This window comes from Lactuca saligna, chromosome 5 (assembly GCF_052625555.1).
Source record: "Lactuca saligna cultivar CGN05327 chromosome 5, ASM5262555v1, whole genome shotgun sequence".
NCBI lineage: Eukaryota > Viridiplantae > Streptophyta > Magnoliopsida > Asterales > Asteraceae > Lactuca > Lactuca saligna.
The window spans coordinates 256,401,294-256,473,382 of NC_136421.1; the positions used below are offsets into that span (position 1 = coordinate 256,401,294).

Genomic DNA, 72,089 nt, shown 5'->3' on the forward strand with positions numbered 1-72,089 from the left:
TCGAGTCGGGCTATGACTCGACGAGTTCACCTTCTAACTGTCATTCAACTCCTTCATCCTACTCGCCGAGTTATATGAACTACTCGTCGAGTTCATCTTCATCCGAAGAACACTTTATGCTAAGACTCGCCGAGTTGTATGAACAACTCGTCAAGTCTGTTCTTGATCTATGAATATTGCCTTGGACTCGCCGAGTCAGGGCATTGACTCGCCGAGTCCTAACATGGGTGAGTTCAGCTCCCAACTCACCGAGTCACCCCCTGTGACTCACGGCTCAACTCGACACATCATGAAGGGACCAAATCGGTGACTGGCGACCAGACTCGCCGAGTCACCTATACGACTCGCCGAGTCGTCGCCATGCATCCACCAAATACACAGATTTACTCGATTTCAGTCCATGCCATTCATAGATCTAGACTTCTAGGACACAAATCACACGTAAAGTTTCCAACTTTACGTGTGGATATTCACTAATGTGGATTTTAGGGTGCAAAATGCCTCAAAAGGGTAGATCTAGGATGAACAAGCCACATGGGGCCATAAAGCTCACAGATCTGAGCTCCTGGAGCTCAATCTTGCCTAGATCTAAAGGTTAATCCACTTATTATGAAACATTGAGCACAAACAAGCTTGAAGAATTGCTCAAGAGTGTCCCAAATGAAATCCTAAGCATAGAAACAGGGGAAAAACAAGATATACCTCAAGGAAATGTTGAAATGACACAAAGATGGCTGATCTCCTTCTCCTCTTCTTGATCTACTCCTCTTTCTCCTCAAAACCTTCAAGAACACACCAAGAACACTTCAACCTCTCAAGGAAATAAGGGAAAACGATGTTGGGGGAGTTCTGGGGGTGAATGGGGACGAGTTGGGGCGGAATGAGGGTTTAAATAGGGTGCAAACCCTTGAAACTTAGGGTTTCATCCAGCAGCGGTGACTCGCCGAGTCCAGGATATGGACTTGCCAAGTCGCCCACTTAAAGGTGTCCTGAGTCTCGTCCCTACTCGGCGAGTCGGACCTTATGACTCGCCGAGTCCAAGGCTAGAATAGGGCAATGCTTAAATAAAATTCACATACCGGAAACCAGGTGCTACAATGATGAAGGACGGAGATTCCGTCACGAGCCACATGCAGAAAATGCAAAGGTATGTGGACCGTTTGCTGAAGCTTAATGTGAACTTCCCTGAGGAGCTTGCAATAGATATAATTTTGCGCTCCTTACCATCGTGCTATGATCAATTCCGCATGACATATCACATGAACAAGGAAGAGGTCACCCTCAGCAAACTTCAGGGACTTCTCAAGACCGCAGAGACAGGTCTTAAGAAGTCGGTTGCTATCACTCCTACTCCAAACTCAACTCCGGTTTTGGCAATCGGGAAAAGTCGAGGGAGGAAGAGAAAGAGATCTTCGAAGGGTACTAAGGCTCGGACCCTTGATGGCTCTTCTTCAAGTGGAACCAAGAAAGGTTTCATTACTCCTTCTTCTGACCCAAAAGAGGCTGAATGCTTCTATTGCCATGAAAAGGCTCATTGGAAGTGGAACTGCCCAAAATACCAGCAGGATGTGAAGGATGGGAAAGTCAAACCCAACCATGCAGGTATTTACACTATCATTTCTAATAACTCACCCCATTCTAAATCTTGGGTCCTTGATACCGGTTGTGGTATTCATATTTGTTGTGACTTGCAGGGACTAAAAAGAAGTGAGGATGTGGAGCAAGGAAGAATAAACTTGATCATGGGGAATAGGAAAGCTTCACCTGTCACCAAGATTGGAGTTTATACTTTATCGCTAAGTAATGGGTTTAGTTTAGATTTGAATAAATGTTGTTACTCGCCAGGAATGGCAAGAAATATTATTTCCTTTTATGCTTTGTACAAACAAGGGTTTACCTTTTCGTTTAATAATGAAGTTGGTTCTATTGATGCTTTCTTTAATAATGTTCTTTATTTTAAAGCATTACCTTGTGATGGTGTGTATGAAGCTGTGTCTGTTGTAGATAACTTAGGAAATAATGTTTTGTTATTGATTCTACTACTAATAATAACTTGGAAAAAGCATCATTATGGCATTGTCGCCTTGGACATATAAGCAAGAAACGCATAGGCCAACTCCAAAAGGATGGAGTCTTGGAGTCGTTTGACCTAAAATCAGATGATAGTTGCGAATCATGCTTACTTGGAAAAATAACAAAGTCACCCTTCACAGGCTCGTGTGAAAGGGGTGAAGGTTTGTTGGACCTTATACACACGAATGTGTGTGGGATAATTCAAACATGCCACAAGGGATGCTAATCGTTATTATTTGACTTTTACTGATGATTACAGTAGATATGGATATGTCTACTTAATCAAGCATAAGTCAGAGACTTTCGAGAAGTTTAAGGAATTTAAACAGGAAGTCGAGAATCAATTGGGCAGGAACATTAAGATGCTTCGATCCGATCGAGGTGGTGAGTATCTTAGTTCAGAGTTCCTCGACTATCTAAGGAAATGTGGGATTGTCTCACAATTGACACCTCCCAGGACACCGCAGTTGAATGGTGTGGTTGAGAGGCGTAATCGAACCTTGTTAGACATGGTTCGTTCCATGATGAGTCGAGCTTCGCTACCAATCTCATTCTGGGGGTATGCCTTAGAGACTGCCGCCCATATTCTTAATCTAGTCCCTACAAAGAAAGTTGCCAAAACTCCTCACGAGATGTGGACTGGTAAAGTACCTAAACTAGACCACATCAAGATTTGGGGTTGCGAGGCTTTCGTGAGACGCGAGACTCATGATAAGCTCGAACCTAGAAGCGAGAGGTGTATTTTCATCGGCTACCCACAGCAATCCTTTGGTTACCTCTTCTACAGACCTAGTGACAATGTGGTCTTTGTAGCAAGAAGAGGAGTCTTTCGAGAAAGAGAGTTTATAAGCCAAGGAGACAGTGGGAGGCAAATTGATCTTGAAGAAATTCAAGAGTCAAGTGGTGAAGGAACTTCAAACTCTAGCCCTCAACTTGAGGAGGAAACTCCTGTTGAGCCAATTGACGAATCTGTACCTCTGAGGCGTTCCACGAGAGTTAGGAGTGCACCTGAGCATTACTATGGATTCCATATTTCTGCGGAAGGTGAGACACTTATTAGTGATGGGACACTAGTAAGTCAAGATGACCCTAACAGCTACGAGGAAGCCATGGCAGGCCCCGAGTCTGCTAAATGGAAAGAGGCTATGGATAGCGAGATACAATCCATGTATGACAATCAAGTTTGGAACTTGGTTGAAAATGTACCAGGTCGTAAGACAATGGGGGTGCAAATGGGTCTTCAAGAAGAAGACCGACATGGATGGTAAAGTACACACTTATAAGGCTAGACTGGTTGCAAAGGGCTTCTCTCAAATTCCTGGAGTGGATTATGATGAGACCTTTTCTCCGGTAGCCAAGATTAAGTCTATTCGGGTTCTGTTAGCCATAGCTGCATTTCATGACTATGAAATATGGCAGATGGATATCAAAACCGCTTTCCTTAATGGAAAATTGGCTGAAGATGTTTACATGAGTCAGCCAGAAGGTTTTGTCAGCAGCAAGTACCCTAATAGAGTGTGTAAGATTGATAAATCCATCTATGGATTAAAGCAAGCACCTCGCAGATGGAATCTTTGCTTTGATGAAAAGGTCAAGGAATTTGGCTTTTCTAGGAGTGAAGATGAATCTTGTGTGTATGTCAAGGCTAGTGGGAGTATAGTTAGCTTTTTGGTATTGTATGTGGATGACATACTACTCATAGGAAACGACATTCCAACCCTGCAGGAAGTAAAGTCCTGGCTTGGGAAGTGTTTCGCTATGAAGGACCTCGGTGAAGCTGCCTATATTTTAGGGATAAGGATCTTGAGAGATCGGAGTAAAAGACTAATTGGACTTAGTCAGAGTACCTACTTGGATAAGGTGCTGGAGAGATTCAGCATGCAGGACTCCAAGAAAGAAGAGTTACCCATCCAGAGTAACGCCAAATTGAGTAAGACACAAAGCCCTAGCACTGAGGCTGAGATAGCAGAAATGAGTCTAGTACCTTATGCTTCGGCTGTAGGTTCGATCATGTATGCTATGACGTGTACTCGACCTGATGTAGCCTTTGCCTTGAGCATGGTTAGTAGGTTTCAGGGGAACCCTGGCAAGGCACACTAGACTGCGGTAAAGAATATTCTCAAGTACCTACGAAGGACTAAGGACTAGGTCCTTACCCTCGGTGGGAGTGATGACTTGAGAGTAGTAGGGTATAGTGATGCTAGCTTCCAGACTGATAGGGATAATTTCCGCTCTCAGTCAGGCTGGGTCTTTACCCTAAACGGAGGAGCAATTTCTTGGAAGAGTTCCAAGCAAGAGACAGTGGCAGATTCTACTTGTGAATTAGAGTATATTGCAGCTAGCGAGGCGGCAAAGGAGGCGATATGGCTGAAGAACTTCAGTGGAGACCTTGGAGTTGTACCAGCTATTAAAGAGCCAATGGAAATTTTCTGTGATAGTGAAAGTGCTATTGCCTTAGCCAAGGAACCAAGGGATCACGGGAGATCCAGACACATCGACAGAAAATACCATTTCATCAGACATCGGATCGAAGAAGGACTCCTCGTGGCAAAGAGGGTATCATCCGATGAGAATCCGGCAGATCCCCTCACAAAGGGACTGACTCGGGTTAAGCATCTTCAGCATGCTCGGAGCATAGGGCTGAAGGATGATATTAGCTTTAGTAGTTAGATAACCTCAAAATTTGTAAAGTGTAATTGACATTTGATGATGAATAAAAAATGTTTTATTTATGAGTAAAGTGTTACTATCTCTTGTCGATCGTTTACTATATTTCTTTTGCATGTTTTGACTTCCAGAATAATTTTTTGTTTGGTGTAACATATTATTCAAACCTCCACAGTCAGTCATATGTCGGAAGTAGGTATAAATCAACACTGTCATGTTTGGTTGTAGAGGTCTTGGACAAGGCTACAGCAATCATGAGTGCTCATAAGTTCTGAGCATTGGACTCAACCCACGCTCACTGGAATCACTTCATGGAATTCTATCTCGAGTGATCGTGAGACGGTAATATCATATAAGTCTTCAAACCTAGAGATATGATTTGTTACTTACAAGTTGGTTATGCATTGATTGTACGAAAACGCATTGGTAACTCGATGTTATAAATCGTGCTCTTGTGTGTAATTCAATGAGTGGTAGAACAAACATATGAGTCGAAGTTTATCTGTTCCTTCTTGGATTAGAAGCTGATATCTGGGCCCCTCGATGATTTTGTTTTGACCCATGTACCGGGCCCGGTCAGAACTAAGTTGATGTGTTCAATTAAGTTCTTTGTCAAACAAATCGGAAATCAGGAAACAAACTGTTGGACAATGAGTAAGACATTGTTCCATGTATTTGTCCGACTGATATCTAGAACAGAGGATTATATGATCACTTATCTTAAATGGTGTACCATCATCTTCTCAGTTCCGAGAAACCTTGAAAAGAGCTACGATTGTCGATCGGTTCTTGAAGTCATACTTGCAGTAATAGTTATTAGACTTATCCAAGTGGGAGACTATTGGATAAGGTGTCTAAGTCCATAACTATTTCTGGTATGTACTTGACCCGACCCAGCATGGTCCATTTTGGTTGCATGGCACCATGCAATTGGATAGACTAAATGAGAGAAATAACACTTGGAGATTATTAATATATTATAAGTTCTAATATATTAATAATATTATTTGATTAGTTTGATCAATAATTAATTTAGAATTAATTAAGTGGTCAAAAGAGAACGAATTAAATATATGGGTTGATTATGTAAATCATCCATATCTTGTATAGTGGGCTAAGAGGCTCCATGGATTATCAAGTTGGGTTCTACCCATAGGATGCTCCATGGATGCTCCATGGGAGTTACAAACCCATGGGTCATGGAAATGAAGAGTCATGACACATTAGGGTTTACATGGTGTAACCCTAGATGTGTCAACACTATATAAGAATCATATTCTCCACCAAAATCGGCTACACTAAGGAAACAAGAGGGCTTGGCCGATTTCAAGAAGTGTGTGTTCTCTCATAAGTTTTTCCAAGAGCATTTGGTGTTGTATGAAGCATTTGAGGCATCACACTTAGGGTGCTAGGCTCACAAGGTTTCAAGGAACACAAGCAACAACAAGGTAAGTTATTCTATCCTTCATTCAAGTTAAAATTGTTCCCCATGTATGCTAGATAGGAATATAGCCTTGGAATTCAACTTTGCATGATAATTAGACAAACATAGATCCAAGGTTATTAGGGTTGCATGTACACTTAGGAAGTGTTAGAATGCTCAAAACCCATCAAGAAGAAAGGAATTGACTTGGATCTTTGTGGACATAGTTGATTGCAGCTTGACTATGCACACATGGTATGCCCGGCAAGATCCACAAGTTGCAGGTGCAAGTGTGAGTAGTTAAATCAACCTTGTATTTATTGTAGCCATACCTAACCTCAAACACATAACCACCACTTGGCAGTACTGTCCACAACCTATACACAAAACAAACAAAGTACATATATAAATACTTAATATTTTTGGATGCATGACCATAAAAACTTATATTACCTCATATATTTCCCAAATTCATCAAGCTTCAGTTGTATGTTAGGCCCACAATTACCCCTCCATTTTGCTACCTCTTGAACTTGATGAAAAAACCTATTCATAAGGAGAATCCTTATTTCCTCAAGAATTGTGAGTAGAGGCTTCTTCCTTATTTCTTTGATCATGCCATTGAAGCATTTTGTCACCCCATTCTCTAATGCTTCACAAGCATACCCATGAGAAAAGACTGCTATGCACCAAGTTTCAGGTTTCCTTATCATAAGATAGTTGTATCATGTTTCTGTTATCTTCTTTATCTTATCCATTATAGCAAGAAAGTCCCCTTCCATTGTACTCAAATCAGCTTGCCATAACAAATTCTTTAGCTCTAATCCTGTGTATTTCTTCCTAAAGTTTGCAAAGATGTGTCTAGCACATTATCTGTGCTCAACATGGGGGAGTAGGTCTGCCACAACCTGTAGAAGTCCCTATAATTAACAAACAAACACAACACATCTAAATATTAATGAGTGTAACATAGAAATATATATATGGTATACTAGTGTATGTTGTGGTATCTTGTGTTGGTCTGAGATAACAACCAGTCCATTGCCAGCACCAAGATCCAAATCAGCAACCAAATTCTCAGTAAACCAAGTCCAGTTTTCCTTATCCTCAACATTCACAACTGCCCATGCTATTAGGTAGACATGTTTGTCTATATCCCTCCCAATAGCAGTTAAAATCCCCCCCTTAACCTGCCCTTTCAAGAAACTACCATCTAGTCATATTTCCCTTCTACATCCTCTGTTCCATCCATCTCCGAAAGCCTTGAAGCCAACATAAAACCTTTTGAAATAGTTACACCATAGATTACTTTCTACCCCCACCAAGCAAGTTGTATCCAGATTACTCAACCTAATTGCAGTTGTATAGTCCCAAACCCTGTTATAGTGGTCTTTTAACTTCCCTTCTATCATCCCTATTGTAGTAGCCCTTTCTCTTTGGCATTGCCCAACAGATACACTCACTGAAAACCTTTGTAACACATCTGCTTGCATCTCTAGCAATGTCATCTTGGGCTTCATGATTACATCTTTCAGGTAGTGTTTGGCTAACCAATTTCTAGTAACTAGGGAACCAAAATGATAATTCCTAGCACACAGATGAATTTCATTAAAAAACTTAATCTAGAATGTCCTTTCATTGTACTTCCATCCAACTACAACTTTGAATTTGATACGTATACAAGAGCTGTTATACAAGGGATTTATCAGGTGAGCAGTTCACCATGGGGAGTCCCGATCCTGTTTGTGAAGAAGAAGGAAGGCTCACATCGGATGTGTATAGATTACCGGGATTTGAACAAGGTAACAGTGAAGAACTGTTATCCCTTCTAGGGGATTGATGACTTATTTGACCAGATTCAGGGTACATGTTGGTTCTCCAAGATTGTCTGAGTATGACAGTGGTTACTCCGTTACTAGAGCGGATTAGAGAGGCCCAGGTCGAGGGTATGAAGGAAGAGCACTGGAAGTGTGATCCGATCATAGGCCAGGTGGCCTCATTTGATTATGACAGCCACAGGTTTTTGACCCTGCATAGGAGGGTCGGGATTCCGTACTGGCGCAGGGTACGACAGATTCTAATGGATGAGTCCCATAAGTCGACATTCTCCTTCCATCCCAGGGCGATGAAGATGTATCGGGATCTTTGCCCTAATTACTAGTGGCCCTGCATGCCGCAGAACATAGCTTGGTACGTGGAGCGGTGCTTAACTTGCAGGAAAGTCAAGGACGAACACTAGGGACTTCATGACAAGATGCAACCGTCGGATATTCCCATGTGGAAATCGGAAGATATTACATTGGATTCATCACAAAGCTTCCCAGGACCGTACATGGAGTAGATTCGATATGGGTCATCATGGATCGATTGACCAAGAGTGCTCATTTCATCCCGATCCAAGAGAGTATATCAGCTGAGGAACTAGCCTAGATCTACGTACGCGAGGTAGTAGCACGTCATGGAGTGTCGGTTTCGGTTGTCTCAAACGGATATTTTCGTTTCCCTTCCAGATTTTAGAAGCGGTTTCATGACGAGATGGGTACTCGTCTTCACTTCAGTACCGTTTTCCACCCTCAGACTGATGGGTAGACTAAGAGGACTATCCAAACTCTCGAGGATATGTTGTGCGCATGTGTATTGGATTTCGATGGCAGTTGGGATACGTATCTTCCGTTAGCGGAACTTTTGTATAACAACAATTATCACGCCAACATAGATCGACCTCCCTTTGAGATGCTCTATGGGAGGAAGTCTAGGACCCTAATCTATTGGGGTGAGGTTGGTCATAGATTCACGGGGAGTACTGAAGTAGTACTCAAGACTAATGAGAGGATCCATAAAGTTCGGAGAAGGCTCCAGACTGCTCAGAGTCGGCATAAAAGCTATGTCGACATCTAGTTTAGGAAGTGGGGCAAGCTGGGCCATAGGTACATTGGTTCGTTCATGGTTTTGGATCGGATGGGTCGGGTTGCTTATCGTTTGGATCTTCCGGCATAGCTCAGCCAGATCCATAGTACTTTTCATGTCTCCCAGTTGTATAAGTTCTTAGTGGATGACTCTGTAGTTGTACCATTAGAGGATATACATGTTGATGACAACCTGAACTACATCTAGAGACCAGTACACGAAGATGAAAGAGCTGAGTAACAAAAGGGTAGAGTTGGTGAAGGTGCAATGGCAGCACCGCAAGGGCTCGGAGTGGACTTAGGAGCCTGGGGAGGAGATGAGGGAGCATTATCCGGAGTTATTTCCAGACGCAACGGACTTCGAGGACGAAGTCTGATTTAAGTTGGGGCAAATTATAACATCCATCATTTGAGGTAATAATAATTTAATATCTTTGTAATTTGTTTTGTTGGTCTATTGAATAAGTAATGGATTATTGAGTGGACTTTAGCAAGTGGGCCGATAAGATTGGGTTGCCCGAAGACATATGTTGGGTGTAATCTTGGCGTACGTGGGGCATAGTGTAGCATTGGATGTGGGGATTTCATGCACGTACGTGCAACGTACGTAAGCATATTCCAAACCCTAACTTTTAAGGTTTAAGCCATATAAATACAACATTATGACTCAAACCCTAGCTTCCTTACCAGCCTCTCAACCTCAGAAACCCTAGATAGCCTCTCATTATTCATCCTTGTATGTTTTTGGCTTTGTAAAGTTCTTGGTGGTGTTTAGAAGTTTGAAAGAAGGAAGAAGATGTTGAACAAGAAGAAGTTGAGTATCTTGAGATCAAGGATCCGAGATTATATCACCATTTGGCACTCATTTGAGGTAAAAAGCTTTAAACTTGCCTCATGAATGCTTAGATCCATGTTAATGGAGTTTTGGACCTTCTTAGGTCCAAAGAATGGATTTTTATTGATCAACTTTGTTTCTAGGCTTAGGGTTTCCACCCTTAGTGCTAAATGTGTCCCGATATCAGTAAAGGTTCGATCTTTAAGGTCCTTTTGTGACCATACATGAGTTCTAGCCATTTCCATGTAAGTTAATTCTTATATTCCAAGTTTGGGTCCATTTAGTGGGTTGCAAGCCACCAAGTGATCGAATTTATGAGTTAAGACATGTTAATGGACCCAGATCTGTAATTTGGGCTTAAGGTCTTAACGAATTAAGCACTTTTGAAGTTTAAGGCTTAATAGGGAAGTGTGTTGGGCATACAAGCCAATACGCACAACATACAAGCCATGCAACCTGTACGCTTAGGGTACAGAGGAGTATGCCTTGCGTACTCACTGATTTGGGCTTCACGACATTTGGGCCTCGGTTTGGGCTAATCTTTGGACTTCTTAGCTTTTGAGCCTTAGTGGGCCATCAGGGTCAATTAATGGGACAAGGATATGGTGGGGCTTAAGGGAAGGCCCATTTGAGGAGTTGGGCCCAATTTAGAAAATTAGGCCATTAGTGGGCTTGGAAAGATTAGTGGGAATTGGGCCTAGGTTATGGTCTAAATTAGACCAGGGGTAAAATGGTCATTTTACCCTAAGAAGGATTATGGGATTTTGACTAAGTGTTGTTGTGATGATGATAGTCGGGGAGTTGTTGGAGCATCCGTTAGAGATTCCTTGCCGAGAGATTCCACAAACAGCTTTCTGAGGTGAGTTTTCCTCCAATAGGAACGGGTCGAAGGCACCAATGTCAGCCCGTTTATGTATGTTAGCATATTTCGGACTAAGGTCTGATGTCGGACAGTGCCCGATGTAGTTGTATATGTGTTTCTGGACTTCAGTCTGATGTTGGGAAAGCCTGAGAAATGTTTGTATGCTTGATGTCTTCGTGATTATTGCATGTGCTTGTTTTATGTGTTTCCGGACTTTCGTTTCGATGTCGGGGTAAGCCTGAGGAATGTTTATATGTTTCCGGATCTCAGTCCAATGTGGGTCGGGGTTCGAGGAATGTTTATATGTGTATGTTATGTGATTATTTATGTGTATTTGTTGATATGTTTATATGTATACCTAGCTTTGCTCAATGCTGGGCGGGGCATGATGCCGGATTTCGGTCCGATGTCGAGCAGGGCCCGATACCAGGCTTCGGTTAGATACGCGGGGGGGGGGGGGGGGGGGGGGTGGGGGGGTGCTCGATGTAGCGGGCAAGGCTCAATGTTATGTTATTATGTAATTATATAATTATGTGTATGGTATGTGGTAGTTTGGGGAGACTCACTAAACTTCATGCTTATAGTTTTCAGTTTTGGTTTCAGCTACTTCCAGTAGCAAGGGAAAGAACTCAGGGTGACTGCAGTGCACACACCATTTGTTTAGTCTTGGATGTTTTTACTCTGATATATTTATTAGATGATTATGATGTTTTGAGAAACAATGACTTATGATTTTATGTGATGATTTGATTACTATGGTTTTATTAATGATTTAAAACGAAATTTTTGGATCGTAGTTTTGAGATGTTTCACCGGAAAAATCATGTTTTGGTCGGAAAAAACAATTTACACAGGCAAAACCTACTGTACCCAGTCATAATGGTATTTTTTTTGGACAGTTTCAACAAATTCAATGGTATATTAAACACAAAAATAAGTTTAGTGATTAAATGTGTACAAAAATCAAAGTTGGTTATCCATACATGTGATTATCCCTCAACGAAAACCAAAGTTGGTTATCCTTACAACAACCTCACGTAGCTAGCAAAATCATAATAAGCATTTCCCACATGTAGCTAATAGAAAACACATCTAGATGCTATAAGTTTGCCTCCTAATTGAAAGAAATTAGAAATTAATACAGATATCATACATAAGCACCCAACTTTCTCACCCAAGCTCTCTTATCCAATTTGTCGACTTGAATATTCAATGATAAAAAAATTAAAAAAAAAAAATTTTTTAAAATTTAAAAAAAAAATTAAAAAAAAAAATAATAATCATTGATATCCACTACCTCCATGTTTCATAATAATTTCGTAAATGTTGGACTCAACTCTTGCATAGAGTACCCCGTAGCTTGTGAATGTATTATTGCAATTGGCTTTCACAACAAACGCATGGCACATGAATCAATTCATGGAACAACTTTGCAAAACATAAACTCTTTTTCATATGTAATCATTCCATTGATATTTCAGTAATTTAAGCTGCATAATGTTAGTTTTTTTCGAAATTAATATATGAATTCATGTGATACGATACTTTGTTTACTAACCAAATCTTCCTGCGCCATTAAAATCATATCACTAAGTTTTTTGAAAATAGCATACACTTTCCTCAAAGCATGAATGCTCAAATTCAAAACAATAATGTTAAAAGAACTTAAAATTTATGTATTGAAAATTGTACATATTAGCTACAAGCACACTTGGTACGAATTATGCTTCCTTTTGAGGCCTCTTCAAATTTCCTCATTTTAACTTCATTAAGAACCTTGGAAGTCCATTCACGAAAATAAGTTGAGTTGTATCCAATTCTACCATTCTTATAGATGGACATACAACGACGATCATCATCAGGGTAGGGACAATGTTCGCCATCTGTGTCCCGCCATGCCCCTTCATATTTCATTCCAGACCAACTGGCTAGCCATTTGTAGACAAATTGACCGACACCGGCTAATTTGAGCCAACCTTTTGGGTAAAACTCCATCACACTACTGTTTCTATCCATTAGGAAGATGTTAGTTAGCTGTGCTCCGTGTGGAGAAACTAATATGTCTGTTAATCCCATCAATTTTATCTGTATTATTCGTTCAAAACCAAAGATTAGATATTTTATACACAAATTTATAAAATATCTAGAGATAGTTATAAAATAACAATGTCTTCCTGAATATAATGCAATTATCCAAGTTTTTCTATTTCTAAAATCTAAACATACAAATATCTGGAGATAGTTATAAAATAACAAATTGGCTTCGTGAATATAGTGCAATTATCTGGTTTTTCTATTTCTAAAATCTAAGCATACATATTTTCAGATTTGAATTTATGGTTATTTTATTTCGATAAATACAAAAATGTGAGATGATTTATGCTAAAGTTTAAAAATCATTTTGTCAATTTTGTATTTATCCCGATATTTAGGAGTAATAAATACATGTCAAAGTGCTTCTTGGTAAAGTTATCTATAAAAAATGTTGAAATTTGTAACAATTTAGAATAAACAATTGGGTTTTTTTTTTTCTTAAAACGAGATAGTTTTAGTGGATGAATATTACCGGGTTGAAAATGATAAGTCTTCATTGACGAACCCTTTTTGAAGTAAGCTTAATTAATTTAAATTAAAATAATGACTGGTAAATTCTGTTATTCCTTCAAATACAATCAAAGGTATATTTACAATATTTATTTTACATTATTAATTATATATTTTAATTATTAGATAAAAACCAACATATGCTTGTTGGATTTTTATATATAGTTTTTTGCCGTTCAAAAATAAATAAGGAAAGATATCTATAAATCGCGAATTAACTCACGTATAAATGTATAATCTTATATATCATTTTTTTTTTTACTTTTACTCAATTATGTTGTTTCTAAAATATAATCACGGACATTATAATGTTAGGAATATATTAATCAAAGTTTTTTATTTAAATATTAAAACTTTTATCTAGACAAATAGGAAAAAAAAAAAAAATTAAACCGTTTACACACATACACCCACTACCTACTCTTAAATTTATTAATTTTATTCACAATGTAACTTGAAGTTTTAACTACTTGGAGATAACAATTTTCCACCGCACCTAAACCCTTTTGTATAAATAATAACTTTATATTAAAGTACAATGCGGATGATACAATACGGTATATAAATGCTTATCTAAAACATAAAATTTCAAATATAACCAAAATACTTACTGTAGTGCCAAAAAAAAAAAAAAAAAAGACGGTTTACAAAAATGACCAAAGAGTCCATAGTGAGGACTCGAATTTCATACTGCATGTTCATGCTAACTGTCGAATTTTGGGGATTTTTTTCACAAATTTGCTTAGTTTGCATGCAATATGGTACCTGAATCTACAATATCCTCTCTACAGAGTAGTGATATCTTCTGCGACCTAAACAATATATTTTTTGATAGAAAAAAATTATTCTTGATTTTTTTTTTTTTTTTTTTTTTTTGTGGAATGTAGATTTGTGTAAGCAACGAGATATATAGGCAACAAGATGGAGATTGTGGTGAAATCCAGATTTATGTTTGGAATTATTATTGTAATTTTTTATTTATAGATACGATAGATAAATATAAAACTATAATATTTATCAATACCTTCATTTGTTAACTTTTCAGATAAACATAAAACTACAATATAAGTATAAGTAGATTAAATAAATGGTCCATCTTCTTTTCTTGGGGTGCATATAGAATTTCCCATGTATATTGTATGTTGATCCAACTTTTGAAAATTGATCTGTGGTTATAGTTTCAAAAACGTTGTGGCTGTTGGAAGTATTAGGGTTTATGTTGGAGATTCGAATACCTTTTGGATCGTGTAAATACTTTCCAAACTGATATTTCTATCATATTCCTGAGTTGCAAGAAATTCAGCCTAGGATAATTTAAAATGACACTTACGAATCTAGGGACAAAAAATCGTAAGCTAAATTGCTAAAATGATTCTATCTTCGTCTGAATAAAAGAGAGCTAATGATTGCGTATTTCTTCTCAAAGAGAAGAGTCGTTTATATAATAAACGGATTTAGGGTTTGCCTCTTAGGGTTAACCGTCATTGGTTGCTTTAGAAGCAAGTTAGGAAATCCAGAATTTAATGAGGAAATCAAGGGTTTTCAAAACTAATGAATTTCGTTAGTTTTTACCATAATCACCTTAATAATTCGATTTTCCCACTATGGTCCCATATGTAAAATTCGGAGACCTTTTGGGGCGCTGCCCCAAACCCAACGGGACCCTAACCAGGGGCTCTGCCCCTTAAACCCCCTAGGGGTGCTACCCCTAGACCCCGCTAAAGGGGCGTTGCCCCTTTTGAAACCCTAGATGCTGCCCTGGACCCCCGACTTGTCGTCGAATCGACTTCTAATTCGATCTTATACTTGCGTGCACTCTGCACAAACCCGTACATATATTATAGTACAAATTATTAAGCCCCTTAACTCACATGTTAGTTCCAATTACATAAAATAACATGGTGACAACAATGGTTTTGGTTCTTGATTTATTTTAAAAGAGAAATTAAATATTCTTCTACATTTTTTTACTACTTATCTTCATACCAATGTGAAATAATAGCAAATCTCATATTTTGATAAAATTAATTATATTTTTTGACATTGTCATCATTCAAACGGATAGAAATATAATTAAGAAGAAAGTATAAAGATATTTAATTTTTCATTTGAAAAGACTGTTTTAACCTTTATTTTATATATTATTTTCTATTACTTATTAATTGTAATAGAAACTTTTGAAATTCTCACACATCCAACTCAACATATCGTCTATATGTCCAAATAGTTGTCCTTTTTACTCTGCGTTCCTACTATTGCCATGATTCATACCACCATGGAGGCGTTAAAGTGAGCAAAGTGGGCAGCTGCACAGAGCTTAATTTTTTTTATTATATATATTTATTTAAAAGTAAAAACGTATAATCACGATAAGGATCTTTTTTTTTCTGGTTCATATTGGGCCTTTGAAAATATTTAATTCATCGGGTCCGACCATACATACCACTGCCTCCTTCTATCTATTTCTCCTCCAACACTCACTCATCGACAACCTAAATCCAGTAGTCTTTTGTAGGATGGGTAGGATGAGATGGGCCCTTTTTTAGTTTTATATTATTTGTAACTGTAAATTAGGTAAAATATATATTACAAATGGTAAAGTAGTTTTCTTATATAGATTAAGAGCCAAGGTTCTAAAAAACTCGTCATGGCTTCTTCATAGCACGTCATGGCTTGTATATGTCTTCACGTTTTAACAACATATCGTCTTAATCGTATATGTATATAAAAGTAAATTATAGTATAATGCATACACACACACACACACACACATATATATATATATATATATATATAGAGAGAGAGAGAGAGGGAGAGGGAGACAGACAGACAGAGAGAGAGAGAAAGAATCATTAATTATATACAAAATTGTTTCCCTAAGTCACACCTTACAAACGACATGACATACCATGACTTGTAAAGCCTGAGGCTTGATATTGTCTCCAAGTCACGCCTAACGTTATTTGGAACATTGCTAAGAACTAATACTATTATTTTTTGAAACATAAGGAAAGTATGTGATTATGACCAAATATATAAACTATTTAAGTGATTATATATATATATATATATATATATATATATATATATATATATATATATATATAGTACAATTATTATATTCGTTAACAATTATAATTTATTTGTTGATGTATCAATGGATTATAAGAATGTTGTTATTTTAATAATATTAGATAATTGCAAAAAACTAATGTGATATATCTAAAGTAATATGCTATAAAGTGTGGTGCTAATACACCATGTGTTATGCTAACGTGGAGGGTGTTATAATCTATGAACACCACCTTATATTAAGCCTATATGACGTTTATTGATTGTGGAGTGACTAAAGAACCTCAAAACAATTTCTCTTTTTCATTGTTTTGTTTTCTTTCTCTCTATGTTAATATTGTTTTAAATTAAAATAACTAAGTGTTTCGGAAGGTAAAATACTAGAGTGGTAGGTATTTTCTAGAGTAAATTGTGTGAAATGGCGATAAAAAAAAAACTTTTGTGTGAAGGTGTTATATACAAGGAGGAACACAATAGGTGTCTCGATATGGTAGGGGTGGTTTTGAACTAATGTCCAAGAGGTGCATTATCAAAGCAACTTCAAAAATAGAACTAGAAATTTTAGAAGCGTCTTCGATGGTTTGAGAGATAGCGGAGGCAATGAAATCCTTAAGAAACATAGGGTTTGCTAGCATTTTGCCAAATGTATCCTTTTTATGTCTAACACACATTATTGATACTTTGGATATGGAAAAATTGTATATTGGTGCGAGAAACTATAAGACCACAAAGATTAATATATTTCATTTTGAGGTTGAAATCTTCAACACGGTGGTGGATATGTAAATAACAAAATATTGTGACCGATTTAGTAAAACAACCATCCAACTACTAGAATACATGGGTGCTTTGAGCCATTGTGATTCATTTTCACAATTTGACAAATCAAAGTTGTTGAAGTTGGGTAAATTGTACAAGTATGATTTTGATGATTCATATTCGATAAACCTTGAAGGACAACTTGAAATATTTTATTACTCTTCGATCAAAGATGAGCGCTTCACTAGTTTGAAAGGAATTTTCGAACTTTCTCGTTTGATGGTTAGTACGCGGAAACACCGGTCTTATCGTTTGGTTTACTTTGATATTACCCAAAATGACTGTAAGTGTAGAAAGATGTTTTTCGAAGATGAAGCTCTTGAAAACCGACTTGTGTAACAAAATTGACTATGATTTTTTGAAAAACATGTTATTTTACTATGTTGAGACCGAAACACTTGTGAAAGTTGAAAATGAAAAAGTAATTGAGCGGTTTTAAAAGATAACGACACAAAGAGTATAAATTCAAATTGTAATATATCGTTGTTATGTTTTTAACTTTTTATGTAATGAATTGTTTTTTTATTAGACATAATGAAAATTTTTTTGGTTTTATATTATGTTTGGTTGGAAAAAAAAAATTCACTACTATCAATTATTATGTGCAAATCTTTATATCCTTAAAATCCGTCGGAAACCACCGCTGTTGGAAATCTATTGTAAAGTCCTAATAAGTATAAATCTAGTGTAATTCTGCCGGTGAAATCTATTTAGTGACGGATTACAAAAACTGTCATCGAAGATAATCTTTATTTGTAATGTGGAAGATAATCTTTATTTGTAATAGTTTTATTTGTAATAGTGAAACCCTTCAAAAAAAAAATTTTGACTAAGGTGGACGACGTTATATCTTGCTGCATGTCATATATTTCTAACAATGTGCTTTTTGTTAACGTGCTTTTTGTTTTAAAATTTCGAATTGTATTTTTCGCTAACAAATATTCATGTAATCGATAATCATTTTTCTGAGGTTAATTAAAATAGACATTTTATACTAACCTGTTCACAGATGGTAAGATTACTGGAATACGCCACCCTCAAACGGCAGTTCTCCACCTTCTCACACTCCCTTTTGAAAATCTCCACCACCGCCGTCTCATTTCTAAACGATCTCGGCCCTGTCCTCATCAACAACGTCAACCCAATCTCGCCGTCGGTACGATCCACTTCAGCACCACACATCATCCTCGCCTTGCATCGAATCAGATCATAAACCTCCATCCTCCTCTCCCTCGACATCCCTCCTTCGTTATGCCTCATCACCACCGCCTCCTCATAACAAAACGTCGACTGCTCGTCGCCGCCGTCATCGAACTTCTCAATGTTCATTTCCCCACCGAACGTCGCATCCATAAGCGTATTCAACCACGGGCTCATTCCAGTCCGAACCTCACCCCAGTGATATAAAATCCACCGACTGGGCAATGCGCAATCGTTTTTCAGATGCCACGCAACGAACGGGAAAAGGGAAGATAATCCGTGCCAGATGTTACTGAAATCGTAGTGGTTGTAGGATACGAACGTCCGGCCGGTGACGAGGGTGGCGTTTTTGGGTAGGAATCCAGGGTATGCTAGTGCATAGTAGTTCCATGATCCGTCGTGATTGTCGTGACCTTTGATGCAGAGAATCCGGCCATCGGATGACTTTGAAGGGAATTGTTGGTATTGGACTTCACCTTCTTCATGTGTGTCGTAGAGCGAGCTCATGAACCATGTGTGGCCCACGAGGGCGGCGTTTGAGAACCGGAGGTCTTTCAATGGAAGGAAAGTAACGGATTCTCGAAGCTTATCGCCCATGGATTCGAGATCTGGAGCGCATGATGAAGGAGAGTCGTCGTTGGTTGTCAGTTTTTCTTGCCAGTTATGGAGGAAGGCAAGGGTGTTGGGTGAAGATGGTAATGGAGTTTGGAGGATTTGAATGTGGAAGACGACGAAAAGGGTAACGCAGATTGAGCAAAGGTAGACAGAGAGTTTTGGCGAGAAGAAAGATGAGCAGCTGGGGGCGACGGCGGTGGCGCGTGGTGACTGTTTGTGGTGGTATGGCATTTCTATGTTTGGGGTGGTGGAATTTTGATGGGGAGAGGGCACTGCGGTCATTGTAAGGAGATTGAGTATGAGTTTGCAATTAGAATTTAAGGAAATAGAAAAATATTTAATAAAATAATTTCATTCACAATGGATTGCAAAAGAAGTGTTTTTATATATAAAGAAGAGAAGTAGAAGTGTTTTAATGCTATCAACTTGTTAAAAAAATCATTTTTTTATTTATAATTTATAGTTAAGAAATGTTTTGAAATATTATTTACTTTTTTAATTTCTTTAATAATCGTGCTCATTGTGGTTTTTGAGTAGTTTTTGACCAACAAGTTGTTGGGTATTTAGGCATAAAAGCATTATACAAGAAATACAAATATAACAAAATGTGGGAAAAGGTACAATTCCATTACCATATGAAGCCACCCTCATAATTTCCACACCTTTACCGCTTTACGTACAATGATTCGAATGGTTAACTAATATATATATATATATATATATATATATATATATATATATATATATATATATATATATATATATATATATATATATATATATATATATATATATATATATATATATATATAATGGGTTTTTATGCCGTTTAAAAATAAAAGGTTTTAAATTGTAAATCAAAACAAAAATCTAGGACTAAAATAAAATTAGTTATAACATTGTTTGAGATACAAAAGTTAAGACTAAAATGAAATTAGTTATGACATTGTTTGAGATACAAACGTGTAGTAGTATAGTTCTGAGACGATGATGAAGGGTATCTTTCTAATTTGATTTATTGAATATATAATATTAATTTATAATCCGTGTGAGCAATCATTACAAAATTAATTACATTTTTATAATACAAATTCAAGATTATTAATCAATTATTTTAAATAATTTTTTAATTAAGAGATATTTTTTAATTATATAAAATTATAATCGTTGATTTAAGTAAATACATAACCTTATAATCTGTATTAATTTTATTTTGATTTTTATTCAAATGTTATTAATTTAATACAATTAGAGTGAAAATTTTAAATTTTGAATTTTGAAAAAGAAAATCAATAGGTTGACAAGTGATATAATATTAATTAAAATGCCTAATAACATGATAAATATCAAAATAAAAATAAATTTATTCTTTTATTGAAATAAGGAGAAAAAAATATTACATGAAAAAAGTATATTATATATTGCAAAGATTTTTCACTCTGGATATTTGAAAATAAAATCCAAAATATGTGCATGCATTAATTATAAGGGAGGGTTGTAAATTACTTGCGAAGGGTTGGCATAACGTATGCAAGAACTCTCGCAATTTTAGGATTCTTTTTTAAGTTGAAGCAAGCTAATTAAAAAAGGCTCCAAATCTCTATAAATTAAATATTCTTTTTGTTTGTTAATAATTCTTTCTGTTGACTAAATATATAATAAAAGAATAGGTTTTATAAGTAAAATATAAAAGATGGTAACTTACGTATTTTTAAATACGATGCATATAGGATCCGGAATACAGTCCTCATGGTGGCTCTTCGGGGATGAATATGATATGGAAAAGAAATAAATGAAATACTTCTTAATTTTTGGAAAGAAAATATGGATTAAATACTCTTAAATTATTCGTTGATACTTTTAAACTCTCTATGGTATTCTTATTATATTTTTTAACTTAACTATCATCAAATCTTCGTAACTTACCTGGTAACAACTGTCAACTAACACAAATCCATTAAGAATAAAAAGTGAACCATGAATGATGGTTTAAATAAAAAACCTGTGAATACAAATTATCTATTTAAAATATCATTCAAAGTTTACTTTTCACTCTCTATGAATTTGTGCTAGGTGATGGTTGTTACCATGTAAAGTATGAAGGTTGGATGAGAGTATGAGTATGGGAAGTTTGGTTCGGTCATTTGACAAAACAGAATAATAACCATTATAATTGGTTAATGTATTTTAATTGGCACCGGGTAGAGATTAGTATTGGTTTAGTCGGTTAATGGTTAATATCAGTTAAACATAATGATCCAAAATGACATAAAATAAATATATTTTTATATAAAATTTAAAAAACATAGAATCCGTTGCTATAAAAAAAATGAATGATTGTGTATATTGTGACAACCCGTTATTTCTTTTTAATAAAATTCTAAACTACAAGTGTGATCCTTTAACATATATGCAAGATTATTGAGGAAACATGTTGGAATAAGGTAGTATAAACTTCATACATAACATAAAATTATTCCTAAACAAATCAAACTTATATTAATTCAAAGTTAAGGGGTTATACTTAAATAAATGAAAGGTTTAAATTGGGTAGGAAGTGTTTACGCTTTTGGGATTCAAAACCCAAAACCCAAACTGTAAACACCTTAATGAATCAAGGTAAAACCATAAACACCATTAAGGGTCTAAAACAAATCCGAAAACACCCTTCTAAAAGCATCAAATCTGAAAACACTTTACACATTGACCAACAACCGTGAACACCCCTTCCTTGGTTGACTTTTGGGGTGAAAACTCAATAAGGAGCCCATTAGGATCCGAAAACCTAAGTCATGGCCCAATCGCAATCCGTAAACACCCCTTAAATATAAGTGTTCTCGGCGTAAACACTTTCATTTATCTCATTTGCATCCGTGAACTCTCTCAAAATCCTCTCAGTATTCACCCATGAACCTTCAAATCTTTATATGATTTCACCAGAATCTTCAAATCTTCATATTTCCTATCAAGAACATTCAAAGTCATCTTCAAATCTTTATAAGTATTTAAGATCCAACAGTAAACCCCATTCCCTCCAACCGAAAACCCTTATTTTCCATCCAAAAACTCCATTTCCACATTTCCAACATTTCAATTAATTTCCAATTTAATTGTAAGTCTTCCCTATAATTAATTTTTATTATTTAACACATTATTTAAATTAATATACTTATTAATTTAAATACGATGTCGAATATAATTATTATAGGGTAATGTCATTCACTCGTACAACAACTCGAGGATCCCGCTTTGTTATCCCAAACTCAAACGCATATACAATGTGAGTTCATACCCCTACATTTTCAATGCTTTTAATATTTTTAGGGGGGGGGGGGGGGATACAATTTGTGTTTATACAAACACTTTTAAACCTTTACAATTGTTTCAAAAAGAGCATTCGATACACGTCTAAAAATATTTTATATTTTTTAACCTTTTTGTAATATATCGAGCATAAGGGTATTTTACTTTCATACGATTAGATTGCAAATGTTTTCGGTACATCACAAAACATTACGAACAAACTATAATTGATATAGATTGGGAATCTCTACACTATTTTGCTAAGTACAATACACAAAATCAAAAAATTTATTCAAACTAAAGTAGGTATAGTTTGGGAAAGACGACTCTAATACATTGGTACAAGAACACACTACTAAATAATTATTTAAATATAATTATTTTATATTACAAGTACGTTGCTACAAGGTATTAAGAATCTCCAAATAGGAACTTAATAGAGTTAGATACTGGATTACCTGAAGTAGAGTCAAACCCTTTTTGACTTTACCATCCTTATGATCTTTCAGGTAAAATGGGAAGCTTTGCAACCACTGTCCCTTCTCTTGGCAATAGAAACATATTGACTCTTTGGTAATGGGACTTGTTGGATTAGTGTCTAAGTCCATAACTATTTTGGTATGTACTTGACCCGATGGTGCATGGTCCTTTTGGGTTGCCTTCACCAAAGCAACTTGATAGGATGAATTATGGAGAGTAAGGATTAAATATGATTTATTAATATATTATGGGAATAATATATTAAAGGAGAAATCATATTGTTTAATTAATATTAGTCAATAATTAATTGGTAATTAGTTTTGTGACTAAAAGAGATTAATTAAACTTAAGGGACTGGAATTGTAATTATAGGACAATTGCAATTTGGGCCATGGATTGCCTTATATTAAGGGATGGACGAATTCTAAATGGGAAACCCATAAGGAAATCGTCCATGGGCTTAATTAAAGGAGTCTATGGGTTACTTAGGGCTTAAGCATCCAAATTAGGGTTTCCTTGTTAGATAACCCTAATAGCCCAACTATATAAAGACCCTTAAGGCTCAAAAACGTGGCTAATGTTCTTGTAAGGGTTTACACACGTTTTTGGCAGCCTCCATCCTCTCTCCTCTTCATCCTCTTGCTTATGGTGTTTGTGAACCATTAGAGGAGTGACACTTGTGACTCTAAGCCTTCCAAAGTCAATTCAAGGAGGAATTGGGATTGTTATTGCTACATAACAATCAAGGTATGATCTTAAACCTAATTACATATTAATATGATTACTTGTATGCTAGAATTAGGGTTTATAGTCTTGGATTCAAAGCATGTACAATAGAGAAACCTAGATCCAAGCATTAGGGTTTGTATGAGCACATAGGATGTCTTATGACCAAAACCCATCAGTGGTATCAGAGACTAGCTTGGTTTCAATTGTATTGATGCATTGTATAACTGGAAAATCGTTTTTTGGGCTTTATGGCTGCTCAACTCGGCGAGTAGACCTCAACTCGGCGAGTACAGTGTGGTACTCGGCGAGTTCGAGCGTCAGATAATGCTTATCTCGGGATTTCTTGCTGTTTTTGCATTTGGATAGTTACCTTATCATGTTAGATCAATATAAATCCGATTTTATGATATATATGACTATATTCTTGATCTAATTAAAGATAATTATCAATTAACAAGATAATTGTTTCCTTATAAGATAATTAATTAATTATTTTGAGTAAATTGATAAATTGTTTTGCAAGAAATCATTAAATAAATCAAATATGGATAATTATGTGATTAAATGTTAATTTAAAATTATTTGTTATGTGATCCTTGTTGTTATGAAAGGTTTCATATTTTCCCCTTTAGGTTTTATAGTTTAAATTTGAACCCAAAGGTTTTGAAGTTTTGAAATTTAAATAGTTAAAACCCTAATGTTTTGAAAAAGGTTTCAAAACTTGCCATCAAGTTTTGGAATTTAAAAGTTGATTAAAAGTTTAATTAGAAATGTTAAATTCTAAAACTCTGGTAATGTTTTGAAATGTTCAAATCACACCCTTATGGTTTTATTAAGGAGTATAATTAAAAGAGGTTTAATAAATCCATAAAAGTTTAGGTTAACCATTTAATTGAATTAAAAGTGTAATTGTTAAAGTTAACCATATAGTATTTTAAAAGTATAAAATACACCCTATACTATATATAACATTAAAAGTCTAACATTATATATGTGTATGAGTAAAAGTCAGTCTTACCGTTAGTAGGCCTCATTCACGAAGCTGGTCTATAAGGGGTGTTTAAGGAAATTGCCTATAAAATGGCGATTGAATGGGTATCCACTCTTACCCACCGCACTCTTGACTAGTGGAGGGTCGTTAGCCGAACAGGTAGGATAGGACGAAACCTTCCATTATAAGTATAATGAAATACAAAGTAACTAAATGTTTTTCAAATTCCCAATCTTAGTTACTTAGGCAAAAGTGAATTGATGCAATTCCATGAAATTACACTTTGTGCCCTTGCGAAGACGTTAGTGGAGCGTGTGTGGTTTACCAGCACACTAAATGGTTCTAAGCAAAGGTAGCAAAGGGTGACTCAATGTTTATCATAGTTCGGTGGAGCGTGTGTGGTTTACCGGCACATCGAATAGGTGATTGTAACATGTGAGGGCACCATGTACTTTGCATGGTTATTCACACCCGCTTTGTGATCATCGGCATCCCAGTCACAAACAAGAGGGGCATATCAAGATTTAAACATGCCATTGAAATGTTCAATGAATCTCAAAGGATCTAGGAGTTTTCATAGATTTTAAAACTTAAATTTCTTTTTCGTTTTTCATGGTGGAAATTAGTGAATCGTCATTCACTTACCTTCAAATGTTCTGCAATTTGGGTTACGGCATCCCTCTCCCGAGTTGTAGAATATTGTGTTGGGTCCTAGCCTTGGAATTTCATTTGGGTGATTTACCAAGGACTCAATCAATCAACTAACTTGAATTCTTTTTTTCTCCCGATGTCAAAGTTCGACAACTATGGTCTTCTCAATCCCGTGGAACAAGCATGAAGATGATATTCCACGATTCGATCGAGGAACAAGAGATCATGCTTCACTTCCTCCTCCTCCTCCAATTATTCTCCCTAACCCACAAGTTCAAAGGCTTGAAAAGTTCAAGATCACTCAAGCCCTTTTGGCAAGTAAACATAAAGAAGGAAAGTCGGTGTGTGCACACGTCCTAGGGATGAAGTCACACTGTTGGGATTCGTTGTCTGTGAGGAAATGGTTGGGTTCTTCAGTCACTTCCTAACTCACGTAGTGAGTTCGCAAGAGAGTACTATATGATAAACCACGACGTGACCCTTATAGATCTCACCTACATGCTAAATCAACAATGGTTTGGCGCAATAGAAAAACAAAGTTGATTGGTGAATCTGCCTTCAAGACCTCTATGGATATAGACAATGGCAATGAAAGACATGCAATGATCGAAAAGTTTGATCATAAGAGAAAGGCGATGTCTGAAGTAGTTCCATGTGTTGTTCCAAAGGAGTCAATTTGCTTTTATTGCCAAGAGAAGGGGCATTGGAGACGAAGCTGCCCTATTTACCTAAGAGATCTAAGAGATGGGAGAGTCAAAAGTATGACTACGCTTTAGGTAAGAATCCACTATCTAACTCCATTAAGTTCCTATTCATTGATTCTTAATACATGATGTGATAAGATTGCATTTGAATGTTTTGAAGGATCGGTGAAAAGAAAGGAAGCTTGATAAGAGAGCAAGATGAATCTAATCACAAGTGATGGATGTCGATCGCATGGACTTGAAGATTGGATTTTGAGCTTAGATAGTTATGATAGAGTTGTTAGAAATTTTCCTTTTACATAGTTTTCAATAGATTTTGCATTGTAAGGACAAATGGTTTTCCGCTGCTTTTATAAATAAAACAAATTTTGTTTAACTTATTTGTTTACTTCCTTGCAATGAAATTGTTATGAAAATTGATGTTTGCATATTTCTACAACGAATGGATATGATTCTTAGTTATGTTATTTATGGAAATGTCAAGAATTTACCAAATAGGGAGAGTTTCTCATCACCCAAGTTTCAATTGGACAGAAACTTGGAATCATGCAATGTGGATGCACGATGAATGAGAAATTACGTATTTGGAAATTAGACTAATTCATTGACAAAGTGTCAAGTGAAGGACTAGGAGATCAAGTACACAAAGTTGTGTGTTGATCAAGTTCACCATAAGAGTAACAAAGATATTCGTCATGATTTACTAAAGGCTTAGTAAATATGATTACACTTACAAGATTAAGTGTAATTTTGAATTGATTAAAGAGTTTAGATCAATAGTAGAACGAATAAGAAGAATCAAGTAGGCAGAAAGATAAAAGTTTCCCCATTCTAAGAAGAAGGGAGAGTAGCTTTTATGCTTTATGATAAGTCTTAATGATTAAGAACCATATCTCAATTGATCCTCTAAGTGAGTCTTGGTACAATTGTATGTCCAAGAAGAGGAATCAAAGATTGAAGAAATGGTCAAATCAAGAAGTCAATCATACTTCGTTTCAATAACAAGTCTTAAAGTTAAGATTGTGACATGTGAGTGAAAAGTATTAAAGGTTTATAACATTCATCAAATGTGGAAAGTTGTGATGTCTTGGATAAGACAAAAGACCAACTAGGACCAATTTGTGAAGTGTTTTAATAAAAGCTACACTAACTCTTGAATATTTGTTTGTCAAGAAATGTTTTGACAAGAGAATCTTATATATCAAGGAGTCAGTGGGAGTCTTAATAGTCTTGAAAAGTTTCAAGAACAAATCAAATAAACCTTATCGATTATCACTAGCACACGAGTTGAGGTTTACAACCTATCGTGAAGACATTATTTTGTTTCTGTGCCAATCCAATCGAGTTAATTATGCATGTGAGTCCTATGAGTTCTCATTTGAATGCATAAAAGGAAAGGACCTTGATCAATGGAAAGTACATTGATAGGAAAAGGTGAGCTGCTTAACTACTTGGAAGACGTGGTGGGCAGCTGTGCTACCATAAGGCAAGAAATCAAGATTAAAATAAAAGGTTCGGTCCATATGAGTTTGAATTTGTCGTAAACTTTGGTTTTAACAAATTCACATGGATAGGAACAAATACACCATTTAAATCTAAGTGTCATAAGATTTCCTCCTTCATGAAAATGATTGTGAGGAAATGCTTTCACTAAGAAAGATTTTAAGAAGATAGTGATTGTAAAATTGCATTCTCGAATTCAATCATGGTTACGGTATCCCTTTCCATAATTTGAATTGTGAGGTTTGGCAATTAGTCTTAATTTTTTAGACACACATATCAACTATCAAAGGCAAAGGTGTACAAGTTCAAGAAGCCTTGATAAAAGATTATCAAAGCACTAAGTATTAGAAACATGAACTTAAGAAATTCGATAAGTATTGTTTTTCTGAAAGTTAAGATGTTTATGAATACATGTCGAAGCTAGTGGGAGCATAAGTGTTATGTTTTATAATAATCATCATGATAGTGGGAGCATAAATGTTATGAATGTATGATTATTAAGGCAAGTATTGCATAGTTGGCAATATTAATTATAGAAAACAAGAGTCATACTTTGCAAAGTTGTAAGAGTTGAAAGGTTGTTTTGCTATAATTAAGGGAGAGAATATTATGCTTCATTTCAAATCTAAAGGATTAGGTTGTGAAATGTTAATAAACTTAGTCAAGGGTACATAGTGTGTTCTTAAAGTTTTGATTATGATTACGGCATTCCTCTTCACAATTCGAATTTTGAGAACATAGCAAATAAAACACTATGCATTGTGTCCCATACGCTTCGGGTATAGGATCGATTGCAAATGCTTTAATGTTTTGACTAAAATAATTAAACAACTATCAAAGGACAATCCAAAGTTCGACGAGGATTGGTCACTTGTGAGTAGTTGGAAGTATAGTATTGGAAATTATGGAAATGTTTCCATATTGGATGGACAATATCGACATCATTACGAATAGATAAGATTCTATTAAGAAATTAGTTGTCATATGGAAAATATGGAAGTGTGTCCATATTGGGAAATAAATATTGAAAATCTATGACTAGATTAGAAAACTTTATGCAAAAGGATGTTCAAAGGAATGTACTTTGAGTGAGAGACATCGTATCTAAGGAATTGTCTTGTAACAATCTCCGATAGAGGACTTTGTAATATCATTGGCAATAGTCTTTGAGACTTTGGTGCAGTGACATTACAAAAGGATCGTTGCATAAAGTGTTAGAATCTAGTATATTCTATAAGTAACAAGAATTTCTTACACTTAAGAAAAACGGATTTGGAGTTGTGGAATGAGAAGGATTGGAAATGTGTTCAATGTGATCTATTTCACAAAGTAAGAACCATAGGTAAACATTGTGTGCATGCTAGGAGCATGGGACAAGTGTAATAATTCAAGTAAGAAGTTGATTACCCGAAACGACAAATAATGAGTAATCGATATGGCGATAAATAAAATGTGTTTTATTTATGCTCAAAGGTTTGAGGCCATATGGGATTAGTATTATTCTTGCGTTTCATTTTGCATGTTTTGACTTCCAGAATAATTGAGTTTATTAAGAATAATCAAATTATTCAAACGGGCCGCAGTCGTTCATATGTTGGAAGTAGATATGAATGAAGACTGTCGTGAATTGGTGTGTGGATTGTCTAGAAGAGTATTAGACATAAGCAAATGTTTGCTGCAACGTTCATGAGTGCTTATGAATATGATTTGAGCATTGGATTAAACCCACGCTCACTTGGATCACTCCATGAATTGTATTAGGAGTGATTGGTGAGACGATAACATCTTATATTCTTGAAACCGAGATGTGTGAGTTGTATCTTGCGAATCGGTTGCACATTGATAATATGTAAACGCACCAGTAACTTGGTGTTATAAAACATATTGTTGTGTGTAATTCGGTGAGTGAGTGCAAGCGAGCATTGTATCAAAGTTTATCCGTTCCTTTTATCCAAGGTAGGATAAAAGCGATATCTTTGGGCCCCTCGATGGTTTAGTGATGACATACGTAAATGCTCAGCTGGGCTAGGGCTAATTTGATTTGTTCAATTAGTCTGTCGTCATAAATCGGAAATCGAGATATAGTACAAAGAGAATGATTTGAAATCATATCTCATACGATATCTAGAATGGAGGAATATATGATCCCTTATCTAAGGACACGCTTATCTGATATGATCAGAGTTTACAGCGGCTTTGGAAAGCTACGATTGCAGATCGGGATCTGAAGTCATACGCAGAATAGTTGTTAGACTTATCTAAGTGGGAGACTGTTGGATTAGTGTCTAAGTCCATAACTATTTTGGTATGTACTTGACCCGATGGTGCATGGTCCTTTTGGGTTGCCTTCACCAAAGCAACTTGATAGGATGAATTATGGAGAGTAAGGATTAAATATGATTTATTAATATATTATGGGAATAATATATTAAAGGAGAAATCATATTGTTTAATTAATATTAGTCAATAATTAATTGGTAATTAGTTTTGTGACTAAAAGAGATTAATTAAACTTAAGGGACTGGAATTGTAATTATAGGATAATTGCAATTTGGGCCATGGATTGCCTTATAGTAAGGGATGGACGAATTCTAAATGGGAAACCCATAAGGAAATCGTCCATGGGCTTAATTAAAGGAGTCTATGGGTTGCTTAGGGCTTAAGCATCCAAATTAGGGTTTCCTTGTTAGATAACCCTAATATCCCAACTATATAAAGACCCTTAAGGCTCAAAAACGTGCTAATGTTCTTGTAAGGGTTTACACACGTTTTTGGCAGCCTCCATCCTCTCTCCTCTTCATCCTCTTGCTTATGGTGTTTGTGAACCATTAGAGGAGTGACACTTGTGACTCTAAGCCTTCCAAAGTCAATTCAAGGAGGAATTGGGATTGTTATTGCTACATAACAATCAAGGTATGATCTTAAACCTAATTACATATTAATATGATTACTTGTATGCTAGAATTAGGGTTTATAGTCTTGGATTCAAAGCATGTACAATAGAGAAACCTAGATCCAAGCATTAGGGTTTGTATGAGCACATAGGATGTCTTATGACCAAAACCCATCAGGACTATCTCAGACTTAGCCTTTCTCTTTACCATCTGGTCAAGTGAGTTGACTATGGCCGGACCCTTTCCATTGGGAAGAGAAAGCTTTTCTGGATATCCAATGTTACCATTCTCAATGTCCATGGAAGTTTGGGAAGTTAATATTCTAATCAAATTTGCTTTACCATTGCTTCAACTCATTGTTGATTCAGCAAAACCAAACAAATAGGTAAGATCATTAAGGGTCATATCATAGTCTGTTACATAGTAGTCCTTAAAGAAATCACTATGTGACTTAGAAAGTGATTGGAGAACCCAGTCAACAGTCAACTTCCTTAAGATTTTGACACCCACCTCTCCCAGCTTGCCAATATGTGACTTAATCTCCAAGATATAAGCACATATAGACTTTGCTTGCCAAATAGGGATTGAGTGATTTTGAACTTGTGGGTCAGGGAGAATTATTGGAGGAGGTGGAGGAAGTGAAGTATGATGTCTAGTCCTATTAATGCACAATAAAGGGATTGATCTTTCATCTTGATTGCCATTTGGGATATCATCTTCTTTAGGGAAGTTCTATCCAAAAGGATGAGGAAGACCATAATTGTCTGAAATTAGACATCTATGAGGGAGAAATTCAAGTTTGATTTAAATCCTTAACATAACACCAAATATGAAATATTAAGGCTAGGACCCAACAAACTATTTTATAACTTAGAAGATGGATGCCGTAATCCAAGCTACAAAATATTTGAAGGTAGGTAAATGACGATTTACCGATTTCCACCATGAAAAACAAAATAAATTATTAAGTTTTAATTGGACTGAAACTCCTAGATCTTTTGAGATTCATTGAACTTTCAATGGCATGTTTAAATATCGATTGTGCCCTCTCAAGTTTGTGACTGGGATGCCGAGGATCACAAACAAGGTGTGAATAACCATGCAAATTGACTTGGTACCCTTAATTTTATCACCCAATCGATCTGCCGGTTAACCATACGCGCTCCACCGATCTATGATAAAACTTAAGTCACCCTTTTCCAAACATTGTCAGTCCCATGTTAGTGTGCCGGTTAACCACACACGCTCCACTAACGACTTAACAAGGGTGCAAAGTGCAATTTCATGGGTTAGCACCAAATTCACATTTCCTAAGTTACTAAGACTGGGAATTTATAAGTTTTTAGTTACTTATTATTTATCATTATACTTTTAATGAAGGGAGAATTATAGTCATTTCCTACCCGTTCAGCTAACGACCCTCCACTAGTCAAGGAAGCGGTGAGTGAGAGTGGACACCCATTAAACTGCCATTTTATAGGTAGTAACTTTATACCCCCCCCCCCCCCTTATAGTCTGACTTCGTGAATGCGGCCTACTAACGGTACGATTGACTTTGTTCTTATATATATATATATATATATATATATATATATATATATATATATATATATATATATATATATATATATATATATATATATATATTAACTTTTAATATTATAATAGTATAAGGTTTAAATTTTAAACTATTAAAATTCTAGGGTTTGATTTGGAATTAAAGTGTAATGGGGAGGTAACTTTGCAAATTCCAAAACTTGAGGGCAAGTTTTGAAACTTTTCAAAACTCTTAGATTTTCATAACTTATGAGTTTAATTAATGTTTTAAAATTTTTTAATGAAGAGACTCTTGAACATCCATAACTTGAGAACAAGTTATGGAGTTCATAAAACTATTTATGACAAAAAGACTCTTCATTTTGTAACATATGGTTTTAATAACCCTTTTTAATGAGACTTTTCATATAACTTGAGGACAAGTTACAAAAACACATATTATGAATAACTTTTAGATTAATTTGGATTGAAAACAACTATCACAAACATGTCTAGCAATATTCATAATCTTGATTAAACTCATATGAACAAGACAATTAAAATCAAACAATTTTCATGTAATTAGCCTAATCATTAAACTAATACAAAACATGAAAATTTTGACAATTATCTTTTGAATTGGATTAGAATGATCATTACCACATCAAAACCAGGTTTTATAAGTCCAAAACAGTTTAAGGTAATGATTCTAGACCAATTCCGACCTTAAAACTCGAAGATATGTTGTCTGGGGGTCCAACTCGTCGAGTGCATGAACCAACTTGACGAGTTGGATGAATTTGTGCATGGACTCGGTGAGTCCATCAAGAGACTCGGCAAGTCCACTATCCAGAACAACAGAAAATCGATTTTTCAGCATTTTTCAGCACTTTGCATCAAGTATAATTAAAAACAAGCCTAGGCTCTGATACCACTGTTGGAATTTGAGCATTCTAACACTCCTAATGTGTTCATGTAACCCTAAATACCTTGGATCTATGTTTTCACTAATTATACATGCAATGGTGTTTCCAAGGTATTAAGCCTATAACTAGCATACAAAGATGTAAACTACACAAGATACTAGTTAGTGTAACATACCTTTTCATATGGCTGGAAGTCTTGATGCATTTGGCGTTAAGAGCTTAGCCCCAATAGTGTGGAAGCCTCAAGTAGAATCACAACACATCAAGGACAAAGGTAGGACTTGAGAGAGAATCTCCATGCACTCTAAAACCTTCATGAATTCCAAGAAAATACACCTACACACTAGGGTTAGTAGTTTTAGGTCATCATATATGTATTTATATGTGTTCAATTCTAATAGTCATGGGTAAAACCCAAACCCATACCCATGGGTTTTATGATCCATGGTTCATGTGGCCTAACTCTTTATGTATCCATACATAAGCTTGGTCCAACATGTATCATAAGCCCAACACATATAAATATAACTAATTAACATAATTAGTCCTCATATATTTAATTAGTCTCTTTTTGATCACTAAATCAACTCCAAATTAATTCTTGATCAATACTAATTAAAACCATGTGATTTCATATTAATATATTAGTACTTATAATATATTAATAAATCATATATAACCTTTTCTCAAGAGTCCATCCTAACAAATTGTCCTGATGATATGCAACCCAAATGGACCATGCTACTCTCGGGTCAAGTACATACAAATAATAGTTATAGGCTTAGACATCTAATCCAACAGTATGATGAATGAGAATTTTCATCATTAGAAAACTAAGACTAATTCCTTGTTCACATATATGTGAGTCAAGTGAAGGACTAAGGGATCGAATACACATTCTTATGCACTGGTCAAGTCCACCACAAAAGATTGATAAGACTATTTGTCATGATTTACTAAAGTTTAGTAAATATGATTATACTTATAAGTTTAAGTATAATTCTGAAGCATTGGCAAAGTTCCGATGTATGACAGAACGAATGAGAAGAATCAAATTTGGCAGAAAGATAAAAGTTTCACATATCTGAAAAGATGGGAGAATACTTTAGTATCAGGTTTTGTGATCATCTTAATGATTAAAAAACCATATCACAATTGGTCCTCTAAGGGCATCTTAGTGCATTCCTATGGCTGAGAAGAGGAATCATGAATTGTTGAATTAGTTAAATCAAGAAGATGAGTCATACTTCGTTCCAAAACAATTCTTAGAGTCATACTCCAAGATTGTAACTTAAGTGACACATCTTACAGAAGGTTTATTAACACTTGTAAAATGTAAGAGTAAAATGTGTTCTACTCTTGTACATTTGAAATTGTTAAGCTGTGATGTTTTGGATAAAACAAAGATCAACTAAGGCCAATTGTGTGAAGTGTTTGTCTTGATAAGAACCCGAACTATCTCTTAAATATTTTTTTGTCAAGGAATGGTTCTTGGCAAGAGAGTCTTATATGTCAAGAGGACAATGAGAGTCTAAGAGATCCTGGATGAGTTTCAAGATCAAATCAAGAATAAAACCTATAGTTTATCACTAGCACATGACTTGAGGTTTATAACCTATCGTGTGACATATTTCTATTTTTGTGCCAATTCCAGATAAAGTTGGCTTTGCATATGAGTTCTGAGAGTTCTCAAATGGTTGCATAACAACTTGGAATCAATGGCAGGCCCTTGTGCTGCCAGCTGGCAAGAAGTTAAGAATGCAAAAGCTCATTCGATATGAGTTTGGATTTGTCACTAACCTTGTCTTGTGATTATAGTTTTGACAAATTTACATGGATAGGAACACATACACCATAAAATCTAAGTGTCATAAGGTCTTTATCCGATTCATGAAAATGATGGTGTGGAAACGCTTTCACTAAGTGGTTTTCAGTAGATAGCAATTGTGATATTTGCATTATCAAAGTCGTTAGTGGAGCGTGTGTGGTTAACTGACACACTAACATGGACTTGTGAGGAATGGAAAAGGTCTAAACAATTGAGACGATGATTACAACATCCCTTTTCATAGTTATGAAATTGTTTAGACACACGTGTGTGTTATCTAAGGATAGGTGTATGATTTTGATAAATTTATATCAATGCATCTCGTATCAGAAATCTAAACTTTGGTAAGAAAGTCAATAAAGAATTGATTTCTAGAAGTCCAGCTGATTTCTGGATACATGTCAATGCTAGTGGGAGAATAAGTGTTGTGCTAATAATCATCATGTTAGTGGGAGCATGATAATTATGATAAGTGTTGCAAGTTAGCAATATTAACTATAGAAAACAAGAGTTTCAATTGAGAAAAGTTGTTTTGCTATAATTAAGGGAGAGGAAATTATACTTTATTTCAATTCTAAAAAGCTTAGATTGAGATTTTAATCATCTTTAGTCAAGGATATATATATATATATATATATATATATATATATATATATATATATATATATATATATATATATGAATTTTATGTTGGAATGGCTCAACTTAAGGAAATTATATATATATATATATATATATATATATATATATATATATATATATATATTGCGTTCTCAAAATTTGATTGTGATTACGGCATCACTCTTCATAGTAAATTATGAAAACATGGCAAATTAAAAAATATTATAGCAAAAGACTGATCAAGGATCATGTCTTTATGTTACACATCATGAATCATGTCCCATATGTTTCGGGTATAGGATCGATTACATGTGCTATAATATTTATCCTTTCTAAATTTTCCAAATGTCTGGGGGAATTAAGAGGGGAAAAGGTCTAGAATTGGATATGACTAAAAAGATTAAGCAATTGTCGAGGATAATCTAAGGTTTATCAAAGATTTGTTGCTCAGAGAAAGTTGGAAGTATGGTGTAAATTTTTGGAGAGGATTATATTGACATATTCTGAAAAGAGGCAACTCTTGTTTATAAATGATAGTCAGAATGGGAATATGGAAATGTTTCATAGGTGGAAGTTATCCATTAAATCTGTGTAAGATTAGGAAACTTAATGCAAGAAGGATGTTTAAAGCAATGTACTTTGAATTTGAGACTTCGTTTCCATGTAGTTAATCTCTATTGGAATACTCTGTAATGACTATTGACAAGTCTTTTTGACTTTGTGCATAATCATTACAAGAGGATCACTGCATATAGGTTTAAAATCTAACATATTTCGGTAAATGGTAGGAATTTGGAATTCTTACATTTACGATAAGGATTTGGGATTGTGAAATGAGAATCATTGGAATTATGTTCAATCGATATATTTCACACAGTAAAGATCAAAGAAAAACTTAGTGTGTGTACTTGGTGTATGGCATAATTAATGTTTGGACAAACATAGTGTGCATACTTGGTGTATGACATGACTATTATTTGGATAAACATAGTGTGCATGCTTAGAGCATGTCATGATTATTGTTTTAATTCAAGTATAAAGTTGATTAGTTGAAACCTTATATAATGACTAATGTGTAATCAATATGGTGATAAATAAAAGGTTTTCTATTTATATTCATAAGTTCTGAGACTGTGACATCCCCATTTTCACAGCCAGAAAATACCGGTTTGTTTATGCTTTGTTTTAAAATCAGAGTAATCATTTAAAGAAAACCGCTGCGGAATTTGTTCCAAAAAAAATGTGATAAGAATTTATCAAAACATTTCTTTAAAGAAATGTATTTTTCTTTAAATATCAAAATCTCCGGATGTCATGTTCTGATACAGACCAAAAGCATAAGCAGTATAAAATAGACCTTACAACAGTTATTTACAACTAGTGATCTATAATCCAAAATCTCTCGTCAAGACCACCAACTTTTACTCTTGTGCCATTACCTGTAATGCAAAGAAAACTTAGTGGGTCAGGCTTGGAAGCCTGGTGAGCATATAGGGTTTTCAATCCACAATAATATAATTATTATATTCAATCATCAAACAATCAACCCAATTTCCCATCCCCATTATCTTCTTTATTTGTTAAGGTTTTACCCTAAGAATCGACTATCCTTCCTTCATTCGTTACTAAGGGTTCACCTAAGGAATTGGCACAAAGTCCATTGCTGCACGAGGTTCCTATAACAAACACTAAATCCATAGTTGCCAAGGTTCATCTATACAGTACTAAATCCATAACTACAAATGTTCATCTACACTGTACTCAATCCATAGCGACCATCGTTCATTTACACAGTACTAAATTCATAGCTACCAAGGTTCATCTATACAGTACTAAATCCATAACTACCAAAGTTCATCTACAATGTACTAACTCCATAACTACCATCGTTTTATTATGAGGCACTAAATCTATAGATGTCAGTGTTTTTAGAGTACACCGGTGAACATCAAGTCCACAACATCTACAAGTTGCGAGCTTGCTAGTGTTCCACTGGATTATCTAGAATCGTCCGTGGTTGTCATCCCTACTCTGCTGAATGACGGGGGCCATCGTTTGGGTAAAGGTTTCACTCATTTTTCACCTGCCACCCTCATCTCATGATCTATATCATCTTTCGTCTCATCCTCAAACTAATCTTTCATCACACACCAACTATTTCATCTACCCATGTTTAACCCAACATATTTGTAGATATAAATTACATATATATATATATATATATATATATATATATATATATATATATATATATATATATTAAATCATATACAAACATGTATAAAATATTCATCCAACATCCATCTCAAATAAACAAGCAATATATAAACACATAACACGCATTTCATAGCAAATACTTCATATCTATGTGTTAGAAGAAAGTAACTAGACACTCACTCATAACATAGATGTAATACATTCAACCAATACGTGTATTAAAATCGTGTTTATGAAAGGGACTATACACTCACTTGATAAGAAGATTATCGGGTAGCACTACGACTCTCTAAGTAGTAACGCTTCGGTGAAATCGAGATATCTTCACACACCGGACTTCTCGCAAGCAGAGTTTCGGCTAGAAAAATCTTTCTTCTCGGGATCTTCAGAGTGTCGGGACTCACTTCAGGTCTCAGGATGATATCGGGGCTTCGGGGGTACTTCTTTGCACCTAAATCGAGGTAATATGGGTGAGAGAAGGGTGAATTAGCAACCTTGCCCGGCTGCTCCTTCAAATCTATTTATAGGGCTGATTTCTCGATTTTCACGTCGTGAACAATATTTTCACGTCGTGAGCTTGATCGTCACTGCATGCATCATCGCAAGTTGTGCCTGTTAGGCTCCAGAAGTTATAAATATTGAGTTCACGTTGTGAACTCTAACACAGTGTTGGGGTTCGCGCCCAGAACTTCAGAAATTCATAACTTTCGCATACGAGCTCCGTTTCCGACGTTATTTTTTTCCACGCGTAGGTAAAAACAACATCTACAACTTTTGTTTAGACTTCGTTGGCTAGTTTTAATTTTTTATTTTTTTATATTATTTTTAGTAGGCTGGGACAGGAAAACTTCGTTATAAACTCATAACTTCTTCATCCGACGTCCGTTTTCGTCTGTTTTTTTTATCGTTGAACTACTATCGACAAGATCTTCGATTCTCATTTAGATTGTTTCGGCTAGAAATCCATCGATCGCATATTCGAACTTCGGGCTGCTTACTGCTAAGCTGAAACTTAGAAAAATCAAAATTTTCTCATATGAAGTCAGATTTGGATGTTCTTTTTATGCACACTCTCGGTTTAATGTATTCTACGACTTTCATTTAGATCACTAAGGCCACATATCACTCTAACGTAAATTCACTATTTACGTCGCGTTGTGTCGTGCCGAATGTATCGTGAAACTTCGACAAATCATAACTTCTTCGTTATAACTTGGATTTCTACATTCTTTTCATGTACGAAATCTTTGTAACATATACTACAACTTAGTTAAGATTACTCCTTCTAAATAATCTTCCATCAAAAATTTATTTTTGACACTCATTGTCTCTAAATTGACTAGCCCTGATCTACAGGCGTTACAGAGACCATATTCGATTCGATTATTCTTGTGTTTCATTTTGCATGTTTTGACTTCCAGAATAACTAGGTCATTCTTCCCGAATGACTAAGTTATTCAAACCATCCACAATCGGTCATATGTTGGAAGTAGGTATGAATCAAGACTTTCATGAAGTTGGTTTGTAGATGTCTAAGGTGTTGGACGTAGCAAGAGTTTCTACAACACTCATGAATGATCATAAGTTTTGAGTATTGGATTCAACCCACGCTCACTTGTATCACTTCATGGAATTTATATCGAGTGATCATGAGATGATAATATCATATAAGTCTTCAAACCTAGAGATATCAGTTGTTGACTATGATTTGGTTATGCATTGATTGTACGAAAACACATTGGTAACTCGATGTTATAAAACGTGCCTTTGTGTATGATTCAACAAGTAGTAGAACAAGCATATGAGTCGAACTTTATATGTTCCTTCATGGATTAGAAGCGATATCTTGGTCCCTCAATGATTTTGTTTTGACCTATGTACCGGTCAGAACTAAATTGATGTGTTCGATTAAGTTCTACATCTAACCAATCTGAAATCAGGAAACAAACTGTTGGACAATAAGTAAGACATTGTTTCATGTATTTGTCCGGCTGATATCTAGAACAGATGATTATATGATCACTTATCTTAAATGGTGTATCATCATCATCTCAGTTCCGCAAGACCTTGAAAGAGCTACGATTGTTGATCGGTTCCCGAAGTCATTCTTGTAGTTATAGTTATTAGACTTATCCAAGTGGGAGACTGTTGGATTAGGTGTCTAAGTTCATAAGTATTTCTAGAATGTACTTGACCCGGTTAGCATGGTCCATTTTGGGTTGCATGGCATTGCAACACTTGGATAGACTAAATGAGAGAAATGATACTTATGGTTTATTAATATATTATAAGTTCTAATATATTAATAATATTATTTAGTTAGTTTTGATCAAGAATTAATTTAGAATTAATTTGGTGATCAAAAGGAGACTATTTAAATATATGGGGTTGATTGTGTAAATCATCCATTCTTTTATAGTGGGCTAATGATCCATAGTTTATTGAATTGGGCTAAAACCCATAGGGTTCTCCATAGATAGTCCATGGAGGTTATAAACCCATGGATCATGGAATATGAAAAGCCATGTCAATTAGGGTTTACATGTGTAACCCTACTTGTGACACAACTATAAAAGAACCCCATGGCTAGCAAAATCGGGATGACTATGAGAAGAACAAGAGGGCTAGCCGATTTTGAGTGATAGTCTACTTCTCTCAAAGTTATTCCAAGAGTTGTAGTATTGTGTGAAACATTTGAGGCATCACATTTGTGGTGCTAGGCTCACAAGGTGCTCAAGGAATCCAAGCAACAAGAAAGGTATGTTCTTTTACTATCTTTTTGGTTTCAAAGTTCCCCATGTCATGCTAGTTAGGTTAAGAACCTTGGAAAATCATATTTGCAGGTATCTTAGTAAAACATAGATCCAAGGTTTCTAGGGTTGCATGTATACCTTATAAATGTTCGAATGCTCAAAACTCTTCAGTTCTTCAACCATATAGCCTCCTTTGACGCTTCTCTTGCAGCTATGTACTCTGATTCGCATGTTGAATCATCTACGGTCTCCTGCTTGGAACTCTTACAGGTCACTGCTCCTCCATTTAGGGTAAACACCCAGCTCGACTGAGAGCGGAAGTTATCTTTGTTGGTCTAAAGTTGGTGTCACTATACCATGTCACTCTCAAGTCATCACTACCACCAAGTATAAGGACCTAGTCCTTAGCAGATACTTAAGAATGTTCTTAATTCTTTTCCAGTGAGCTCTACCCAAGTTCCCTTGATATCGGCTTACCATGCTCAACATAAAATCCACATCAGGGCGAGTACATGTCAGAGCGTACATGATTGAGCCAACGGAGGAAGAATATGGTACCCCACTTATTTCCGCTATCTCTACATCGGTACTCGGACTCTGAGTCTTACTCAGTTTGGTATTGCTCTGGATATCTAACTCCCCTTTCTTGGAATTCTCCATGCTAAAACGTTTCAGCACCTTGTCCAAGTAAGTACTCTAACTAAGTCCAATTAGTATTTTACTCCTATTTCTCAAGATCCTTATCCCCAGAATTTAAGCAACTTCCCCTAGATCCTTCATAGCGAAACACTTCCCAAGGCAGGACTTAACTTCCTGCAAGGTTGGAGCGTCACCTCCTATAAGCAGTATGTCATCAACATACAATACAAGAAAGCTAACTATACTCCTACTAGCTTTGACATACACACAGGACTCATCCTCACTTCTAGAGAAACCAAACTCTTTGACATTCTCATTGAAGCAAAGATTCCATCTGCGAGACACTTGCTTCAATCCATAAATGGATTTCTCAAGCTTTCACACTCTATTGGGGTATTTAGCATCCACAAAACCCTCTGGTTGACACATGTAAACATCTTTAGCCATTTTCTCATTAAGGAAAGCGGTTTTGACATCCATTTGCCAATTTTCATAATCATGAAACACAACGATGGCTAACATAACCCTAATATACTTGATCTTGATTACTGATGAGAAGGTCTCATCATAGTCAACCCTCGGGGTTTGAGTAAAGCCCTTTGCAACTAGCCGCACCTTGAATGTGTGCACTTTTCCATCCATGTCGGTCTTCTTCTTGAAGATCCATTTGCACCCAACCGTATTTCGACCTGGCACATTGTCAACCAAGTTCCAAACTTAATTGTCATACATGGACTGGATCTCACTGTCCATTACCTTTTCCTATTTGGCAAACTCAAGGCCCATCATGGCTTCCTTGTAGCTAGAACACTCATCCAAATTTACTAGTGTACTATTACTGATAAACGTATCACCATCTGTAGTAATACGAAAACCATAAAACTCTGGTGCCATTCTAACTTGAGAGGAACATCTAAGAGATAATGACTCGTCAATGGGTTCAACAAGAATCGATTCCTCAGGTTGGGCGCTAGTGTTAGAGGTTCCTTCAATGCTTGATTCTTGAATCTTTTCAAGATCAATTGTCCTCCCACTGTCCGCTTGGCCTATGAGTTTCCTGTCGTGGAAAACTCTTTTCCTTGCTATGAAGACCGCATTATCACTAGTTTCGTAGAAAAGATTGTTGGATTAGTGTCTAAGTCCATAACTATTTTGGTATGTACTTGACCCGATGGTGCATGGTCCTTTTGGGTTGCCTTCACCAAAGCAACTTGATAGGATGAATCATGGAGAGTAAGGATTAAATATGATTTATTAATATATTATGGGAATAATATATTAAAGGAGAAATCGTATTGTTTAATTAATATTAGTCAATAATTAATTGGTAATTAGTTTTGTGACTAAAAGAGATTAATTAAACTTAAGGGACTGTAATTGTAATTATAGGATAATTGCAATTTGGGCCATGGATTGCCTTGTATTAAGGGATGGACGAATTCTAATGGGAAACCCATAAGGAAATCGTCCATGGGCTTGATAAAAGGAGTCTATGGGTTGCTTAGGGCTTAAGCATCCAAATTAGGGTTTCCTTGTTAGATAACCCTAATAACCCAACTATATAAAGACCCCTTAAGGCTCAAAAACGTGGCCAAGCCTCTTGTAAGGGATTACACACGTTTTTGGTAGCCTCCATCCTCTCTCCTCTTCATCCTCTTGCTTATGGTGTTTGTGAACCATTAGAGGAGTGACACTTGTGACTCTAAGCATTCCAAAGTCAATACAAGGAGATTTGGGATTGTTATTGCTACATAACAATCAAGGTAACATTATAAACTCATTCTTATATTAATATGATTACTTGTATGCTAGAATTAGGGTTTATAGTCTTGGATTCAAAGCATGTACAATAGAGAAACCTAGATCCAAGCATTAGGGTTTGTATGAGCACATAGGATGTCTTATGACCAAAACCCATCAAAGATATCCAAAGGATTTATGTGGGTAGCCGATGACAATACTCCTCTCACTTCTAGGTTCAAGCTTGTCATGAGTATCTCGTTTTACGAAAGCTTCATAACCCCAAACCTTGATATGTGCCAATGAGGGAACCTTCCTTATCCACATCTCGTGAGGTGTTTTGGCAACCTTCTTAGTTGGGACTAGATTAAGGATATGGGAGACAATCTCTAAGGCATACCCCCCAAAATGAGATTGGTAGCGAAGCTCGACTCATCATGAAACGAACCATGTCTAATAAGGTTCGATTGTGCCTTTCAGCCACATTAAGTTGTGGCGTCCTAGTGAAAGGTGATTTATTCATCTTTCCATGTAAACAAGATTCGTACGTGTCATATAACTTTAGGTCAAATGACTCAAACACTCCATACTTTTAGAGTTGGGCTACGCGCTTCTGGTTGACATATCCGAGACAACAATGCCACAAGCATGCCTTGTCTATACCATTGGACGAATCAAAATGTAACACATTATTTCCTAAGTTATCTACAACCATCACAGTTTCATATACACCATTACAAGGAAATTATTAAAAATAAAAAGTACCATTATAATAAGAATTTATAGAACCACTTTCATTGTTAAATGAATATCTAAATCCTTGTCTGTACAAACCATAAAAAGAAATAATATTCCGCGTCATCTTTGACGAGTAGCAACACTCATTCAAATCTAACTCTAACCCATTACTAAGCACTAAAGAGTAAACACTGATCTTGGTAATAGATGACAATTTCCTCTTTCCCATTATCAGGTTCATCTTCCCATGCTCCACATCCCTACTTCTTCTTAGTCCCTACAAATCAGAACAAATGTGAAAACCACATCCTATATCAAGGACCCAAGAAATAGCATGTGATGAGTTATTAGACAGAATAATGTAAACACATGCGAATGTGGGCTTTATCTTCCCATCCTTGATGTCATGCAAGTATTTTGGGCAACTTCTCTTCTAATGCGCCTTATCATGGCTGTATAAGCACGTTGCTTCTTTAGGATCGGAGGAGGGAGGGACAGAACCGGTTTTAGCTTTGGATCCACTAGTAAAAGATCCATCATGAGACTTTCCCTTCCAGTTCTTTGAGGGATCTTTCCTCTTTTTACCTTTTCCTTGTCCAATAGCCAGGAAAGAAGAAACAGTAGGAGTAGGAGTAGATTCGACACTTTTCCCTTTTAATCCACTTTCAGTAGTTCTTAGCAGGCCTTGAAGCTTGCTCAATGTGACTTCCTCATTGCTCATATAATAAGTCATCTTGAACGGATCATAGCAAGGAGGAAAAGAGTGTAGGATTATGTCAATAGCTAGCTCTTCGTCAAAGTTGACATTTAACTTGACAAAACGATCAACATACCTCTGCATTCTTTGCAGGTGGGTTGTGATTGACTCTCCATCCCTCATCTTAGTGGCGATGAACAAGGTGACTATCTCATACCTCTCTTGATGCGCTCTTTGATGGTACTTTCCATCAAGTCCTTGCCATCTCGTAAGGAAAATAGTCCTCGTAGAACCGCTGCAGCTCAAGCGTCATGGTGGCTACCATAATATAGGACACCTTAGTAGCATCCTTGTAGTTAGCCCTATACTCATCAATCTTGTTCAACGGTTTGTTAAGGACATATTCTTTATCCTCGTAATGCAAGGCCATACGAATGTTCCGGATCCAATCATTGAAGTTGGAACCATCTAACATGATCCTCGCACAAATGTTCAAGAGCGAGAAGGAGTTGTTGTTGGAGGGACCGGAAGTGTTGTTTGAGGTATACATCTGCAAAAGAAGACGAACAAAGTTTTTTGATTAGATAAGGAATCCTTAATATAACACCCAAAATGAAATATTAAGGCTAGGACCCAACACAATAATTCACAATTCGGAAGAGGAATGCCGTAATCCAATTGTAAATTATTGACAAAACTGCACAAATGGTCCCTGTGGTTAGCTAAAAATTGCCACTTTGGTCCAAAAAAGTTTGGACTAGCATCAGAGGTCCAAACTTTTCATTTTCTTGCAAGTTTGGTCCAATTTGCTTTAAACATTTGTATAATGACAGATTTGCCCCTGAATTTATTCTTTATATTTTCTTTTTTGTATATTTTTATTATAGAAATTAATAAAATACTCTCTCTCTCTCTCTCTCTCTCTCTCTTTCTCTCTCCCCGTTACAATGTCCTCTCTCTCTCTCTCTCTCTCTCAGTTGAAGAAAAACCTACACACGACGGGTTTTAACCACCATAAACCACCGATGCCACTACCCCATCTTCCCCACTGTTTTCTGCGATTAGCCCACCCACACCTTCTCCGATCATTGCTAATTGATTCCCTCCCTTTTCCCTCTTCATTTGTCGTCGAACAAAAAACTAACTGAGGCAGACTCGCCTCCCCATTGCCATCGCTGCCAACGTAAAAACCAGCCACCACCACCTGCTACCGTCGAGATTTCCACTAACACCTTGTTGCTTTCGTCCTTATTCCCTCTACAAACCAGTGAACACTAGAGGTGCTCTAATAATTCCTTCATCAGAATTTGGAATTTGATATGATTCCCACAAACAAATTGATTTTTTAGGGATAAATACTCACACACAAATCAAATTCCATAAATGATAAACATACACAAATACAGTGAGGTAGAAGATCGGTGCACCCCCATTGCTCACCGGTCGAGATAGAAGAAGAAAAAAGATACACAGTCGGAGACGAAGATCGAACATATATTAAACAGATTAATTTCTATAATAAAAATATTTAAAAAAGAAAATACAAAGGATAAATTCAGGGGCAAAACTGTCATTATAAAAATGTTTAAAACAAATTGGACCAAACTCGCAAGAAAATGAAAAGTTTGGACTTCTAGTGCTAGTCCAAACTTTTTTGGACCAAAGTGGTAATTTTCTGCTAACCACAGGGACCATTTGTGCAGTTTTGTCTAAATTATTTGAAGATAGGTAAATGTTGATTCACCAATTCCACCATGAAAAATGAAATTAAAAAAATTAGGTTTTAAATGAAATGAAATTCCTAGACTCTTTGAGATTAATTGAACTATTCACTGGCATGTTTAATCTTGATTATGCCTTTCAAGTTTGTGACTGGGATACCGAGGATCATAGCATGTATGAATAACCATGCAAATTAGCTTGGTACTCTCGATGTCATTTACCACCTAATCAATGTGCCGGTTAACCACACAGGCTCCATTGATCTATGATAATTTACGAGCTACCCATTGCCACCCTTATTAGTCCAAGTTAGTGTGCTGGTTAACCACACATGCTACACTAATGACTTGAAAAAGTGCAATGTGTAATTTCATGGATTAACATCAAATTCACATTTTCCTAAAGTAACTAAGATTAGGAATTTATAAAACATTTAGTTACTTTATATTTCTCATTATACTTATTAATGAGAGAATTAATGTCATATCCTACCCGTTCGGCTAACGACCATCCACCAATCAAAGAAGCGGTGAGTGAGAGTGGACATCCATTCAACCGTCATTTTATAGGTAATTTCCTTATACCCTCCTTATAGATAGGCTTCGTGAATGATGACTACTAATGGTAAGACTGAATCATCTTATACATATATATATATATATATATATATATATATATATATATATATATATATATATATATATATATATATATATATATATATATATATATAAATTAATCTTTTAATATTATATAGTCTAAGGGTTGTATTTTAAACTTTTAAAATACTAGGGTTTTAGAATTTACTATTTCAAAATTAAAGTTTTAATTAAATTTTAAATTCCAGAACTTAAAGGGTGCAATTTGAAACTTTTTAAAATTATTAGATCAAATTTTAAATACTTAATTAATCACATACTTTTTCATTATCTTAAAATTTGACCAAATCTATCTATTTTGATAAGGAAATTAGATTACCATTTATCAAATACAATTTATGGTGATAAAAACGATTTATGGTAATTATCCTAATCCAAAATAGATTAAAAATTTGCAAAATCCGCTAACAGACGAGTCAACTCGTCGAGTCAGGGCATGAACTCGTTGTGTCAGGGCATGGACTCGTCAAGTTCATCAACCAGATTGCGAATCTGCTTAGTTTTTGGTTTGGACAAATCACTATTGCATCACATATAACAGAAAAACATCATAGTCTCTCATATCACTAATGGGTTTTGAGCATAACAACATTCCTATGTGTTCATGCAACCCTAATTGCTTTGGATCTAAGCTTTTCTCTAGTTATATATGCAATTAGAAGTTCTAAAGCAATAACCCTAATAATAGCATACAATTTTCGAAATCAATATGAAAACTAGGGTTAGAATGTTACCTTGCTTACTCTCTCGTAATAACAAGTATTCCACAAATGATCTTGACTAGTGAAAGCTTTAGTGCCTCACGTGTTGCACCTCTAATGGAATCACAAACACCAAAAGCAAAGGATGAGTGTGAGAGGGGAAGAAAGTAGGCTAGGGTTTCTCCTTGGGAAGCAGTGGAGGATTTTAGGAGGTCTAGGGGCCTTTATATAGCTGTGGCTGCTAGGGTTTTCAGGGAAAACCCTAATTCCTTGCTTAGGCTCCAAGCAGCCCATGTACATTCCTTTTAGAAGGCCTTGGATGGTTTCTATAGAGGCTTCCTATAGAAAATCGTCCACCCTATTCCAAGGGAGTCCAACAACCCAATTTGCAACTATCAATGATTTGCAAAACCAGTCCCCGTACTTTTAATCGGTTCCTTTAATCACAAAATTAATATCAAATTAATTTTTGATTAAATACTAATTAAATAATATGGTTTCTAATTAATATATTATTCTTATAATATATTAATAAATCATTAAGTAACCTCTCTCTCCAAAAGTCATCATGTCAAGTTGTTATGGTGAAGGCAACCCAAAAGGACCATGCTATTATAAAATTAAGTACATATTAGTTATAGTTATGAGCTTAGATATCTAATCCAATAGTGGTGTCACCGCATTCAACCGCCTAATACGCTATGCTCATCCACAAGTTGATTATGGTTTAGATTTTCTCTAGAGTTAGATGCAAGAAATAGCTATATATATATATATATATATATATATATATATATATATATATATATATATATATACAATCCTATTTTCATGTAATCCTATTTTAACATTATACTTTCAAAGGATGTTTGAGATTTCATTTACCTTTTTTTTTTGTGAATCGATAGTGATGTTTGTAAGAAGAGTTTATGTGTTTTCCTTTGTTTGCTCACTAAATTCGATTGTGGATTTGCTTAGACACAAGTCTGAATGAATTATGGAGATTTGCTCTTGCTGAAATTGTGGTGTTTTTTTTTTTTTTAAATCATCCTCCAATGATTAAGGTTGGAACTCATTTGGTGTTTTTTTATCATCACTTATGAAAAACTACGTTAACAACCAAAGATAAAAGAAGAAACAACAAACAACCTCGCATGCTAACTCCTGTTTACCTTCCAATCCCTTGCATAATTGCTATCAACAGCCCGAAGTGCTATCCCCGACGTTTGGAAGTACATGCATCTCTCTGGCTAAAAAACTAATGAAAACATATCAGGAGATGCACCAAATTATTCAGGACGACACATAAGGAGATAAACTTAATTCTGACTTTATTTTTAATGTTTTTCATGTATTTCACATCTTTTGCATATGTAAGAACCATATGAATGTTTACTATCGAGTGCATTCTATGTTCCCATATAACGACACACTGAAGATACAATCCAATAAAAAAAACCCTCCCGACCCTGGCCACATCACTAGTTATTCATGAATTCGTAATTAAAAATGTGTCACTCTGTGTACTCATAAATTAGATAGGTGCTGCTCGTATATTTGATAGTGAAGACTGAAGAGTTTGTAATGGGCGTTCAATAGTTGATAGAGTCGTGCTACCCAACTTACTACATTCAACGTAGTACATTGTTTGAGTGATATTTCTTTTGAACATCATGCCACTCCAGGTTTAAAGATTTTGGGATTCGGATTTGGAGTAACTTCATTATTAAATACCTTCATAGAGTGGGTGTTGTCGTGGTATTATTTCTAAGGCATTCTTTTGGTTAAATAGTATGTTAACATAACGATGTACAAATCAATTTTTCTCTAAGACCAATAAATTAAAAAGAAGATCAATTTAATTTATAATTAGCATGAGCCAATGTGTCATGATGCCTAATCTAGTTATTATATTATAGGGTAGGATATACTTCTCTCCCGATGCCATGATTGATTGTCAAAAGATGACATAAATAGTGGATTTGGATCCTACTAAATCAAAACTTAACTCGTATTAAAAAAAAAAAAAAAAATCCAAAATAAGCAAATAGAAAACTAAACTTATGTTCACTTAGAAATCAAAGAGTGAACTTCATACAAACATGAGTATCTTAGTAAAAATATAGGCGTAAATTAGGTTATCGATTAGTAGTTTGAACCGGCACAATTGGAGAAAGTCGTTGACTTTTTTGTATTGAAGTTAATGTTGACTTTGACTACACAATTGGATAAAAATAATGTCAGAAGTGGGATTTGAACCCACGCCCTCTTTCGAAGACCAGAACTTGAGTCTGGCGCCTTAGACCACTCGGCCATCCTGACGTTTTTGTTCTTTTGCCTGATATATGCTAAATATTCGTTACTTTGAAAACACATAATCCGGCCAATAACCTCGTACGATCACTATTATCAGTAAAAATGAGATGCTGAAAACCACAATTAACTGCTACATAAATAATAGAAAAATTAAATAGCAAAAGTTATTCAAATACAAAAAATGTAACTTGATAACGTCGTGAAATCTTTGAATAATAATATAAGCTTCTAAGCAAAGAAATATGAAAAAACTCAAATTTAGAGGGAACCAGAAAACTTAATCATAGTCTTTGGATCAAATTTATCTAACAAACGCAATTTGCTGGAGACAATATTTTTTAAACAACTGTAACTGTCCAATCTCGGCTATTGATTATTTTCAACTAATTAAGTTTATTAATTCACTAAAAAATAGAGTTCTCTAATCATATTTTTATTATTTACCGACCACTTGTAACAATATTTTTATCAATAGAACTTTCTTTTACAAGCGGTCGTACATCTAAAAATCACGAACAATGACAATACAAGTTCTTTGGTATAAACTTATCTTACTTTTATGAACGACTTAGTTTTTATATATAGAAAACTCACACTAGCAAGAAGCTAGGGAGAAGGAAAAAAACAATTACAAAAACAAAGAGCTAATTGGGTTTTTTAACCAAGAAATGCAACAGATATTTGTTTTTATAACCAACCCACATGAACATGAATTGTTTAGGATTTAGGATTTAAGGTTGAGATCCCATTTTTTGAGTGGATTAGGATTGGCATTACTGTCAATAAGACAAAATTATAATTTTATCTCACAAAAAAGTTCAACAAGATTAAAATATGTTTGTTCTTGATCTCTTATATATACAAAAACATGAATATCCTTCTTATCTTTAAAATCCAAAATATGTGTACAAATCTTTGTCGGTGTTTTGTGGGCATCGAAGTAGACCCGACGTTCTAATTAAACAATACTTATAATTTTTATCCCACATAAAAACGTTCACTGTCTAGCCATCATAAAGGGTTTTGCTAACGATCTTTCATCTTTATAAAAAGATATGAATCTCCTTGATAGTTGATCTTACAATCATGTCAAGAACAACCATAGAAAGTTAATCGAGTACTCCCGTCCAATTCTTTCCCCCAACCAAACTCCATATGCATACCAAAAAACAAAATACAAAATTTATGCAATAAAAACAATAGCATAAATGCAAATCAGGGTGTCTTGCAACATCGACCACTCACTTCATACACGAAGCTGGTCCAAACAAGCTTTCCTATATAGTTTGTTGCTTTGTTGCATTTCCACATACTCCTTGTACTTCATCGGAACAAATGCCGCTGGACAGCTTTCTTCATCCACAGGCCTCACCGCTGTATCTGGCGATGGTCCATTTGCTACAGCCACTGATATCCTTGTGAAAGCATTATTTACAACCGCACGATGCTCCACACTTTTGTACTTCCCATTACTGAAAATCTAAAAAAAAAAAAAAGATCAACAGTTACTTAGTTACGTTTGTTACAAGGATATGACATGAGTAAATAAGTTTCTTTTTTGTGTTTGAGTGTACTTAAGACAGACTTCAATAAAAATAGCATTATTTTTGCCCCACTAAGACATTTACTTTCTCTCAATATCTCGATGCAAAAGATGTTATAAATACCCTCCTGACTTTTAGAATTGAAAATAAGCTTCTCGAGTCCGGTCTTGCCACATTTAACAAACACAAACCTACATACCTCAAGGTGGTCTGCAGTATTGACTAGAAACGAGCCGGGAAGAGTATTGTGCACATTGACCCATTGACCCTTGTGCTTAATTTGAAGTCCGCCTATGCCATTTTCTATGAGGAATGTAAGGAGGCCGTGATCCGAATGAGGTGGCAACCCTATTGCAAGATCGGGTTGTGGGCAAGGGGGTAAAGATTGACAATACATATCTGTAAACTCGATTCCAGTTTCAAAGCTTTTTCTATGCAAGAGTGGTCGAGTCCTAGGCTCATTGATATCCCACTAAGTAACCCCCTTGCTACTTCTCTAGTTCTTCTTGTGTACTCGAATAGAACATCACTGTAACACAACAAATTCGTTAAAAGTTGTGCATGACTAAGTGGATGAAAGCCTCAATTTCCTAAATTTCTTTATTAAGTCCTTTTTCTATTAAGTAAAAAACAAACATTCGATTGTGGGATTAGCTGTTGTCTTTATAAGTATATTAGTTAAAAAGAAAAAGACGTCTAAGAGGCAGCAAAAATAGCCGATAGCAAGTAGATTGTAGCTTCTAGCTGTTAGTGCCACACACGGCTTTCTGTTTAAAATAAAACATTTTATCAATCACTAGAAACTAGAAGTTCTCAAAAATTCCGTACCAAATAGAGTAGAATTTTTTTTTATTTTTTTATTTTTACACACAATTACAAAGTAACAAACAATCAACCTTTAATTTCGAACACAATTATTAAGAGTACGTCGGCTTCTTTTTCTTTGTTATTAAGTGCTGTCTAAAACATGATAAGAGAATGAGTTGGAAGTGAAAGCTAACACTTTAATTTGTCTTTATTTGCCATTGTAAGCAAACTATTGAATCATATGTCTAAAATACCCTTCAATAACAACATAATAAAGAAATCTTTGACAAGAAACAAATATGTAGTTTTAGCATGAAGGGATATCAATAGATATTTATACACACAGAAAATACATACAATGATATCATATGACCAATCAATGAAGCATGCATGCATGAACATTGGTTGCCACATGTGATCGTCCCCTTCACATCGGCCCACACTAAATATCTACTGGACAATCCCTGCTAGCTGTCTAACCGTCTGCCCATATTGAATTATTGACTACTTTTTAGCAGTACAAATTACAAAATAACTACGTTTCTTTGACGTTAGTGCACGAACTATCATTTTCGCAAGTGATCAAATTGCAATAGCCTTCAACTATATAAGCGTTTCTTCCAAACGCACGGGCATTCGTCTAGTTTAGTATTTTCAAAAAAATGTGTGTTAACTCATCCAATAAAACAAGCAAAGGTAAAAGAGTAGCAAGGTCTTATAGGCGGTGGTGGTCCTGCAGTGGGACCACTTTAGCTGCCCCACAAGGCCACGGATGCTCCACATAGGACATGGGATAGAAGGATATACAATTTTGACTAAACGAGAGACAAAGTAAATATTGTATCTAGAATTTGTTAGATGGGTAATATGTTGGAATTTATTAGATTTTTAGGACATAATAAATGAGATGATTGGATGTGCAAATATCTTATTTAGTTTTTATTACTTTACAAAATATGTCAAGATGTTTAATTAGTGTCGAGTCATCATAAGAAAAGATAACCCATTCAAATAATTATACCCAAACGACATTAGTGTTCAGAACAACAAAAGAGTAACTAACATCCAAATATTATAAAATGACCTGGTAAGCATCCCATCATTTCTAACTTCTAGTTGAATCTGCCACTTACAAAGACTAACAAATTTATTTAGTTTTCAATATCAATTTTCCATCCAGTTGTTGTAACATCCTGAAATTCAAATATATATATATATATATATATATATATATATATATATATATATATATATATATATATATATATATATATATATATATATATATATAACCCTTCTTCTTTTAAAGTAGTCAATATTAGCCCCTCTAAAAGAGAAAGTGTTGCTAGTAAGTACGCTAGGCGTACTGATAAGGTACGTTGCGCGTACTCATGAGCCTGTTATGGACGCGGACTCCACCCGGTACGCTGGGCGTAGTGGGCCCAGACTCAAAACCCAAAATGAGACTTGTGCACTATATAAGGAATGTTATGGCCTTATCCTCAATCACTATTTCAAAGAGTGAAACCCTAAGTGAGAGCTACCATTCGTTCTTAACCCTTGTGTATGCTTTGGAGCTTAAAAGTCCCTTGATGTTTTAGTGAAGAAGAAGAAGAGAGGACCATTTTGGAAGCTAGTCTTGGAGTGCAAGTTTTAAATCTGAGCTTTGCAAAGGTGGGAGCATCATTTGGAGGTAAAAAGCTTCAAGCTTTCCTTCTTTTCTGTTAGTGTTTTGTATGGGGATGTTTTAGGGTTTTGTTCCCCAAGATGATAACTTTATGTGTTAATAAGCCCCTAGGACCAGAGATCTGTCCCATGCTAGCTTAGTTTAGGTTGCTATGTCATAAAAATCCAGTCTTGGTCATTAAGAGTTGACCATGTTTTAGTTATGGGCTTCTAAAGGTTGGAAATGGAATGATTGAGTGTTGGTGACTTCTACAGCCATGCAAAGGCTTAAAGTCATAGACTTTATGGATTAAGTGGCTATAGAATAGTCAGATCTGGAAGTTCAACGTGTGTCTTAACCATTTAAGACCCAACATATAAAGGAGTATGAGACTGGGACTTACGCGGGGCGTAATCCCAGTACGTGCGATGTAGGGGTCGCGTTCCCCGTTTCTGTGAAGTTGCCGGGTACGCTCAGCGTACAGATTTGGTACACGCCGTGTAACCCGGAGGGTTGACTTTTGTTGACTTTTAGGGTTTAGCTAATGTTTGGACCTTTGAGCCATGGGAGGGGTAAAATGGTCTTTTACCCTTCTGATAGAACCTAGAGGGAGTTTAGCCTAGCCTTTGAGAGTCGTATTGATTAGAATAAATATTCTATGTGATTAGGTGAATGCTAGACCAGTATTTCCGAGTTCAAGATTTACCGAGTTACCCGAGGTGAGTCTTCTCACTATACATTACCTAGAGTGGTAATTAGAGTTATGTGACAGAGTATCTTGTATGCTTTTGCATGATGTGATTTCTATGTGATTTGTGCTATGTATGATTCAGAGTTTACAAAGTTAGGACCGAAAAGTCCACAGAGTTAGGACCAGAGGGTCAATAGAGTTATGGGACTGGAGGGTCCCACTGAGACACATTAACCAGAGGGTCATGCCAACTTATAGCCTCAAGTGGCTAATATGTGTTGTATGTAGTATTTTGGGGAGCTCACTATGCATTTATGCTTACCGTGTTATGTGTTATGTGTTTCAGGTACTAGCGAGGATCACTGGAAGGCGCCGACATGATTTGTACACACTGGCAAAAGATTATGTTTTTTTAGATTATGGGATATGTTTATTGTGATGACATTTGATAACATGATATTTGAGAATATTATACGATTTTTATTGTGTTGAAAAATGAAATATTGTTTTGAAAAGTTACGTTGTTACAAGTTGGTATTAGAGCCTTGGTTTGAGGGATTCGGATGCACCTTCGGGCATATCTGAACTCAAACTGAGGATTTGAGGAATTTTTCACAATAAAGCAAATTTTTCTAAAAGAGTAAAAGGTTTTGAAATGAGCAGAACAGAGCAGTGTGTACGATCAGCCAACGGCCGAACGGTGATTTCCCAAAATGCCCTTACATTATGTGTTATAAGATACGATATGATATGTTATGAATGCTAGAGTAGGCTAGGTATTCATATTAGGACTAGAGTGGCCTGATTTGTGATGCCTTAGCCTAGGAGATTACTGCTACTATGAGATGCTTGAGAGTGAGTAGGTAGCAACAAGGAGCTTACGAGAGGTCTGCTGGAGAGTAGCCTATGCATAGCAAGATTAGAGTACTTGTGATCTAGGATCCTAGCAGGAGGACTTTGGGTAAATACTGATGCGGTGTGGACGATAGTATAGGGCCCGTACTACTGAAGACACCAGATTAGTGCGCAGTCCAAGTAAGAATCCTTAGGGTACTAGGGAGCAGGTAGGGTTGAGTTATGAAGAGCGAGTACACTCGAGCGAGTCTCTGATATTTTTATGTTGTATTTCAGAGACATCATGGTGAGTACGCGCCACACTCCAGAGAGCAGCGTTGTCAGCGATGAGGAGATCCGCAGGATGATTCATGAGGAGGTGGTTGCAGCCATACGAGCTAAGATACCGGAGATGTTTGGGTCTATCAAGACCACATTGATGAGACTTTTGATGAGCGGTACGCTGCTCTTACTGATGTTACTGTTGTTGCGGCCCCATCAGTCACCGCTGCTGCCAGGCCACAGGGAGGTGACTCGTTGCTATACCGAGAGTTCAGCAACACGAAGCCACTAGAGTTTGATGGGACACAGGATCTGATAGCCACGATGAGGTGAAATTCTAACATTAAGGGATGCTTCTACACGTGTTCATGTTTGGAGCATCTGAGGGAACGGTTCGTGCTGAACCAGCTTCGCTTGGGAGCGAAGGATTGGTGGAAATTCATGATGGAACATTTCACTCTTGTAGAGCTTACCGCGGTAACCTGGGAGAGGCTCACTGCCATGTTTCGTGACGAGTACGTTCCTCCGGTGGAAAAGGAATGGTTGCTCCAGGAGTTCTTGTCCCTCAAGCAGGGAACAGAGTCTGTTACTATGATTACCAGGATGTTTCACTAGAGGGCGATGTTTTTCCCTGAACATGTGTCTACTGAGCAGGCACACATGAGTCGATATCTGAGTATTCTGAGGAGAGACATTCACAAGTTTGTGGCGAACTCAACATACCAGACATTTGTCCAGCTCCAGGCAAATGCTCGGAAGAGGGAGATTGAGCTCAAGACTCAGGTTAGGGAGGAGGCGAAGTCTTAGGGGAGGGATCGGTGACCGGCACAGTCCCAGTCGATAGCCAAGCGGGCAAAGCCCGCCGATTCGAGATTAGGAAACCAGAAGGGCTGCACTTGTGGCAAGTGCGGCAATAGCTACGAGGGGATTTGTCGAGCAGGGTCTTGCTACAAGTGTGACAAGGAGGGGCACATGGCTAAGGATTGCCCTAAGGGATTTGTAGTCTGTTTCCACTGCAACCAGACTGGCCATCGGAAGGTCGAGTGTCCACAGCTGCGGGGGCCAGCGTAGGGAGCACTGTACGGATCTACCCGTGCTGTCGTATGAGCTACCGAGATTCGACCAGCTAAGGTCGAGGCACCGAAGGCTCGCGGGAGAGCCTTCCAGTTGACAGTGGAGGAGGTCTGCGCAACGCCCGATGTCGTGGCTGGTATGTATTCTTTCATCTATTTATTTCGAGTTTGAGATATTATGCTTATATTATGGTATGCGTAGGTACTTTTCTTGTGAGTTCTTTACCTTCTTTGGTGTTATTTGACTCGGGTGCGAGTCGATCTTTCGTGTCTTTAGCATTTAATCAACATATCAGTATCTGTCGAGAGGCGTTGAGTCGACCTCTTCGAGTCTCCATAGCTGATGAGCGAGCGGTATATGCTACTGAGGTGATTCGAGGATGTATACTCAAGATCTTCGGTGTTGAATTCCCGATAGATCTAGTACCAATTACGATGGGAGATGTTTGTGTTATTGTGGGAATGGATTGGTTGAGTCGATTCGGAGTTGTTATAGATTGTGAGCGTCAGTTGATGACTATACGAGACCCTAGTGTGGGAGTGCTCACATTGTACGGAGAGGGTACTAGGACCATATCAACTTTATGTTCTGCCGCTCGAGTGAGGAAGAGTTTACAGCAGGGTTGTACGGGTTTCTTGGCGTATGTCATGGATACACGGGTTGGTGATGATATACCGAGTTCTGTTTCAGAGGTGTTGATAGTGTGTGAGTTCGCAGATGTTTTTCCCGAGGAGTTGTCGGGTGTGCCTCCAGAGAGGCAAGTGGAGTTTCGGATTGACCTAATGTCAGGTGCAGCACCGATAGCCCAGGCACCCTATCGCCTTGCGCCGCTAGAGATGCATGAGTTATACTCATAGCTTCAGGAGCTGCTGGGGAAGGGGTCTATTCGGCTGAGTAGCTCGCCGTGGGGAGCGCCGATCCTTTTTGTTAAGAAAAAGGATGGCTCACACCGGATGTGCATTGATTACTGGGAGTTAAACAACTTAACAGTCAAGAACCGTTACCCCTTACCGAGGATCGATGATATGTTCGAACAGTTGCAGGGAGTGTCTTGGTTCTCCAAGATTGATTTGAGGTCTGGATATCGTCGGATGAGAGTGTGTGATGATGATATCCAGAAGACGGCGTTCAGGACTCGTTGGGGGCATTACGAGTTCATGGTAATGCCTTTTGGGCTCACCAATGCACCAACAGTGTTCATAGATCTCATGAACAGGGTGTGCAGGCTGATGTTGGATAGATCGGTGATCATGTTCATCGACGATAAATTAGTGCATTCGAGATCCAGAGAGCAGCATGAGGAGCATTTGAGAGAGATTCTCAAAGTTTTGAGATCGGAGAGGCTTTACGCTAAGTTCTCCAAGTGCGATTTTTGGTTGCGAGAGGTCCAATTCTTGGGGCATCTCGTCAACCAGAATGGGATATTGGTTGATCCGGCCAAGATTGAGGTTGTGATGAGTTGGGAGGTGCCGAGATCCCCCACCGAGATCAAGAGTTTTTTGGGGTTGGCCAGCTATTATCGGAGATTTATCACGGATTTCTCCAAGATTGTTGCTCCTCTTACCAAGTTTACCCGGAAGGGAGTGACTTTCAGTTAGGGTCCTAAGCAGCAGGCCTCCTTTGAGAGGTTTCGCTAGAGATTATGCGAAGCCCCGGTGTTAGCCCTTCCGGAAGATATGGAAGATTTTGTGGTGTATTGTAACGCATCGATATCGGGGTTAGGTGCGGTACTTATGCAGAGAGGGCATGTGATTGCATATGCATCAAGGCAGCTGAAGCCTCATGAGACGAGGTATCCCACCAACGATCTGGAGTTGGGGGGAGTGGTGTTCGCCCTCAAAATCTGGTGTCACTATTTGTATGGGGTCCGGTGTATCATATACACGGGCCATAAGAGTTTGAAGTACCTAATGGATCAGCCCAACCTGAATATGCGCCAGAGGAGATGGTTGGATGTGGTAAAGGACTATGATTGTAAGATCCTGTACCATCCGGGCAAGGCTAACATTTTAGCCGATGCCTTGAGCCGGAGGGTGGAGAGTGCCCCGATACGAGACATTTGTTTGAGGATGACGATGATGACTCTGGTGTTGGATACCATATGAGAGGCCCAGGTAGGGGCTGTGAGGCCGGAGAACCGAAAGAGAGAGTGGGTGATCGGGCAAATATTTGAGTTCGTTACTGATAGCAGAGGGCTTATGACCTTTTAGGGTCAGATTTGGGTGTCGCTCGTGGGCGGGGCACGTATCATTTCGATGGAGGAGGTGCATAGATCGAGGTTCTCGATCCATCCTAGGTCTATTAAGATGTAGTTGGACCTGAAAAGAGATCATTGGTGGCCGTGTATGAAGAGGGATGTTGTGTGGTTCGTTGAGAGGTGCTTGACCTGTCGTAGGGTTAAGGCCGAGCACCAGCGTCCGCATGGCAAGTTGTAGCCACTAGAGGTTCCGCAGTGGAAGTGGGAACAAATTTCTATGGACTTTATCACCAAATTCCCAAGGACCACGAAGGGTGTCGATGCAATTTGGGTAATCGTTGACCGGCTGACGAAGAGCGCTCACTTCCTTGCTATCAATGAGAGCTCTTCTGCAGAGAGGTTGACAAAGTTGTATGTATGGGAGGTGGTATCACGGCATGGAGTACCGATCTCGATTGTGTCTGATCGAGATGTACGTTTCACTTCTAGGTTCTGGAAGAGGTTCCATGAGGAGTTGGGTACGAGGCTGCATTTCAGTACTACTTACCACCCACAGACGGATGGATAGAGTGAGTGGATGATTCAGACGCTCGAGGACATGATTCGTGCATGTGTATTAGACTTTGGAGGAAGCTGGGACACGTATTTGCCGCTGGTTGAGTTTTCCTATAACAAAAGCCACCATTCGAGTATTGTTATGCCTCCCTTCGGTTTTTTGTATGGGAGGAGGTGTCGGACTCCCATCTGCTGGGGAGAGTTAGGGCAGCGAGTGATGGGTAGCACTGAGATAGTGCTTCAGACGACAGAACAGATACAATGGGTTAGACATAGGTTGTTGACAGCTCAGAGTCGCCAGAAGAGTTATGCGGATAGGAGACGGTCCGAGCTCGAGTTCTAGGTAGGAGACTTAGTACTCCTAAAGGTATCTCCTTGGAAATGGATGATCCGATTCCGGAAGAGGGGCAAGTTGGGGCCACTGTACATTGGTCCTTTCAGGGTGACCGCTAGGGTAGGCAAGGTAGCTTACGGTTTGGAGCTCCTCGCAGAGTTGAGGCAAATCCAAGATACCTTCCATGTATCTCAATTGAGAAAATGTATTGCCGATGAGATGACTGTAGTGTCATTGAAGGATATTCAGGTGGAAGCGAGCCTGAGCTACGTTGAGAGGCCGATCGCAATTATGGATCGAAAGATCAAGGTTCTGAGGAACAAGTAGGTGCCCTTGGTTCAGGTCCAGTGGCAACATCAGAGAGGGTCCTAACTGACTTGGGAGCCAGAGTCGGAGATGCAGAAGCAGTATCCGGAGTTGTTTGCAGCATGAGACTTCGAGGGCGAAGTGTAGTTCTAGTGGGGGAGAATTGTAACATCCCGAAATTTAGGTATATCTATTTAACCCTTCTTCTTTTATAGTAGTTAAGATTAGCCCCCCTAAAAGAGAAAGTGTTGCTAGTAAGTACACTGGGCGTACCGATAAGGTACGCTGCGCGTACTCATGGGCTTGTTATGGACGCGGACTCCACTCGGTACGCTGGGCGCACCTTAAGCTACGCTGGGGGTAACGGGCCCAGACTCAAAACCCTAAATGAGACTTGTACACTATATATGGAATGCTATGGCCTTATCCCCAGCCACTATTTTAGAGAGTGAAACCCTAAGTGAGATCTACCATTCATTCTTAACCCTTGTGTGTGCTTTGGAGCTTAAAAGTCCTACGTGTGTTAGTGAAGAAGAAGAGACAACCATTTTGGAAGCTAGTCTTGGAGTGTAAGTTTTGGATCTGAGCTTTGCAAAGGTGGGAGCATCATTTGGAGGTAAAAAGCTTCAAGCTTTCCTTCTTTTTTGTTTGTGTTTTGTATAGGGATGTTTTAGGGTTTTGTATGGAGATGCTTTAGGGTTTTGTGATTTGTAGTGAAGGTGTCAAATTCATTCACCACCAAGGTCAAATGCTTATCCTTCATGTTATCTGATCCTTCGAAAAAGTCTTTGCACAACTTAATGTGATCAAAGAGATAAGGAGGAACGCTAAACACCATTTCAAAGAAGTTGAACTGGTCTGCATAGAGTTTCTCGATGTCATTTGCAGTTAGTGGTGTTGGTTGAGTTTCTTCTTGACCCATGTGAGTGGAGACAACTTCTCTAACCACTTTTCTAACAGGAACATGAGGAACTTCTTTCATTAACCTCCATATTTCTTCACCTTTTTCTGTACCAAGAAAAAATCTCTCCATTCTAACTTTCCAGTGATCATACTTTTCAACAACTAGCAATGGGGCACGCGATGGGCAACCTGTGTTATTTTCTATTTTCATTGATTACGTTTGTTGAGATTGATTAGAAGCAACCATTGAAGTTAAGATATTAGAGTTAAAGTGGTATATAGAAGAACTTTTATCCTGAACATAGAAACGATCGAGATACCAAGGTAATCTTCAATCAACTATAATTTGTTCTTATAGATTCGAAGGAAAACCTCTTTGGCTCTGATATATACCAGTTGTGAATGAAGGAATTTGCAAGGACAAGGTTTCAAAAACTCAAACATTAATTTAACTTAAGATTAATGATTTCTTGAAATTTTATTCTAGTAAAGTCTAGTAAACCAATCTTGTCTCGGATTAGATAAAGTCAACAAAGTGCTCTAAATAAAATAATAATAAGTATGAACAATGTAAATCAATAAGAACAAGAATGTAAGAGAAAATGATTGAATAAATATTTCTTTGATTTAATAGAGTGAAAAAAATTTGCACACTACTTTATCTTGATACAAGGAATACACCTCCTTAAATAGTTAAGGAGTAACTAAAAGACAAATCAAATAAAATATGCATGTGCTAAGAGACAACTAAAGATCAACAGGCTCACACATCCATTGTTGTTGATCTTGTCTCTTGTACTATAATAAACAATAAGATTAATACAAAATAGTACTTGGAGAAGTAAATGCATTACATACGTAGACTAATACAAACAAGGATAGACATCAGACAAGTCATCACTTCGGAATATCATCACTTCATACTCGTTCTTGATCTCGGCTAGTTGCACCTCGGATTACATAAGGATCACTTTTTCATGTTCTAACACTTTCACTCAAGGCTCATATCTGGTCCTAATAGCTTCATAATGGATAACGTTTCCAACTTATCCATTTGGATGGTCCAAACAAACAAGATCTAGTCTTTAAGTCTCAAAGGGGCTCAAAAATGCATCTTTCTTAACCTAATCCATTAATTCCAAGTCTCCATCTCTCAGATCTAAATCAATATTATGTTTAGATTGATAAAGTTTCCAACTTTATCCATAACAAGGTCACAACCTTTCAAGGTCTAAATTTTATGCACTAAAATAAATAAAAATGCAAACACAACTTGAATGGCTTAATGAACAAGCACCAAAGAAAAACTTTCTAAGTCCAGTAAGCCCCAAGAGTCTTCCATATAGCTCAAAAGGTGTCGGAGTTCTTACAACTCCCAAAAAACAAGATTAAAGGACCAAAAAGTTACAAATATAAAAAATAATTAGATCTATGAAACCAATGAGCAAGTTAGAATATTTGTACTCATAATGGTCCAAGAATGAAGTAACCTTGTTGGATCTATGCTTGAACCCTTCTTCTATACACTTTTGTCACCACCTTGCTCTTCAAGATTCAACCTTCCAATAGATAAATAAGATCAAAAAAGATGTCAAGGCTCAAAAAACAAGTAAAAGGAGGCTAGGGTTTCTCAAGGAATGATCTTAGGTGATGGAGGTTGGTCATGATAGGGGTTCCCATAAGTTAGAGCCCTTAAATAGGGTTCAAAACCGAAGAATTAGGGTTTTTTTCAGTCGCAGTTATGCCTCGCATAACCTTCGTTATAGAATACGTAACTCAGTAAAAAAAAATGTGCTCCTCATCCGCAACTACACCTTGTGTACATAGATTACACCGTGTGTAGTGCAAAACCCTCATCATCCAACTTAACTTCAAACAACCATAACTTCTTCATTTCAACTCTATTTTCGGCATTCTTTATATGCACGGAAATGTATCGGCGAGCCCCATAATTCTATCTAGTTACTTTTGGCATAACACATGTCGTACTAAAAAATCCATGAAAGAAGCCTAATGTATAACTTTTCCAGTTGTATCCTTTGGTTCCTGCACACGAATCAAGGACTTAGATCTCATAACCAAATTTATCAAGCCTCAAGAAGGTCCAACCTTTACTTCTTCAAAGCCTAAAGTTTTTACATGATTGATTTATGGTCCACGAGCCCTAAATTAAGGAACGTCCTGAAACAGGGTGTTATAATAGTCTATAGACTAAACATGTTTGATTTTCTCTAAATTAGTCATGTGAAATGACTATTTAACCATTTTGGCCATTTCACCCTTTATTAAGCTTTATGATTTCTCATATTCTTTTCTTTTGTTCTACTTATTTTTCAAACATCAAAAAAATTTGGATGTTATAGTCATAAGCGGAATTCAAGAAAGGATCTTCGGTGTATTTGAATTGTTGGCGTTTTGAATATAAAGTTGAAAAATGTAAAACAAAAGTGCGGGATAGAATTTTTCTCGTGTCACAAAAAGGGAAAGTATAGTTCCAACTATATAAAGAAGAAGGAAACTATAGTGTCGACTAAAAATAAAAGGTGAGGTCATCTAAAGTCAAAGGAGCATTTCAACTCACCATCGAAGAAGCAAAGGAAACACATGATGACGTTTTAGGTACCTTATTTATCAAGTCATTACGCGCACATACACAGGCGAATCTACTATGGTGCCAGTAGTGGCACCAGCAATACCTGGTTTTTCTGGAAGCATTGCAAAAATTTTGATTTTTTTTCTTTTTTCTACTATTATGCCATCGGCAACACCTACTAGAGACCACAATACCTATTAAGAAATCCTACGTCCAACTATGTATACATATATTATTACTCTTTTGTATCACAAGAAGCTAGAAATAATTTGACATGCCTTTATTATCGTTAGATGGTGCCTATACTATACAAATTGCAAATGAAGATTTAATTACGGTACGCCATATTATATATATTTTATAAAGATTGTCTTGAAAATTTACGAAAATACCAATTGAGGGGTTGAGGGCGTCATCTGGTATTTAGTTGAGGGTCCATCTAGCTAGTATTTAAAAACATTGACCTTAGACCATCTGTTATACCCACCACTAATCACTATAGTGATGGATGACACATCATCACCACACTCCCTACCACTAACCATGGGATACATATCACTAAACAGTAAAACACATCACTCCACTTCATTTTTTATTTAAATTTAATTCAAAAATACATTAAAACACAATAAAAAAAATTATTTAAATTTAATTCAAAAACAAAGTAAAATTAGTTTTTTACTCAATGAAACAAAAATCACATTAATTTAAAACACACAACATAAAATAAAAATGATAATAATAAAAAAAACATAAAAATGCAACCACAAACTACTTAAACTAGTTTTTAAACTTTATTTTTAATGACTAAATTTTGGGGTTTCTTTAAATTTTCGCCAAGTTTTGACGTGTTTAAACGGTGTGTGTTTCGTATCTTCATATTGGTGCATGGTCACAGCATACGGGTCACCTTCGTCTACGTTATTTATAATAAATTTATAAATCTCATTGAATTCAATGCATTTAACCTTCATATCGCGAAACTTCGAGCATATTTCAGCAAGACTACGACTTTGGAAACCCATTAAATCATGGAAAACGTTTGTAACTTTTACCCAAAAGTTAGAGGACATTTCTAGGTCTTCTGAAACAATTACCCATGCTAATGTTAAGTTCTCTTTTTCATTTTCTGACAAATTCATCTTTTTAGTTGTCATTGGTTTTTGAATTTATCAAGCAAAAAAAGTGTGTGAGTGTGAGAAGAAAAAAAAGAATTGTACCAGTAAAATAAGTGAATAAGTGTGATATTTATAGAAGATGTATAATGTTGTTTGAAAGGTAAAATTAAAATAAATAAATAAATAAAAAGATTTTAAACCCTAAAATATGGCTGTTACTCAACAGCCAATCAAGTTAGTCGTTTCCATTCATTGTCTAGAGCATGAATGCCCACGACCACGAACCACCACGAGCTACCGGGATGATGTGTACGGTCGTTGTTCGTGGCCACCTAGACCATGAACTCGTCCGTTGCAACCATATTGGACGACCTTAGCATATATACATAACGCATACACAAGAATCAACAAAGCAAATACCAGATGAACGTTAATATGACACAAGATATCACGCAAGACGCATATACATTTTTCCTCATACCCGCACCCGGTCCAAACAAGTTTTTCCAACAATTTGGTTGCCTTGTTGCATTTCTAGATACTCTCTATATTTCATTGGAACAAACGATGCGGGACACCTTTCTTCATCTACCAACTCATAAGCCGGCCTCACCACCGTATCCAACGACGGCCCATTCGCTACAACTACCGATATCCTCGTCGCCACATTATTTACGATTGCACGATGCTCCACACTCTTGTACTTCCCATTACTAAAAATCTGCAAGCAAAAAACACACATAACAGACATGACATGACATGATAGGCTTTGCTGCATGTGGCATGCATTGGATCGACATCAATACCGATTTTAATTGGAATTTTTAGTCCCACCCAATAAGGTAGGACATATACTATCTCTCAATCTCTTGGTTGCACAAAAGATATGAATCTCTTATCATCGCAAATAACCCTAGAAAGTTTGCTTAGTTGAGTGTACCAAACACAATGTTATGTACCTCAAGGTGGTCCGCAGTATTGACGAGAAACGAGCCAGGAAAGGTATCATTCACATTGACCCATTTGCCATTGTGTTTGATCTGAAGTCCGCCTACACCATTGTTGATGAGGAGCGTCAAGAGGCCATGATCCGAATGAGGGGGCAACCCTATTGCAAGTTCAGGCTGTGGGCAAGGGGGGTAGAGATTTACAACAAATATTTGTAAACCGGATTCCAATTTCAAAGTATTTTCTATGCAACATTGGTCGAGTCCTAAGCTCATTGATATCCCGTTAAGTAACCCTCTTACTACTTCTCTGGTTCTTTTGGAGTACTCCAACATAATCTCACTGCAACACATATTGACGCCTTTGATTTTCAGTTTCAAACTTATAAACTCCGAAATTCAAACTTGATATGGAATTTGTTAAAAATCCAGAACTAACAACTTTTTTTATGTTGATATTTCATGATTAAATCCAGCGCATATGTCAATTACTTCTAGCAAACCTCAAGAATTCATATCATATTTAATATACCTGACCTCAAAAAGTAGGTGATGTTTCTTTTAAACTTTAAGTTATATAATAATGTTTCCAATTTTACTTAATGAAAAGTCAGGGAAACGAGTCCCCACTAAATGCTACCCTCATTTATTTTTTTTCTTTGAAAAAAGTGTCCATTTATATTTCTAAATATGTTATCTTTTAAAACAATTTTAAACATCTCTTAAAAGAAAAGAAAAACAAAATCTCAAAGCCTCTTTTTTTTTCTTGAAGAATATAATTACAAAGAAATAGGTATGAACCTTTACACTCCAACCCACAACCATTTGGTTAAAAAATACTCGACATGTATCAATTGGTAGGGTCCCCCTTTTAGATTTTTGCAATTATATCATAGAACTTTTACCCTAAAAAAAATGGTAATCAAATCGTATATTTTGTCCTCTTTACAAATTTCTTGGCTCCACTATTACCCAAAGTCAATTGGTTTCTAAAGCAGCCTAATACAAATCGCTTAAGTGTAGTTTGTTGACCAAAAATAGATAACCAAACACACATAATCTTGATAAGAATTGGTTGGCAATGAAAGCAACCCTTTTGTTTTTATTTGCCATTAAAAGGACCCTGTTTTACTCCAAGAGGTTGTTCAATAAAAGCTTTTGACCTTATGTCAATTGTCCAAAATACCCTTTTTGACCTTATGTCAATTGTCCAAAATACCCTTTCAATAACCTTTGTACAAGAATATGAACACTGAAACTTACCTGAAACCTACAGGTTTGTTGGGAGAGTGAAATTCCGGGTGTACAATAACTTTCAGAAAATCCCTCCAGCAAAAAACCTTATCTTTCTTAGAATTAAAGCTTGTTCCATATCTAATTGGATCAAGAACATCCTTTTCTTCAAAATCTTTCTTCTCGTCATCTGTCAAATTGAAAAATTCATTCGATTTTTCAACAACCATGTTCATCAAATCTTCGGGAACCCCATGATTAATCACCTGAACAATTCAAAATCATTAAAAACTGATTAAAATTACTCTGCATGCAGCCATAGTTGAAGTGACCAAATTCACGATTCATAAAAACTTAACACGTACCTGAAAAAAGCCCCAATCTTTGCATGCGTCACCTAGCTCCTGGATAACTTGCAAACGTAAGGAAGGATCAGGGGATGTGAGTAGGGAAAAATCAATGGTGGGGATTGAATCTTGAGAGTTTGAAACAGGGGATTCATTAGGGTTCGTGGAGTAGGTGTAGATTGATGGGATGGAGTTGAGGTCAGGTGATTCTGATAATCTTTTAACGAAGTTCATCTTGAAATGAACAGCACAAGTTATATAAACATAAAGTAGCATATTTATACACGCATAAAGGCCATACATACGAAAGTATAACAACAAAGGGTTGCCACATGTGATGATTATCTTCACATAAACCATATGTCATGTCTTTAGAAAGCAACAAGCTTTTATCTTGTCATCATCAGAGAGAAAAGCCAAAATTGAATCGAGAAACTGATAATTGTCAAATAAGAAAGCAAGTAGAATCCAATAATTACTTGATAACAGCAAAACTGTGCATTTATGATTTTGTGTTTCTCGTTTCTTGAAAGAAATCAAGATTATACAACCATCCTTTTTGTAGGATTTTAAATGAAAGAAAAAGTAAAAGAAAAGCGTCCATGAAGACTCTCATCCAGAAATCGATATCAGAAACTTAAAGAAATTAGGGTTCTTTGTCTTGCTGGTATGAGTTGAGGAATCATGAAATCAGGGCTTGATTTGAAGATCATTTGATCTTTCGTTTGAAGAACTACCCTCTAATTTTCTTCCGTGGAGCGATTGTTTGCTGTTTGTTCGACTTTAATCAACTCGAATCCCAAATCACCATTGACGGATTGAATTTGAACTTCATGGCGATCGGAGTAATAATTATTACGTACATCAGATCTAATCCTACAGGCTGCATAATCATCCAAAGAAACTGACCTTCTCATGATCAAGAAATCACTAGTTCCACTTCCACCGATCATTTCTCCCTTTTCTTCTTCATCTACAACACCGGTTCTCAATTCAATACTCTCACGATCTACTTCACTTTGTCTTTCTTCTCCATTAACTTCTTCTGGGATCGAAATCGCCAATTGGGTTTCTTCGGTGCGACCCGAATCATCCAAGTTTTGGTCCGAAGAAGAATTTGGAGTGTTCTTCACAATTCCGGCTCGACACAAAGGGCAATTTGTGTGTGATCTGAGCCATGTATCAATACAAGATATGTGGAAAGCATGATTACATTTGGGTAATAATCTAAGCGTCTCATCTTCTTGAAATTCGCTCAAACAAACAGAGCAATTCGTATCTTCGATGAGGCCGTCGGTTTTACTGTATTTCACGACAGTAATAGCACTGATCACGGATGGTTGAAGACCAACAGTTCTGATGTACCATATGGGGTGATCAAGTACATCGTGATCAAGAAATTCATCACGGGTTTCTTGATTCTCCGGTGATGGCGGCGGCGAGCGGCGGCGTCTTGACCGGTACCAGACGGTGTAGAATTTGTAGAGGGTGTAAAGAAGGAACAAAGAGAAGGTGACAACAAGGATTACAAGGGAGATCTTGAGGGGGAGACTAAGTGGTGAGTGGTGGTGTTTTGGGGTTGGTGTACTGAGGATAAAACCGCCGGTGGGCAACGGCGGTGGAGATTGTGGTGGCGGAGATGAGTCACTGATGTTACACAAGTACGGACAGATGGAAGCGCATTTGGCTACGCAACCGCCGGTGGGGTTTTGTAGTGAAACACAGTTGATTGAGCAGAATTCCGCTTCGGTGGCGTTGGCTGTTTCTTCCAGTGTTTCCCGGTGGAAATTGTAAGCCGCCATGGGAGAAAGATCAAAATCGTGGTGGCGTTGCAGAATGAAGATGGGGAGAAGATGCTCATTCGGTTCGATGAATTTGCATGAGAAAATTGGTTGTGATTCTTCAGACTTTCAGGGATTGGATTTGATCCAAAATCATTCTTTTAAACAATTTACGTGTAATATAGATTTGCCGATGGTTTCAAGATAAATTATTTGAAAGTCAACATTCAAAAACCTCATACATTTATGTTTGAATTAAAATAGATTTTGTAATAGCCAATATATTAATAATTAACAAATCCTACACCATTAATAAATATAAAATTTAATTCACAATAACTTATTCTCATTCCTTGGAAAAAATATTATATTAGTTTTCTGAATAGTTTTACATCATATTCATATTTTTTTATGTATAATAAAAAATAATATTTTTTTCAAGATTAATTAAAATATATAATTAAAGGGTAGGTACTTGATTAAAAATGGAAAACACCTATGAAGTTAGTTGAACAAGATCCTCTTGACTTTTTCCTTTTAATAAAGTATTAAAAGCATATGATAAGGGATTGACTACAACAACGTAATGATACTTAAAATCGTTATATTATAAAAATTATATTGAAACTGAAATGGTTTTTGGACTTCTTTTATACAATAGTCTAACAAAAGGAAACATCGCAAAAATTCATTAAAGTAACATTCACAATCATCATAACATGTATAATTACAACTCAAAAGCAACAAGATTAAAAATATATATATAACATGTATTACTACCATAAGTATTTGAAGTCTAGCATTAACATTGTATTCACTATACGAGTTCATGCTTGCAACTCATATTCCTATAATCCTATATGTTTTGCATGAGTGATTTTAATGTTGTGGACTCATTTTAAGTAATTAAAATTATATAAAGACAAAATTTTACAAATGATTCTAATTTCTTTTTTTTTTTTTTTTTACTAATATAGTCTATAAATTTTTTTTTATTTGTTTTATTTATTTATTTTTGCATGGATGGTCTTTTTGGATCAAACTTTGCAGACTGGTGGCCCCCTTCAACCAAACGTAGTACACTAATGGCCCCTTTCAACAAAACGTCGTACACTAATGGTCTCTATGTTGGATGTCCATTTGATTTTTTTAAAAAGTAAGGGTTAGCTCAATTTAAAGTTACAAATATATCCTTAATGAATTGTTTATAAAGATATTCATATATGATTAAAAAAAGATAATTAGGGTTTCATGTCTGATTAGCTTGGAGATCAATATCATCACCATCGATAACATCACCACCAAATGTCGATTATTGTGAAGATATGATAAGTTAAATCAACTACTCGACCACAAAGGAACTCTACGCGGCAACAAAAATCTAGAGCTTCTACAGTTGTTAAGAGGGTGTGAAGTGAAGGATAATTAAGGTTTAATGGTGATTTAGGGGAAATGCGGTGGACGAACCACTATGAAAGCGGTGGGGGAGAATTGGGGATCGATGGTGATTAAGATATGGATTCAATAGATGCATATGCAACATACCACCGAGGATCCTAATTTAGATAAAGGAAAACTTGCATCCATTGTTCTTCCATTAAATGGGAAATGGACACAAAGAGGAAGAAAGGGGTTGTAAATTGAACATTAGCCATTGGAAAAATTACAAAATGATGAATATGTTTGAGCTCATGTGACAGAGGAGAAAGGAGCTCAAAGTCATGAAATCGGTTTTTCCGGTGACCTCCCTTATCTCATTTTCTAAATTTGCAAATTGATTTTTACTAGATTTTATTTCATTTTAGTTTTAGTGAGTTTTATGGATTTTGAGGCACTTCAATGCAAATATCGTCTTTTATTATCCCTTTATTTGAAGTACACATCGTTAGGTGGAAGTGTAACTGGATTGACATTAAAGATTTGTTCATCGAAGGTTTCTTCGTTGGAATAGGTTAAGTCCATGTCATCAGAAGAAGATCTAACACCCGCATCATCATGTTCATGTTCCTCATCATCATCACAATAATTATCATCATCTTCTTCTTTATAATCGTTGGTTTCAAAAAGAGGAGATCTAACTATGCGAGAATGGAATTTAAGGGTAGGGAGTAGATTGTAGGATTTATAAGTTGACGAATTAAACGAAAGTGGGGATTTAGGAATAATTGGGTATCCGTGATCTATTGTAGTATCTCTTAAAGGTGAATGTGTATTTTGCTCTTTTGTGTAACCTATGTTTGTTGTAACATCCCAAAAATAAGATCATAAAATTTCATTTTTAATCATATAAAAACATTGCTCCAAACATTATTCATACAAGTTTACACAAAGTAAGTGTATGAGTACTGTTTCAAATCAGAGTAAATTGTAAAATGAAGAAACATGTGGTGCGTGCCCTGCAATCATTCGGAGCTCCCTTGTTTTAAAACCGTAGTACCTGAAACACAAATTGAAAACTGTAAGCATAAAGCAATGTGAGTTCCCCAACATACCACATATAACACAAACATACTGTCAGGCATATCTAGGTGCCCGACCTACCTGCTGAGCATATATGGGTGCTTGACCTACCATGTCAGGCATATCTGGGTACCCGACCAAGCATATTTGGGTGACTGACCTACCTTCCAGTCTATTTCAATCAGCTATAGGGTTTATTTCACCCCTACCACTACCAAATAATACCGACACAAACATAGTGTCAAACATATTTGGGTGCCCGACCTACCCTCTGGTCTATTCAACCAGTTACGGGGTATATTTCACCCTTACCACTACCACATAATAACATACATAAATCACATGATCATCAAGCAATGCTTGAACGATGATAATTATCATACATACAACCATCATACTATGCAAGAAATAAAGGGCCAAAGTTGGTGCCTTCGACCCACTAAACATAGTGATGAGACCTACCTCGCACTGCTGAAGTCCCGCGGATAAATCTTTGGATGTTGGATGATAGTCCCCCGAACATCACAAAACACCTAATTAACAATTGGGTTCCAATGCATAGCCACAAATCCATACTTGTGGTAAAAATAGCATTTTACCCCATAACCTAGCTTAATCCAAGACCAAGCCCCAAACTCACACTCTGAAGGCCCAAAAGCTAAATAATCAACCAAGGCCTAATTATGGCCCAATTTTCCAAGTTGGGCCCAAACCTCATACATGGGCCTTACCTTAAGGCCCATCTAAATATCCTAGTCCATATACTAGCTCTCAGTTTGCCTAACAATAACCCAAACACCTAAGCCCAAAAGAAAAGCCCAACTTGAAGCCCAAACACAATTAGGGTTTTCGTATAAAATGACGATTAAGGTTAAGTAAGAACACTTAACCCATAAAGGACTTAATCCATCAAGTCTATCACTCTATTTGGTCAATCATACAATGTGGTCAGGCATAATTCATAACTCCAATTAAATGGTCCAAACGCAGATC

At 36.5% G+C, this 72,089-nt stretch overlaps 4 protein-coding genes and 1 non-coding gene across 5 annotated transcripts; all 5 read right to left on the bottom strand.

The window, feature by feature from the left end:
* Positions 1-12,316: 12,316 nt before the first annotated feature.
* On the bottom strand, positions 12,317-19,417 carry LOC145047459 (uncharacterized). The gene is made up of 2 exons (XM_078995729.1): positions 18,261-19,417; positions 12,317-12,851 (listed from the first exon to the last, which is right to left on the bottom strand). The coding sequence occupies exons 1-2, from the start codon at positions 19,356-19,358 to the stop codon at positions 12,462-12,464; spliced, it is 1,488 nt and encodes a 495-aa protein (XP_078851855.1). The 5' UTR covers positions 19,359-19,417; the 3' UTR covers positions 12,317-12,461.
* A 29,929-nt stretch (positions 19,418-49,346) lies between these two features.
* Positions 49,347-49,430, bottom strand: TRNAL-CAA (transfer RNA leucine (anticodon CAA)). Its single transcript has one exon. It is a non-coding gene; the product is annotated as a tRNA-Leu (tRNA).
* Positions 49,431-50,670: 1,240 nt separating this feature from the next.
* LOC145046548 (2-oxoglutarate-dependent dioxygenase 19-like) lies at positions 50,671-51,365 on the bottom strand. Its single transcript, XM_078994836.1, has 2 exons — positions 51,168-51,365; positions 50,671-50,904 (listed from the first exon to the last, which is right to left on the bottom strand). The coding sequence occupies exons 1-2, from the start codon at positions 51,363-51,365 to the stop codon at positions 50,671-50,673; spliced, it is 432 nt and encodes a 143-aa protein (XP_078850962.1).
* Positions 51,366-64,722: 13,357 nt separating this feature from the next.
* LOC145047460 (2-oxoglutarate-dependent dioxygenase 19-like) lies at positions 64,723-67,267 on the bottom strand. The gene is made up of 4 exons (XM_078995731.1): positions 66,874-67,267; positions 66,539-66,774; positions 65,288-65,618; positions 64,723-65,049 (listed from the first exon to the last, which is right to left on the bottom strand). The coding sequence occupies exons 1-4, from the start codon at positions 67,213-67,215 to the stop codon at positions 64,804-64,806; spliced, it is 1,155 nt and encodes a 384-aa protein (XP_078851857.1). The 5' UTR covers positions 67,216-67,267; the 3' UTR covers positions 64,723-64,803.
* Positions 67,268-67,330: 63 nt separating this feature from the next.
* Positions 67,331-68,854, bottom strand: LOC145047461 (uncharacterized). Its single transcript, XM_078995732.1, has one exon. It carries the CDS (start codon positions 68,655-68,657, stop codon positions 67,596-67,598), a length of 1,062 nt encoding a protein of 353 aa, XP_078851858.1. The 5' UTR covers positions 68,658-68,854; the 3' UTR covers positions 67,331-67,595.
* Between the last annotated feature and the right edge of the window lie 3,235 nt (positions 68,855-72,089).

What these genes read in the sequence shown, in the direction of transcription:
- LOC145046548 (XM_078994836.1), bottom strand. Translation starts at nt 51,365, where the DNA reads ATGTATTGTCAATCTTTACCCCCTTGCCCACAACCCGATCTTGCAATA. An exon ending in ATACTGCAGACCACCTTGAG is followed by an intron (nt 50,905 to 51,167) that starts GTATGTAGGTTT and finishes TTTTTTTTTTAG; the next exon opens with ATTTTCAGTAATGGGAAGTA.
- LOC145047459 (XM_078995729.1), bottom strand. Translation starts at nt 19,358, where the DNA reads ATGACCGCAGTGCCCTCTCCCCATCAAAATTCCACCACCCCAAACATA. An exon ending in ATCTTACCATCTGTGAACAG is followed by an intron (nt 12,852 to 18,260) that starts GTTAGTATAAAA and finishes CGAATAATACAG; the next exon opens with ATAAAATTGATGGGATTAAC.
- LOC145047460 (XM_078995731.1), bottom strand. Translation starts at nt 67,215, where the DNA reads ATGGTTTATGTGAAGATAATCATCACATGTGGCAACCCTTTGTTGTTA. An exon ending in AAGATTGGGGCTTTTTTCAG is followed by an intron (nt 66,775 to 66,873) that starts GTACGTGTTAAG and finishes TGAATTGTTCAG; the next exon opens with GTGATTAATCATGGGGTTCC. An exon ending in ATACTGCGGACCACCTTGAG is followed by an intron (nt 65,050 to 65,287) that starts GTACATAACATT and finishes TTTTGCTTGCAG; the next exon opens with ATTTTTAGTAATGGGAAGTA.
- LOC145047461 (XM_078995732.1), bottom strand. Translation starts at nt 68,657, where the DNA reads ATGGCGGCTTACAATTTCCACCGGGAAACACTGGAAGAAACAGCCAAC.